This window comes from Rutidosis leptorrhynchoides, chromosome 6 (assembly GCF_046630445.1).
Source record: "Rutidosis leptorrhynchoides isolate AG116_Rl617_1_P2 chromosome 6, CSIRO_AGI_Rlap_v1, whole genome shotgun sequence".
Classification (NCBI taxonomy): Eukaryota; Viridiplantae; Streptophyta; class Magnoliopsida; order Asterales; family Asteraceae; genus Rutidosis; species Rutidosis leptorrhynchoides.
In genome coordinates, this window is record NC_092338.1 from 244907944 (window position 1) to 244980032 (window position 72089).

At 34.3% G+C, this 72089-nt stretch overlaps 1 protein-coding gene across 1 annotated transcript; it reads left to right on the forward strand.

Moving 5' to 3' along the window:
* Positions 1 to 29164: 29164 nt before the first annotated feature.
* LOC139854447 (uncharacterized) lies at positions 29165 to 29665 on the forward strand. The gene has a single exon (XM_071843750.1). The coding sequence runs from the start codon at positions 29165 to 29167 to the stop codon at positions 29663 to 29665; it is 501 nt and encodes a 166-aa protein (XP_071699851.1).
* Positions 29666 to 72089: the final 42424 nt, after the last annotated feature.

The following is a 72089-nucleotide window of genomic DNA, read 5'->3' on the forward strand; positions in this document are numbered from 1 at the left end:
ATATACCCATATATATGTCATCGTATAGTTTTTACAAGTTTTAACGTTCGTGAATCACCGGTCAACTTGGGTGGTCAATTGTCTATATGAAACATATTTCAATTAATCAAGTCTTAACAAGTTTGATTGCTTAACATGTTGGAAACACTTAATCATGTAAATAACAATTTCATTTAATATATATATATATATAAACATGGAAAAGTTCGGGTCACTATAGTACCTACCCGTTAAATAAATTTCGTCCTGAAATTTTAAGCAGTTGGAGGTGTTGACGTATCTTCTGGAAATAAATGCGGGTATTTCTTCTTCATCTAATCTTCTCATTCCCAGGTGAACTCGGGTCCTCTACGAGCATTCCATCGAACCTTAACAATTGGTATCTTGTTTTGCTTAAGTCTTTTAACCTCACGGTCCATTATTTCGACGGGTTCTTCGATAAATTGAAGTTTTTCGTTGATTTGGATTTCATCTAACGGAATAGTGAGATCTTCTTTAGCAAAACATTTCTTCAAATTCGAGACGTGGAAAGTGTTATGTACAGCCGCGAGTTGTTGAGGTAACTCAAGTCGGTAAGCTACTGGTCTGACACGATCAATAATCTTGAATGGTCCAATATACCTTGGATTTAATTTCCCTCGTTTACCAAATCGAACAACGCCTTTTCAAGGTGCAACTTTAAGCATGACCATCTATCCAATTTCAAATTCTATATCTTTTCTTTTAATGTCAGCGTAGCTCTTTTGTCGACTTTGGGCGGTTTTCAACTGTTGTTGAATTTGGATGATCTTCTCGATAGTTTCTTGTATTATCTCCGGATCCGTAATCTGTCTATCCCCCACTTCACTCTAACAAATTGGAGACCTGCACTTTCTACCATAAAGTGGTTCAAACGGCGCCATCTCAATGCTTGAATGGCAGCTGTTTTTGTAGGAAAATTCTGCTAACGGTAGATATCGATCCCAACTGTTTCCGAAATCAATAATACATGCTCGTAGCATTTCTTCAAGCGTTTGTATCGTCCTTTCGCTCTGCCCATCAGTTTGTGGATGATAGGCAGTACTCATGTCTAGACGAGTTCCTAATGCTTGCTGTAATGTCTTTTAGAATCTTGAAATAAATCTGCCATCCCTATCAGAGATAATAGAGATTGGTATTCCATGTCTGGAGATGACTTCCTTCAAATACAGTCGTGCTAACTTATCCATCTTGTCATCTTCTCTCATTGACAGGAAGTGTGCTGATTTGGTGAGACGATCAACTATTACCCAAATAGTATTAAAACCACTTGCAGTCCTTGGCAATTTAGTGATGAAATTCATGGTAATGTTTTCCCATTTCCATTCCGGGATTTCGGGTTGTTGAAGTAGACCTGATGGTTTCTGATGCTCAGCTTTGACCTTAGAACACGTCAAACATTCTCCTACGTATTTAGCAACATCGGCTTTCATACCCGGCCACCAAAAATGTTTCTTGAGATCCTTGTACATCTTCCCCGTTCCAGGATGTATTGAGTATCTGGTTTTATGAGCTTCTCTAAGTACTATTTCTCTCATATCTCCAAATTTTAGTACCCAAATCCTTTCAGCCCTATACCGGGTTCCGTCTTCCCGAATATTAAGATGCTTCTCCGATCCTTTGGGTATTTCATCCTTTAAATTTCCCTCTTTTAAAACTCCTTGTTGCGCCTCCTTTATTTGAGTAATAAGGTTATTGTGAATCATTATATTCATAGATTTTACTCGAATGGGTTCTCTGTCCTTCCTGCTCAAGGCGTCGGCTACCACATTTGCCTTCCCCGGGTGGTAACGAATCTCAAAGTCGTAATCATTCAACAATTCAATCCACCTACGCTGCCTCATATTCAGTTGTTTCTGATTAAATATGTGTTGAAGACTTTTGTGGTCGCTATATATAATACTTTTGACCCCATATAAGTAGTGCCTCCAAGTCTTTAATGCAAAAACAACCGCGCCTAATTCCAAATCATGCATCGTATAATTTTGCTTGTGAATCTTCAATTGTCTAGACGCATAAGCAATCACCTTCGTTCGTTGCATTAATACACAACCGAGACCTTTCTTTGATGCGTCACAATAAATCACAAAATCATCATTCCCTTCAGGCAATGACAATATAGGTGCCGTAGTTAGCTTTTTCTTCAATAACTGAAACGCTTTCTCTTGTTCATCCTTCCATTCAAATTTCTTCCCTTTATGCGTTAATGCAGTCAAGGGTTTTGCTATTCTGGAAAAGTCTTGGATGAACCTTCTGTAGTAACCAGCTAGTCCTAAAAACTGGCGTATGTGTTTCGGAGTTTTCGGGGTTTCCCACTTTTCAACAGTTTCTATCTTTGCCGGATCCACCTTAATACCTTTTTTGTTCACTATGTGACCGAGGAATTGAACTTCTTCCAACTAAAATGCACACTTTGAAAATTTAGCGTACAATTCTTCCTTCCTCAATACTTCTAACACCTTTCTCAAATGTTCACCGTGTTCTTGGTCATTCTTTGAGTAAATAAGTATGTCATCAATGAAAACAATGACAAACTTTTCAAGGTATGGTCCACACACTCGGTTCATAAGGTCCATGAACACAGCTGGTGCATTAGTTAAACCAAACGGCATGACCATAAACTCGTAATGACCGTAACGTGTTCTGAAAGCAGTCTTTAGAATATCATCTTCTTTCACCCGCATTTGATGATACCTGGAACGTAAGTCAATCTTTGAATAAACAAACGAGCCTTGTAGTTGATCAAATAAGTCGTCGATTCTCGGTAGTGGGTAGCGGTTCTTGATGGTAAGTTTGTTCAACTCTCGGTAGTTGATACACAACCTGAATGTACCATCTTTTTTCTTGACAAACAAAACAGGAGCTCCCCACGGTGATGTGCTTGGTCGAATGAAACCACGCTCTAAAAGTTCTTGTAATTGGCTTTGCAGTTCTTTCATCTCGCTGGGTACGAGTCTGTAAGGAGCACGAGCTATTGGTGCAGCTCCTGGTACAAGATCTATTTGAAATTCAACGGATCGATGTGGGGGTAATCCCGGTAATTCTTTCGGAAATACATCAGGAAATTCTTTTGCGACGAGAACATCATTGATGCTCTTTTCTTCAGTTTGTACTTTCTCGACGTGTCTTAGAACAGCATAGCAACCTTTTCTTATTAGTTTTTGTGCCTTCAAATTACTAATAAGATGTAGCTTCGTGTTGCCCTTTTCTCCGTACACCATTAAGGGTTTTCCTTTTTCTCGTATAATGCGAATTGCATTTTTGTAACAAACGATCTCTGCTTTCACTTCTATCAACCAGTCCATACCGATTATTACATCAAAACTCCCTAACTCTACTGGTATCAAGTCAATCTTAAATGTTTCGCTAACCAGTTTAATTTCTCGATTCCGACATATATTATCTGCTGAAATTAATTTACCATTTGCTAATTCGAGTAAAAATTTACTATCCAACGGCGTCAATAGACAACTTAATTTAGCACAAAAATCTCTACTCATATAGCTTCTATCCGCACCCGAATCAAATAAAACGTAAGCAGATTTATTTTCAATAAGAAACGTACCCGTAACAAGCTCTGGGTCTTCATGTGCCTCTGCCGCATTAATATTGAAAACTCTTCCACGGCCTTGTCCATTCGTGTTCTCCTGGTTCGGGCAATTTCTAATAATGTGGCCCGGTTTTCCACATTTATAACAAACTACATTGGCATAACTTGCTCCGACACTACTTGCTCCGCCATTACTCGTTCCGACACCATTTGTTCCTTTCGTTCTGTTAATCCCTGGTCTATAGACCTCACACTTCGCCGCGCTATGACCATTTCTTTTACACTTGTTGTAAAATTTGGTGCAGAACCCCGAGTGATACTTTTCACACCTTTGGCATAGCTGCTTCTGATTGTTGTTATTGTTGCGATTGTTATTGTTGTTGGGACGATTGTTGTAGTTGTTATTGTTGTTGTTGTTGTTGTTATTGTTGTTGTTGTTGTTGTTGTTGGGCCGTTTGTTGTAGTTGCGATTGATGTTGCGATTGTTGGGATAATTTTTGCGATTATTATTGTAATTGCTGTTGTTGTTGTATTGGTGATTCTTATCACCGTTTTCCTCCCACTTTCTTTTGACTTGCTTCACATTGGCCTCTTCAGCCGTCTGTTCTTTAATTCTTTCCTCAATCTGGTTCACTAGTTTGTGAGACATTCTACATGCCTGTTGTATGGAGGCGGGTCGTGTGAACTTATATCTTCTTGGATTCTTTCCGGTAATCCTTTCACAAACGCGTCGATCTTCTCTTCCTCATCTTCGAACGCTCTCGGACACAATAGGCACAATTCTGTGAATCGTCTTTCGTACGTGGTAATATCAAATCCTTGGGTTCGTAACCCTCTAAGTTCTGTCTTGAGCTTATTGACCTCGGTTCTGGGACGGTACTTCTCGTTCATCAAGTGCTTGAATGCTGACCACGGTAGTGCGTAAGCATCATCTGGTCCCACTTGCTCTAGATAGGTATTCCACCATGTTAACGCAGAACCTGTGAAGGTATGCGTAGCGTACTTCACTTTGTCCTCTTCAGTACACTTACTTATGGCAAACACCGATTCGACCTTCTCGGTTCACCGTTTCAATCCGATCGGTCCTTCGGTTCCATCAAATTCCAAAGGTTTGCAGGCAGTGAATTCTTTGTAGGTGCATCCTACACGATTTCCTGTACTGCTAGATCCAAGGTTATTGTTGGTATGTAGCGCAGCCTGTACCGCGGCTATGTTTGAAGCTAGAAAAGTACGGAATTCCTCTTCATTCATATTCACGGTGTGTCGAGTAGTCGGTGCCATTTCCTTCAAAATAGTCAAATGGAACAAGTTATTCATACAGAATATTAAGAGTAGTTAATAGTATTTCGTAGCATAATATGAACTCATTTTTAAAAGCTTTTTCTTCATATTAGCGTTTTATAAGTTTAAATTCGGGTAGTACTACCCGTTAAGTTCATACTTAGTAGCTAATATACAATTCAACTACTACAATTCTATATCAAAAACTGATTATAATAATATTTCGCGTTCAAACTTTTATACAATATTTTACAAACTTACAATACCGCTTATTTTACATAAAGTATGAAATATAGCACACAATAACTTTGATACAAGATAGTTGTGAAGATAATTCTAGCTAGTACACAAGTCGTTCAGCAAAGGCAATAAAGACACGTAATTCATACGTCCAGAAACAAGTCATGCATTCTGGTTTTACTAGGACTACTTCCCATCCTTGGTCTTGTGGAACATAACCGTTATGGCCGTTGATAAGACAGCGTGTTGTAACATCGTCAAAGGGACGAGGGTTACGTAATGACCAACAGTCTCGTAATAACTTAAAAACCTCATTTCTTACCCTAATTACCGATTCTGTCACTTGTGGGAACGTTTTGTTTAATAGCTGTAGCCCGATGTTCTTTTTCTCACTTTGGTGAGAAGCGAACATTACTAACCCGTAAGCATAGCTTGCTTCTTTATGTTACATGTTAGCCGCTTTTTCTTAATCATGAAGTCCTATATTCGGATACATTGAGTCAAAATAATTTCTTAACCCATTGCGTAAAATAGCATTTGGGTTCCCCGCAATATATGCGTCAAAGTAAACACATCGTAACTTATGGGTTTCCCAATGTGATATCCCCCATCTTTCAAATGAAAGTCTCTTATAAACCAAGACATTCTTGGAACGTTCTTCGAATGTCTTACAAACTGATCTCGCCTTAAATAGTTGTGCTGAGGAATTCTGACCGACTCTAGACAAGATTTCATCAATCATGTCTCCGGGTAGGTCTCTTAAAATATTGGGTTGTCTATCCATTTTGTGTTTTTAAACTGTAAAAAAGACAAGAGTTAGATTCATAAAAAAAATTACTTATTAATACAAGCAATTTTTACATATATCATAAAGCATAAGCACACTATATTACATATCTTACACCACACGAATACAACTTTCTCATTCCGACTCGATCGTTTCTTCTTCTTCGGTTTTGGTTCGTTTTGCCAAGTTTCTAGGGATATATGATGTTCCCCTAATACTAGCTGTCGTTTTCCACAACAGTTTATAAAAACCTGGTGGTTTAGAGGTTCCCGGGTGATTGTTACAACTTAAGGACTTCGGGGGTTGACGATACATATAAAGTTCATCGGGGTTGGAATTAGATTTCTATATTTTTATGCCCTTTCCCTTATTATTTTCTTTTGCTTTTTTAAATTCAGTTGGGGTAATTTCTATAACATCATCGGAATTCTCGTCGGAATCCGATTCATCGGAGAATTGGTAATCCTCCCAATATTTTGCTTCCTTGGCGGAAACACCATTGACCATAATTAACCTTGGTCGGTTGGTTGAGGATTTTCTTTTACTAAACTGTTTTATTATTTCCCCCACCGGTTCTATTTCCTCCTCCGGTTCCTCCTCTTACGGTTCTGATTCTTCTTCCGGTTCCGACTCTTCTTTCGGTTCCTCTTCGGGAACTTGTGAATCAGTCCACGAATCATTCCAATTTACATTTGACTCTTCATTATTATTAGGTGAGTCAATGGGACTTGTTGTAGAGGTAGACATCTATCACACAATATCAGACATGTTAAGAGATTAATATATCACATAATATATACATGTTAATAATATATAGTTTCCAACAAAAATGTTAAGCAATCATTTTTAAAGAAAACACGGTCGAAGTCCAGAATCACTAATGCATCCTAACAAACTCGATAAGACACACTAATGCAAATTTTCTGGTTCTCTAAGACCAACGCTCGGATACCAACTGAAATGTCCCGTTCTTATTGATTAAAAATGTTCCATATTAATTGATTTCGTTGCGAGGTTTTGACCTCTATATGAGACGTTTTTCAAAGACTGCATTCATTTTTAAAACAAACCATAATCTTTATTTCATAAATAAAGGTTTAAAAAGCTTTACGTAGATTATCAAATAATGATAATCTAAAATATCCTGTTTACACACGACCATTACATAATGGTTTACAATACAAATATGTTACATCAAAATCAGTTTCTTGAATGCAGTTTTTACATAATATCATACAAACATGGACTCCAAATCTTGTCCTTATTTTAGTATGCAACAGCGGAAGCTCTTAGTATTCACCTGAGAATAAACATGCTTTAAACGTCAACAAAAATGTTGGTGAGTTATAGGTTTAACCTATATATATCAAATCGTAACAATAGACCACAAGATTTCATATTTCAATACACATCCCATACATAGAGATAAAAATCATTCATATGATGAACACCTGGTAACTGACATTAACAAGATGCATATATAAGAATATCCCCATCATTCCGGGACACCCTTCGGATATGATATAAATTTCGAAGTACTAAAGCATCCGGTACTTTGGATGGGGTTTGTTAGGCCCAATAGATCTATCTTTAGGATTCGCGTCAATTAGGGTGTCTGTTCCCTAATTCTTAGATTACCAGACTTAATAAAAAGGGGCATATTCGATTTCGATAATTCAACCATAGAATGTAGTTTCACGTACTTGTGTCTATTTTGTAAATCATTTATAAAACCTGCATGTATTCTCATCCCAAAAATATTAGATTTTAAAAGTGGGACTATAACTCACTTTCACAGATTTTTACTTCGTCGGAAAGTAAGACTTGGCCACTGGTTGATTCACGAACCTATAACAATATATACATATATATATCAAAGTATGTTCAAAATATATTTACAACACTTTTAATATATTTTGATGTTTTAAGTTTATTAAGTCATCTGTCCTCGTTAGTAACCTACAACTAGTTGTCTACAGTTAGATGTACAGAAATAAATCGATAAATATTATCTTGAATCAATCCACGACCCAGTGTATACGTATCTCAGTATTGATCACAACTCAAACTATATATATTTTGGAATCAACCTCAACCCTGTATAGCTAACTCCAACATTCACATATAGAGTGTCTATGGTTGTTCTGAAATATACATAGATGTGTCGACATGATAGGTCGAAACATTGTATACGTGTCTATGGTATCTCAAGATTACATAATATACAATACAAGTTGATTAAGTTATGGTTGAAATAGATTTGTTACCAATTTTCACGTAGCTAAAATGAGAAAAATTATCCAATCTTGTTTTACCCATAACTTCTTCATTTTAAATCCGTTTTGAGTGAATCAAATTGCTATGGTTTCATATTGAACTCTATTTTATGAATCTAAATAGAAAAAGTATAGGTTTATAGTTGGAAAAATAAGTTACAAGTCATTTTTGTAAAGGTAGTCATTTCAGTCGAAAGAACGACGTCTAGATGACCATTTTAGAAAACATACTTCCACTTTGAATTTAACCATAATTTTTGGATATAGTTTCATGTTCATAATAAAAATCATTTTTCCAGAATAACAACTTTTAAATCAAAGTTTATCATAGTTTTTAATTAACTAACCCAAAACAGCCCGCAGTGTTACTACGACGGCGTAAATCCGGTTTTACGGTGTTTTTCATGTTTTCAAGTTTTAAATCATTAAGTTAGCATATCATATAGATATATAACATGTGTTTATTTGATTTTAAAAGTCAAGTTAGAAGGATTAACTTTTATTTGCGAACAAGTTTAAAATTAACTAAACTATGTTCTAGTGATTACAAGTTTAAACCTTCGAATAAGATAGCTTTATATGTATGAATCGAATGATGTTATGAATATCATTACTATCTCAAGTTCCTTGGATAAACCTACTGGAAATGAGAAAAATAGATCTAGCTTCAAAGGATCCTTGGATGGCTTGAAAGTTCTTGAAGCAGAATCATGACACGAAAACAATTTCAAGTAAGATTTCCACCCGAAATAAGATTGTTATAGTTATAGAATTGAATTAAAGTTTGAATATGATTATTACCTTGTATTAGAAAGATAACCTACTTTAAGTAACAAAGGTTTCTTGATCTTGGATGATTACTTGGAATGGATTTAGAAAACCTGGAAGTAAACTTGCAATCTTGGAAGTATTCTTGATTTTATGAAACTAGAACTTTTGGAATTTATGAAGACCACTTAGAACTTGAAGATAGAACCTGAGAGAGATCAATTAGATGAAGAAAATTGAAGAATTAAAGTGTTCGTAGGTGTTTTTGGTCGTTGGTGTATGGATTAGATATAAAGGATATGTAATTTTGTTTTCATGTAAATAAGTCATGAATGATTACTCATATTTTTTTAATTTTATGAGATATTTCATGCTAGTTGCCAAATGATGGTTCCCACATATGTTAGGTGACTCACATGGGCTGCTAAGAGCTGATCATTAGAGTGTATATACCAATAGTACATACATCTAAAAGCTGTGTATTGTACGAGTACGAATACGGGTGCATACGAGTAGAATTGTTGATGAAACTGAACGAGGATGTAATTGTAAGTATTTTTGTTAAGTAGAAGTATTTTGATAAGTGTATTGAAGTCTTTCAAAAGTGTATAAATACATATAAAAACACTACATGTATATACATTTTAACTGAGTCGTTAAGTCATCGTTAGTCGTTACATGTAAATGTTGTTTTGAAACCTTTAGGTTAACGATCTTGTTGAATGTTGTTAAACCATTATTTATTATAACAAATGAGATGTTAAATTGTTATATTATCATGCTATTATGATATATAATATATCTTAGTATGATGTATATACAGTTAAATGTCGTTACAACGATAATCGTTACATATATGTCTCGTTTCGAAATCATTAAGTTAGTAGTCTTATTTTTACATATGTATTTCATTGTTAATACACTTAATAATATATTTACTTATAATTTAACATAATTAACCAAGTGTATCAATATCTTAATATGATTCATATGTACCTAGTAAGACGTTGTTATAACGATAATCGTTATATATATCGTTTTCGAGTTTCTTAAATTAATAGTCTCATTTTTATGTATATAACTCATTGTTAAAATACCTAATGAGATACATACTTATAATAAAATCATGTTAACTATATATATAACCATATATATGTCATCGTATAGTTTTTACAAGTTTTAACGTTCGTGAATCACCGGTCAACTTGGGTGGTCAATTGTCTATATGAAACCTATTTCAATTAATCAAGTCTTAACAAGTTTGATTGCTTAACATATTGGAAACACTTAATCATGTAAATAACAATTTCATTTAATATATATATAAACATGGAAAAGTTTGGGTCACTACACTTATCACTCCGATCAATATCATGAAGAACCTTCTAGAGTTGTTCAGAGGTTACCTGCTTTGGTTTTGTTTTTATTTTAGGCCTATTTTCACCCTCAATTCTTTTCCCCTCAAATTTTCTTTTCTTTGACCCTCGCTTACTAGACCCCTCACCAGGTGTCCTATCAGCTCCTAGGGCACGATCCCCGGGTTGTAGAGGATCCATAGGAGCTCCTATCTCTCTCATATATTCAATGATTCTTAGATCGTCACGTGCTCCAAGATTGAGCATATGAGCAGGAATTAGTTCGCCTTGCACGTTCTTTGATCCGATTCGTTGTTGAATAAAGGAAATACCTTCTTGTTCTACATCGGGCTTACTCCTGTCATGTGGGAGAGGATTGGGAGATAGATGAGCGTCATGTAGGATGGATGAAAGGATAATGGCATAGAATCTTCGAAATTGGATGTAAGTTGGGAGTGGAGGGTTGGTGGTAATTTCAATCATCCGATCCCATAGAGCTTGGCCGAAATCAGCATTAGGTAGAAACACAATCCCATAAAAGATCTTTAGCAGGAATATTGTAATGTGATCGGTTCCAGTTTTCATTGGGTTGAAACATCGGTTAATAAAAGTGTATAGTACCGCCCACCGTTGTGCCATGCGTTGCTTCTTGAAAGCCCTTATGTTTCGGAGTTCACCTTCATACCCGAGCTGATGAGCAGCAGCTAACATATTATCTTCAGAAGGGAAGGAATCATATTGTTGTCTGTTGGGAATGCCTAAGTACCGTCTCATGTCTCTTAGAGTAAAGGAGGTTGAGTGATCAGGATTTTGGGCAACTAAAAAGGTGAAGTGATCGGGGTCATTCTCAGTGGCTGGGTGATAGGTCATGGTGTCCCTCATTAATTGGAGTTGTCGTTCAGAGACATTTTCTATTTCAGTGAATAGGTGGTGTAATGGGTGGTTTAATAGGATAGGAATCCAGTAATCACAGGGGGTCGGAACATCCTTAGTGAAAAAGGCGTTGTTTGACATTGCTGTGATATCATGAGCATGATTAGTTAACACACAGTTCATTTGGTGTTTTCGTGAAGATGGTGACAAAACATTTAATTGATTCAATTTAAAGATTTGTCAAAGTTCATTTGAAACAACATCAACACTTAGCAATTTTTTGGACAGAAGCGAATTTCGAGCACTTTGCAAGTTTGAACAAAGAAAGGTTTTTGAGCATGAAGGTTTTCGTGCAAGAAAATTTTTTTTTTTTTTTGAGCATTTCATACAACAAAGAATATCAGTCAACACACAACAGAATTTCAGGCAACACTTTCTGGAGCAGTCAAAGTTTTTCAGTCAGAACACATTTTCGAGCAGAGAAGAGTTTTTCAAGCAGACCTTTTTCGAGCACATAAGATTTTCAGTCAACAACTTTTTCGGGCACAACAGGATTTTTCATACAGTCATTTTTCGAGCACATAAGGTTTTCAGTCAATAACTTTTTCGGGTACAAAAGGATTTTTCATACAGTCATTTATCGAGCACATAAGGTTTTCAGTCAATAACTTTTTCGGGCACAAAAGTATTTTTCATACAGAGACTTGAAGGTTTTCAGTCAGTCACTTTTTCGAGCACTGTTTTCGAGCGATCGAAAACATGTGATTTTCGAGCACTCTGTCTGTTTGAATACATATTCATTACTTAGCAGAAAAATCAACAAATTAGGCCAAATTAAGTTTTAATGAGTGAAATCTATGATAAATCTAACTCGATCAAAAGCATGAATTAAGGCTAAACATCTGATATGCTCAAAGTTAGTCATGAACCCTAAAATTGACCCCTTTTCAAAGTTGGAATGACACAAGCATCTAACAATGGATTAGAGGAAGTAATCATGTTCAATTCATCACAGACATGAACCCTAAGACAATATATCCTAACAGATTAGTATTATAGGTGAAATTGATCAGAACAAGGTCTTAGGGTTCGAAACCCCTGTGTACACATAACAGAGATTAAGAAGGAAATCATACAAATCGTGGCATTTTTAGGTATTTAAGTGATTACAGAGACTTTAAAGCTTCTATGAAACAACAAATTTAATCACAAACACATGAAATTAGAGAAAAATACCAATTTGATTTAAGTGTGAGGAAGGTGCACAGTGATGATGACGATGGTGTTCCTAGAGAGCAAGTGGGCCTTGGATATAATTATTTTAAAGTGAGATTTGAAAGTGATGGGTTAAAAAGTGAACTTTCATCCTTATATAGACACGTGATGACTGAAAAATTCATTTTTCAGTCAGTTTTGCTCGAGAAACAATAAGTTCCGATGCATTGCACGAAAATTTACACTTTATGCATGATTGCTCGAAAACCTTCAGCATATGAATTTACTCGAAAACTTTAAGCAGATTTGGATTTTAATGGGATTTTGGTACAGCATGATAACCTTTAAGAATTTTAAGAAATTCTGTGAAATAATCAAGTTAAAGTTTAAACTTTAATTATTTTTCAAAATTTAATTTTCTCAGGTTTTAACACTTATTGAGACCAGGAACCATGAGGCAGTCATATAGACACATACTCTTAAGGCAGTCACATGGACACATCCTTCGTCATTTGTTGACTGTGATTTTGAGGCAGTCATTTAGACACATCCTCTTGAGGCAGTCACAGGGACACATCCTCCGTCATTTGCTGACTGAGATTTTGAGGCAGTCATATAGACACATCCTCCTGAGGCAGTCACCAGGACACATTCTCCGTCATTGCTGATATTTTGATGTTAACTCCCCCTGGACAGTTACCGGTTTCAGGAGAGTTAGTTTTGTAAGAGCGAGTTTTACATTGTTATTTGTGTAAAGTCAGTTTAGATTTTGAAAATCAAATTTTGATATCGGGTCTCACACTGTAATTTATATGAGAGCCATTGTTCTCATCTCCCCCTCAAAATATGATGCATCAGATTTTGAAAAATGCAATACTCCCCCTAGGCAAGTGCATCACTCCCCCTAGGCACTTGCCAGGTTCCTAAATGGAAAAGAAATCAACCATGCCAATTTTAACAACCAGATTTTTAAATGTGGGTTCATCTAGGGCCTTGGTCAGTAAGTCAGCAAGTTGACTTTTGGTGGGTACAAAATACAATTCAACATTCCCTTTTTCAACATGATCCTTAATAAAGTGATAGCGAATGTCAATGTGTTTGGTTCGAGAGTGGTGAACTGGATTGCTAGAGATAGCAATGGCACTCTAAGAGTCGTAGTAGATCGGGATTTTGTGGAATTTGAATCCATAGTCAAGTAGTTGGGACTGTATCCACAGTACTTGGGAGCAACAGTTTGCAGCTGCAATGTACTCAGACTCAGCTGTGGAAAGAGAGATGCAGTTTTGCTTGCGGGAGGACCAGCTGACTAATATGCGACTATAACACCCCAACTTTTTTGATTATTTTTTTTATACGAACGAACTTGAAACTTAGGTAGTCCAACTCAAACATGTTCGGTTAGAAAACCCAAAACTAATGAAAGTAATGTAATGGGTAATGAGGTTACCTAAACTAACGATCATGGCTCGTCATCATCAATAAAAATTTAACGAAGGACTAACGCGAATAAAATGTGCGGGGACTAAAATGCACATTAATTAATATGATAAAAATTAAATTATATATATAACAAATATATATATATAAACCGAAAATATATATATATATATATATATATATATATATATATATATATATATATATATATATATATATATATATATATACTCGGCTTAAAAAAATAATAAATAAATAAATTACATTTAAAAGATAAATATGAAAAGGAATCCTAATTTAGTTCCAACTTTAAACTACTAATCCTAATCTAAATCAAAAGAGATAAAGCCTAATCCTAAACTTAAACTAATTGTAATCTAATCCTAACACTAAATCTCTAGAATAATCTTTGAGCAATTTGAGTTTGAGCCCAACACTAAACACTTACATTATAAAAGGGACTCCTAGCTTCTCTTTTTCTCATTTACAAATCTCACAAATCACTCACCAAAACCTCCCCCTCTCCCTTGTTGAATTCGGCAATCACCACCACCCTCACATCACCACCGTCGCCCACCAAAGCACCACCACCACCGTTGCACTTGCTGCTGTCTTTTGCAGCCTTTAACCGCCACCACTACCACTCTTTTAGCTGTTGTTTTGCAGCTGGAAATCACCCCCAAAACAGCCCCCATTCAACGGCTCTGCTGCTGCTCCTGTTTCTTGTTTCAGTCGCAACCCACAACCACCACAACCGCCACTTTTTGCAGCTTTTTGCTGCTGTTACTGCTCAATTTCCAGCCCCAAAATTGAAGCATTCGACTTGCAGCTGCTGCTCCTCTTTGTTGCTGCTGTTCGGCAACAAACACACTCCAACAAGCTTCGATTTTGTTGCGTTTTGCTTCTATTTTTGCTGCTACTGTTCGGCCTCCATTCAACCATCAAAACCATCTCTTTTTCTTGTTAATTCACTCCCAAGGTACCACAGAAACTCAAGTTTTAATTATACACTTTATATATACATAATCTTTAATTTATATGCTTATAATATAATGTTTATACATGAATAAAAATTGATGAACTTGAATATGTATGAAGATAAAATTTTGAACATAGGTTGATATGGATATGAATTTAATAAAAGTTATGAACTTTAATAATACTTATATGAATATGAAGATGAATATGAATATGATTATAAATATTATAGTATGATTAGGGATATGATTATAGATAAACATGGTGAATTGATTATAATAGATTTTATACATAAACTTGAAGATTATGAATTATAATATGCTTATAGATAACATAAAAAGATTATGAACATGATGATTATAAATACATATGTATGATGATGAATCTATAATTATATGTAACACGAATATATATATATATATATATATATATATATATATATATATATATATATATATATATATATATATATACACACATACTTATAACACATACTTATAACACATAAAGATTTAAACTTCAACATAAGTATTAATAGAATTGTATCACTATGAATATTATCGTGAATAATAGGAAGAATATTTAGAAGACAATATTGAATTATTAAGTGATAATGAATCGTGATAAGAATGAGAAGTTAATAGTAATGAATATGATAATATTATGAAGTTATATTATTAAGTATAAGTTATGAATTAAACTTTAAAAATAATACTTACATTATAAAGAATATGATTGAGTATGGATATGATATTGTGTATATGTGAAACATATAGATATATATGAAAGATTATGTTCATGCGTATATGTAGATATACATGAATACATGAGTACACGCATGTATAAATGTAGATACATATATACGTACTACATAATTAGAAGTATATGTGTATGTGTGTAAATATATATATATATATGAAAAGAAATAATGCAAAGAAATTATAATGTGACTTAAATATTATTAAAGGGTAATAAAATATGTATCGAAAATGGAAATAAACAAGTGATGTATTCCTATACTCACTAGAACATACGTGGAATTAAAAATCACAAACAGATAACGTATGACTTTCAAGAGACTCGCCGCTACTCACGGTCATGGATGGTGTCTAGGTTGCCAGTTTGGGATAAGGTTGTAGATCTCGAATGTCACGACTTAAAGTTGGATCAAGAGTCCTGGCCCCCGGTTACATCTGGCTGTCCATTGACTTACTTGATAGCAACGAGGATCGTTTGAGTTATGCAACATCTAAACTATGGAATGATTTACATTGTAAACTCTAGAAAGGACACCGTTAATATATATGAACATATATATCAAACACATAACTATAATGATGATGATGATGATGACCATGATGATCCGACTAACCTAAACCTAATGATGATAGGTTGACAACTTTAGACTATCGCTACTATTTTGCTATAACTCTGTTACTGTGCTGATAAGGTGAGTCATAGCCCCAACATTTTAACTATTTTATAAACTATTTTCGGGGTGAGAATACATGTCTTTTTCTGTTTTACAAGTAGACACAATGTAGTGTCCCGTCCTAATCCATCTGGACGAATACATTACATTTGGTTACATTGCGAGGTACATGACCTCTATATGATACATTTTACAAACATTGCATTCGTTTTTAAAAGATAAACTTTCATTTCATCGAAAGTTGACGGCATGCATACCATTTCATAATATATCCAACTATAATTGACTTAATAATAATCTTGATGAACTCGATGACTCGAATGCAACGTCTTTTGAAATATGCCATGAATGACTTCAAGTAATATCTCTATAAGAGCAAATGCACAGCGGAAGATTTCTTTCATACCTGAGAATAAACATGCTTTAAAGTGTCAACCAAAAGGTTGGTGAGTTCATTAGTTTAACATAAACAATCATTTCCATTAATTTAATAGACCATAAGATTTTCATTTCATTTCTCATAAATATACGTCCCATGCATAGAGATAAAAATAATCATTCATATGGATTGAACACCTGGTAACCGACATTAACAAGATGCATATATGAATATCCCCTATCATTCCGGGACATCCATCGGACATGATATAAAAACTGGAAGTACTAAAGGATCTGATACTTTGGATATCTTTAGGATTCGCGTCAATTAGTAGATCAGTTTATTAATTCTTAGGCTACCAAGCAAAAGGGGCATATTCGGCTTCGATCATTCAACCATATAATGTAGTTTCGATTACTTTTGTCTATTTTGTAAAACATTTATAAAAATTTCGCATGTATTCTCAGCCCAAAAATATAAAGGGTAAAAAAGCAAATGAAACTCACCCTACAATATTTTGTAGTAAAAATATTCATACGACGATACTGAACAATGCAGGGTTGGCCTTGGATTCACGAACCTATATCATTTATATGTATATTAACACATATAATGGTAATCGAACAGATTTAGGTATTATTATTAATTGTTATTTTAGTAACTTGTACGTTTCATTAATAACTAAATTAACTATATTTATTTTTATATACATTAAATAGATAATTAATATTTATTACAAACATATTAATATAGTATATTTTATGTAAATAATATATTTTTATATAGAAAATCTTTATTTGTTATATTAATAATACTAATAATAATAATGATAAAAAATAATAATATTATTGTTAGAAATAATAAAAATGATAATAAAAGTAATAATGATAAAAATAATGATAATTCTAATAGTAATAATCATGATAGTTCTAATAATAAATATGATAATTTTATAAAAATTTAGTTTCAATAATAATACTACTTACCTTAAAAATGATATTAATAATAATAATAATAATAATAATAATAATAATAATAATAATAATAATAATAATAATAATAATAATAATAATAATAATAATAATAATAATAATAATAATAATAATAATAATAATAATAATAATAATAATAATGAGTAATAAGTAAACTACCTCAAAGGAGTAGTCCTAAATTTTTTTTCCCAAGTCCAGGTTCGAACCCGCGACGTCCCGCTAACCCGATAACAACCTAAACGTCTTTGGTTGATCATCATGAATCATAATCATGATTCTATGATCTCCATCATTAATCTTATATCCTAATCACCTTATTATCATCATAAATTCAAGAGATCATCCTCACCACTAACATCGTACGTATAATCATTTTTCATTTATATCAATATCACCACGATCATCATTATCTAATCTTATCGTCACTTAACTGAACCTCATCATCACTTAATCATAATCCTAGATCATAACCATATCGAACTTACTTATCTTCATCGACCACGACCATATCGTCATCATCATTTTATCATTCAACAACTTCGTCAAAATCACATTCGTGTTTATTATTTCATGTAACATCATCATTATCATGCATCATTAGGATCACAATTTCAATTTACTATCCTAAACCTTTATCATAAACAAAACAGGTCGATCAATTCTATAATCTGGCCCAACTGCCTCGGCCCAACTACTTCAGCCCAACAGCTGATGGGTAGTGCAAAGCTCAACTCAAGTATTTGTTTGTCGACAACCAATAAACAAGCTCGGCCCAAGTAATCATCTAGTGGCTGTTTGTATTCCTTTCACTCGACCGAAACAAAACATATATATATATCTAGCAACCCCTTCCTCGTGTACCATTTCAATTATATCCCCACATCATCTTTAGGTGGCCTTTTGTCTGCCATTCACTAATATAATATTAAGATGGCTAAAGTAGTAGTGGTCATACATGTTTCCCACTCATAATTACTTTATCTATTATTATAACTATCAATGATATGTCACGACTAGAAAGAAAAAAATTATAAGGAAACACAGCCATTTTTTTGTTCAAAATGAAGCAGGAACCAGGAAGTAATCGAGCAGGTTTTGCAGCTGTGATCACGATGGGTGTTAGTGGCTCTAAATGGTGACGTTCAACTGGAGTTTTTAGTGGTGTTTGTATAGATCAAAAGATAGAAGGCAGGCTACAATCGATGGTGGTTGTATGATCAACAACAAAATATAAATGGAAGCAAAAGTTGGTGATGTACATTAGCCGGTTGTGGGTCTTCTGTAATAGGAAACAAACGTTCAAGGCCATTAGCAGGTTAGATGGTTTGGTAGTTTATGATCGTGGTTTTTAAGGTGGTGTTCTGGATTTGTATAAGGAAGAAGAACAAATGGGTTGTGTTGGTTTGATTGTTGATGGATGAACACGATTTAAAGAACAAGAAGATGGTGGTTTGATCGAATATGCAGAAACAAGAAACAAGAAAATGTAAACAATGATAGTGGATGATTCATGGAGATTAAAATATAAACAGAAAACAAGCAGCTGTAGCAGTACATTAGCAGTAGCAGATGTTGATTAAATGGTGGTTTGTGAAAGTTTAAATGAGTGGAGGATGGTATTAAAGGAGTGAATGAGTTAATCCATATTATTGAGAAAATCGATTACTTTATGGCAGATTGATGGGTCGACACAAGGAATCCAGCAGAAGAACGAACAAACAAGAAAAAACAAAGAATAAAAGTCGGATTACAACTACTAACAGATTTAATGTCATTAAGGTCGTGATTTATACTATCTTGAACAGAGAAGAAATTACCTACAGTTTGATAAGGATTGAAACAGAATCCGCTGTAATATCTGTATATACTCGTATATGTATATATTTATTTGTATAAACATTTATATATAAATATATATCTGTTATTTATGTATATGTAATTATATATATATCCAATTTTTTTATCTGTATTTATGTAATCTGTATATCTGATTATCTAATTTAATCTGTCTTCTGCATATTAAAAGATCATACTATTATTAATAATACAAACTTTAATATTTAACATTCATATTAATATTAATAATAATAATGAAACTAGTATTAACAATAATTAGAAATCATATATTATATAATAACTTTTATTAAAGATTTATTATTTATACATTTTATATAATACAAAATTTATAAAAATCATACATATTTATATAATGCTTCATTTTAAATTACACTTAATTATTTTATGTCTTATTTTACATATTTAACTCAAATGTTTAAATTATAATTTATAATTTCAAACTAATATATACACTTGCATTTATATATATACATATATATTTACAAACAATTGTTCGTGAATCCTCGGGAACAGTCGAAGGTTAAATGCTTTCCATGTAAACTGTTTAAGAATTTTGAGACTCGGTTTAATAGACTTTTCTTATCGTGTCGAAATCATATAGGAATTTAAGTTTAAATTTGGTCGAAAATTTCTGGGTCGTCACCATACCTACCCGTTAAAGAAATTTCGTCCCGAAATTTGAGTAAGGTCGTCATGGTTAACCATAAGAATATTTTCATGAAGAATAAGAGTTGATAAATAGAGTTTTATCATTATTGAATAATGTGGATAAAACAATTCGATAATGTGAAGAGTACGAGTGAAGCTATCACAAAAGATAGAGATTTAACTTTTGACGTAGTCACGGTGGATTTTTCAGAATTTGCGAGATTTAAAGAAAATCTTCGAAATCTAAAAGATTTGATTCTTCGGCGAATAAGGAAATTAAGATCTCCATAATTAAATACGATGATCTACCTTGATTATTCTATCTGATATCTCCATTATAAATTAAACTCTTCTGTTCCATTATTCTCACCATTCCTATACTTTCTTTCTTAGTTCATACATCCAAAAGATTGTGAAAATGCTTAATCCAGTTCTAATCCTTGATATTTTTCTAATTATCATTTCTGTCATCCTTCTATTCAATCTTCCACCAGAAAAATCTGTTTACTTCTACTATTATCTTGGGTGACACTATTCTTAATTATACAGTGTCTTTATATTGCTATTCGTATTAATTTCCACGGTTTGTAATTTATGTGTTATTATCAGGCTTTATTTTCTCCTTTATATTTCGGAGTTCCATACTTTTATTTTCTCTTCCCGACTTCAAGTCAAGCTAATAATGAACCAGAATTTGTAGATATGAATTTCGAAATGAACAGAGTTAATTTTCTAAGAAAGGAATGGTAATAGCACAATCTGACTAGTCAAATTACCAGAATTTAAGAGAAAAGATGGAACTATCAAGAAAATATGTTCTTGATATGTTTATAGATTAGATAAAATGTAAGAGTCGAGTAACATGGCACATGATGACGTTATAATCTGTGAATCATCACGTTCCATTAGAAACTCAGCATGACTTACTGTAATATAATCACGTTGATCAAGTGTCATTATATTATACTAACTCATTCTTCAGTCCTAAACACTACTTCAAAAACATTCATATTTAAAGCTCGAATTTTTTAGAATTTAGAAACTAAAACAGTTTCCCTTCTGATGTAATACAGATAATGCGGAGAGATAATTAATATCGGACGAGAATATTTATGAAGATATCTTCAGAAATATTGAGGATATTTACAATGAAAGATACGATAATATCTTAGAATTTTAGAATTAAAGTGTGACGAAGAAATTCATTCACAATGAGTTAGAATGCTTAAGGAGCAAGGTAATCACCAAAGATTTCATCAGAAACATAATCATCAAGATTCTTTATGTACAAGTTTAGTCCTTATGATTTATTCAGAGTCTCCTTCATGGTTTGCTCAATTCTTTATTATCAAACTTTTGACTGTTTAGGCAGTCTCCAGTTTTAACTGCTTCATCACCTTTTTCAAAACTTAGAAAACTGATTCATAGGCTAAAGCGCTTTTTGAAAATTTAGAATTGAAGTTTGTAAATCTAGGAGAAGAAGTTATATATATATATATATATATATATATATATATATATATATATATATATATATATATATATATATATATATATATATATATATATAAAATTGTTGTCGTAGAATCGCTGAGAAATTTGAGATTATCGATTGATGCCTCCCGGTATTTGGTATGGTAATTATCGTTACAAAATGCCAATGAGTTCATGATAAGACTTCAATTGATAAATATAGTGATTTATCGAAGAGATTTAAGCCAAGAAGCAACGTGGTTGTTGGTACGTCTACTGGTAATATGATGGAATATAAAAGGTTCTCCGGTAATGATGATGAAGGGGTAATCTTTATAATAAGGTTTATTCGAAAGAAACATTGACGTTGATTTGCTGGAGCTGTGACAAAATTGGCTAATTTGAAAAAGAATTTCAATGTTATTTTCTGTAATAGCAATGCCAAAGGAGCTAGCACAGATATGTGTTAAACGTTTACTCAGGTTCCGAGTGTTTTCAGGTTCATAACTATATGCATCAATCTTTTCTTCCATAGATGAAGTGCGGTTGGTTCATCCTCTCATTTGAGGTGTTTTCAAGAATTATGAAAGGTTTGAATCGCAGATTGTAATCGTCAAGATACAAATGAGGTTTAAGATGAAATCAAGTGGCAAACTTGAAGAAATGTTTAGTTTCATATGTTATAATCAATATTTTATTTTATTTTAATTGTCCAATGTTGGCAATCCACAGTTAGCAGTCCACAATTAGGAATTTAATAATTCATATATAGTTTAATATATAATATTCGAATTAATTAATACGTTTCGTGACCCATTGTATACATGTCTCAGACTCGATCACAACTCAAAGTATATATATTATTATAAAATCAACCTCAACTCTGTATAGCTAACTCGATCATTACTACATATAGAGTGTCTATGGTTATTCCAAATAATATATATAGATGCGTCGATATGATATGTCAAAATATTGTATACGTGTCCCGATATTTAAAATGCATAAATAACAGTATTTAATTAACGATAAATATAGTGCGTAAAATAAATAACAGAAATTAAATGACGATAAATAAAATTGCAAGAATATAAATTGCGACTAATAAACTGCGATAAATAAATTGCGATAATTAAATTGCGATAATTAAATTTCGATAAAATAAAATGTAGTACGGAATTAACAGTTAGCTAGGAACAGTTAGCTAAGATCTTGTTAGCGTGGTTTCTTAACAAAATTTCATATTGTTAATTAGTCTGTTTCTAAACAATTTTTATTGTGTCCATTATTTCTTCATTATGCCACTTGTTGGATTCTGATAGGTCAAAATCCAAATATGAAATTGAATTTAAATGAAAATAGTTATTCTATGGTGAACGGATACTTATATCGGTGGATGTACGTAGTATAGTTAATGATGGTTGAATCTGAATTGAAGAATGTACAGTATAACATATTAATGTGAAATCTAAATATTCCTCGGGTATTACCTACCCGTTAAAATATTTTCACCATTAACAGTTTGTACGAAAGAATTTTTATTTACAATCTTTATGAAAATATATATACATATATATTTTCTTCAGATGTAATCATGGATTTAATGAGTCAATATGATATTAAACTCATTTGATTCATCGTTAGAACAAGAATATATAATCTCTAAAACATTAGAGATTACATAATCGCCATGTCGAATGAAGATAAATGATGTAGAACGATACGCAGATTGATGATTACGCTCGAGGTACATAATGAGATGTTGAGGTGTGTGATGTTGAACTTGGGTTGTTGGTGGTACTGGTATTGATGTTGGTGCTGGTGATGTTGCTGAAACTAGTAAATTTTGCATCATATTCTCCAAAGTCACTACCCGAGCGCGAAATTCGTTGACTTCTTCTATTATTCCAGGATGATTGTCGGTTGGAACGAGTGGATGAATAAGGTTTAGAATTTTAGATAGAATATGATCGTGGCGAGATATTCGGAAAATGAGAGTGAAAATGGTGTTTCGGATTGGTTCATCGGTGAATGCTTCAGGTTCTTCGCCCAGAGGACAATATGGTGGATGAAAGGGATCGCTTCTTCTTATCTCCAATGATTAAGTAGACTACGAACCCATCAGATGATTTGGGGATGGCTGATTGGTTAATTCATTCTGGTGACGCTGCTTCCGGAGCTTAGGTGAACATCCTTGTCGGAATAGCTGTAGGGTTCTAAAGAACTTGAACTAGTGACGAGTTTCATTTCGTACGATTAGATGAAGGATTTTCGATAAGAAATAAATTATAGGATGTAGATTAGTACCCTGCAATACATAATTTACATATGCATATATAATACTAAAATCCCAAAAGTTACGGAGGAATCTACGGAAGCTGTCAGGCAAAGGTAACAGTAACAGATACGCTAAGATATGAATTAGCAGATATGCCAAGATATGAGTTTTGTCTATACACTATCTAGGTAATAGAGGCAGTAAGATGTGTTTAGATTTAAGGATGATAAGCAAATAATTTTCGACACTAAATGATAAGCAAAACTTTTGACATGCAGACACGGTCGAAGTCCAGACCCACTAATGCATCTAAACAACTATCAGTTAGATACACTAATGCAAGATCTGGTTCACTAAGACCACCGCTCTGATACCACCTGTAGTGTCCCGTCCTAATCCATCTGGACGAATACATTACATTTGGTTACATCGCGAGGTACATGACCTCTATATGATACATTTCACAAACATTGCATACGTTTTTAAAAGATAAATTTTAATTTCATCGAAGGTTGACGGCATTCATATCATTTCATAATATATCCGACTATAATTGACTTAATAATAATCTTGATGAACTCGACGACTCGAATGCAACGTCTTTTGAAATATGTCATGAATGACTCCAAGTAAAATCTCTAAAATGAGCAAATGCACAGCGGAAGATTTCTTTCATACCTGAGAATAAACATGCTTTAAAGTGTCAACCAAAAGGTTGGTGAGTTCATTAGTTTAACATAAACAATCTTTTTCATTAATTTAATAGACCACAAGATTTTCATTTCATTTCTCATAAATATACGTCTCATGCATACAGACAAAAATAATCATTCATATGAATTGAACACCTGGTAACCGACATTAACAAGATGCATATACAAATATACCCTATCATTCCAGGACATCCATCGGACATGATATAAAAACTCAAAGTACTAAAGCATCCGGTACTTCGGATGTGGTTTGTTAGGCCCAATAGATCTATCTTTAGGATTCGCGTCAATTAGTATATCGGTTTACTAATTCTTAGGCTACCAAGCAAAAGGGGCATATTCGGCTTCGATCATTCAACCATATAATGTAGTTTTGATAACTTGTGTCTATTTCGTAAAACATGTATAAAAATTTCGCATGTATTCTCAGCCCAAAAATATAAAGGGTAAAAAGGCAAATGAAACTCACCCTACAATATTTTGTAGTAAAAATATTCATACGACGATACTGAACAATGCAGGGTTGGCCTTGGATTCACGAACCTACATCATTTATATGTATATTAACACATATAATGGTAATCGAACAGATTTAGGTATTATTATTAATTTTTATTTTAGTAACTTGTACGTTTCATTAATAACTAAATTAACTATATTTATTTTTATATACATTAAATAGATAATTAATATTTATAACAAACATATTAATATAGTATGTTTTATGTAAATAATATATTTTTATATAGAAAATCTTTATTTGATATATTAATAATACTAATAATAATAATGATAAAAAATAATAATATTAGTGTTAGAAATAATAAAAATGATAACAAAAGTAATAATGATAAAAATAATGATAATTCTAATAGTAATAATCATGATAGTTCTAATAATAAATATGATAATTTTATAAAAATTTAGTTTCAATAATAATACTACTTACCTTAAACATGATAATAATAATAATAATAATAATAATAATAATAATAATAATAATAATAATAATAATAATAATAATAATAATAATAATAATAATAATAATAATAATAATAATAATAATAATAAAAATAATAATAATAATAATAATGAGTAATAAGTAAACTACCTCAAGGGAGTAGTCCTAAAATTTTTTTCCCAAGTCCGGGTTTGAACCAACGACGTCCTGCTAACCCGATAACAACCTAAACGTCTTTGGTTGATCATCATGAATCATAATCATGATTCTATGATCTCCATCATTAATCTTATATCCTAATCACCTTATTATCATCATAAACTCAAGAGATCATCCTCACCACTAACATTGTATGTATAATCGTTTTTCATTTATATCAATATCACCACGATCATCATTATCTAATCTTATCGTCACTTAACCGAACCTCATCATCACTTAATCATAATCCTAGATCATAACCATATCGAACTTACTCATCTTCATCGACCACCACCATATCGTCATCATCATTTTATCATTCAACAACTTCGTCAAAATCACATTCGTATTTATTATTTCATGTAACATCATCATTATCATGCATCATTAGGATCACAATTTCAATTTACTATCCTAAACCTTTATCATAAACAAAACAGCTCGATCAATTCTATAATCTGGCCCAACTGCCTCGGCCCAACTGCTTCAGCCCAACAGCTGATGAGTAGTGCAAAGCCTAACTCAAGTATTTGTTTGTCTACAACCAATAAACAAGCTCGACCCAAGTAATCATCTAGTGGCTGTTTGTATTCCTTTCACTTGACCGAAATAAAACATATATATATATATATATATACATATATATATATATATACATATATATACATATATATATATATACATATATATATATATACATATATATATATATATATATACATATATATATATAGCAACCCCTTCCTCGTGTACCATTTCAATTATATCCCCACATCATCTTTAGGTGGCCTTTTGTCTGCCATTCACTAATATAATATTAAGATGGCTAAAGTAGTAGTGGTCATACATGTTTCCCACTCATAATTACTTTATCTATTATTATAACTATCAATGATATGTCACGACTAGAATGAAAAAAAATATAAGGAAACACAGCCATTTTGTTGTTCGAAATGAAGTAGGAACCAGGAAGTAATCGAGCAGGTTTTGCAGCTGTGATCACGATGGGTGTTAGTGGCTCTAAATGATGACATTCAAGTGGAGTTTGTAGTGGTGTTTGTATAGATCAAAAGATAGAAGGCAGGTTGCAGTCGATGGTGGTTGTATGATCAACAACAAAATATAAATGGAAGCAAAAGTTGATGATGTACAGCAGCCAGTTGTGGGTCTTCTGTAATAGGAAACAAACGTTCAAGGCCATTTACAGGTTAGATGGTTTGGTAGTTTATGATCGTGGTTTTTAATGTGGTGTTCTCGGTTTGTATAAGGAAGAAGAACAAATGGGTTGTGTTGGTTTGATTGTTAATGGATGAACACGATTTAAAGAACAAGAAGATGGTGGTTTGATCGAATATGCAGAAACAAGAAACAAGAAAATGTAAACAATGATAGTGGATGATTCATGGAGATAAAAATATAAACAGAAAACAAGCAGCTGTAGCAGTACATTAGCAGTAGCAGATGTTGATTAAATGGTGGTTTGTGAAAGTTTAAATGGGTGGAGGATGGTATTGAAGGAATGAATGAGTTAATCCATATTATTGAGCATATCGATTACTTTATGGCAGATTGATGGGTCGACACAAGGAATCCAGCAGAAGAATGAACAAACAAGAAAAAACAAAGAATAAAAGTCTGATTGCAACTACTAACAGATTTAATGTCATTAAGGTCGTGATTTGTACTATCTTGAACAGAGAAGAAATTACGTACAGTTTGATAAGGATTGAAATAGAATCAGCTGTAATATCTGTATATACTCGTATATGTATATATTTATTTGTATAAACATTTATATATAAATATATATCTGTTATTTATGTATATGTAATTATATATATATCCAATTTTTTTTATCTGTATTTATGTAATCTGTATATCTGATTATCTAATTTAATTTGTATTCTGCATATTAAAAGATCATACTATTATTAATAATACAAACTTTAATATTTAACATTCATATTAATATTAATAATAATAATGAAACTAGTATTAACAATAATTAGAAATCATATATTATATAATAACTTTTATTAAAGATTTATTATTTATACATTTTATATAATATAAAATTTATAATAATCATACATATTTATATAAAGCTTCATTTTAAATTATACTTAATTATTTTATGTCTTATTTTACATATTTAACTCAAATGTTTAAATTATAATTTATAATTTCAAACTAATATATACACTTGCATTTATATATATACATATATATTTACAAACACTTGTTCGTGAATCCTCGGGAACAGTCGAAGGTTAAATGTTTTCCATGTAAACAATTTAAGAATTTTGAGACTCGGTTTAATAGACTTTGCTTATCGTGTCGAAATCATATAGGAATTTAAGTTTAAATTTGGTCGGAAATTTTCTGGTCGTCATACACAAGTACAAAACTTACATTCTATGCTGAGTTATAACCGAAAATCCCTTAGCTTTGGTAACTAGTAACTACCAGTTTAGGAATTGGTGGGCGCGAATAGTTGTATATGGATCCATAGGGCTTGACATCCCCGTCCGGGCTAGTCGCGCTAGCATAAGTCGGGCGTATACTATTTGAGGTAGTACACAATGGTTAAGTGTGCTTAGAAATAAGGTAGTAAACGAACGTTAAGGCTTAGTTACCGGGTGCTCAAACTTATAGAATATCTTTTTATATTTTTAAAGATGCCGGCAAAGCATGCAAATAAACAAATCTTGTGGTCTATACTCTATACTTTATACTACTTAAACCTATGATTCACTCAACCTTTGTGTTGACATTTTACATGTTTATTCTCAGGTAATTAGGGAATGCTTCCGCTCTAGCTAGTAAGGCAGTAGAGGTCATGCATTTGGAAATGAAGATTTGTTTAAACTTTGATAGTGGCATTATGTCTTTACATTTTAAATACATTTGGTTTTGATCAGTACTTTGTTGGTTTTCTTTAAATATTGTAAAACGTTTGGTTTTTGAATAAAATGCCACTATTGTTTTTAAAACATTGCATATAGCTTGCATCAATCAGACTTTGACCTCTAGTAATACAGCACGTCAATGCCACATTTTGACGGGGTATTACAGTTGGTATCAGAGCTCTGGTTTTAGAGAATTAGGATGCATTAGTGTGTCTGCCTATAGGATACGTTAATAAGCCTAATCTATAACTAGATGATTATAAGTTGCCTTACTTACTTGTTACTCTAGATTTACTTGTTTTCTTTTAGATAATATGTCGAAAGCTAACCCCATCATTCTCGTCGACTCCGAGGATGAAAGTCCTAGCCATTCACCAAGCTACCACCCTACGACCTCATCCGAATGGAGAATTCACCTCGATTATTTGAAAATATGCTAACTCTGTATTTATTATTTGAGGAACAATGTCTGGAAGACGAACTTACAGTCCTGAAGAACTCTGAGCCCTTATCAATGAAGGTATCTCTGCTGCATTGGCTAATATGCCTGGAGGCTCGAATACGAGACAAAACTGCACTTACAAGGAGTTTATGGCTTGTAAGCCACTACCATTCAAAGGCACTGAAGGACCAATGGGTCTAACCCATTGGATTAAGAAGATGGAGTCAGTGTTTAGTATTAGTAACTGTGCTCAAGCTAATTGGGTAAAGTTTGCTACTTCCACACTGGAAGGTAAGGCCTTGACCTGGTGGAATTCTATTACTCGACCTATAGGTCTCGAGGCTGCTCATGCCATCCCTTGGGAAGACATCAAAACCCGTATGACTGCTAAGTATTGTCCCGATAATGAAGTTAAGAAGATGGAGGCTGAGTTATGGGATCTAAAGGTTATTGGGACTGATCTTGCTACTTACACCAACCGCTATTTGGAATTGATTCTGCTTTGTTCGGGAATGGTCCCAACTGAAAGGAAGAAAATCGTCCGTTATGTTAAGGGTCTCTTTGAAAACATTCAAGCTAGTGTTCATGCTTCTAAACCCTAAACTTTGCAAGAGACCATTAATATGGAAAATGATCTCATGGATCAAATTACTCAACGGACTGCTACTGAGGTGAAGTCTGGGGATAATAAGAGGAAGTGGACTGGAAATTCCAACTCCCAGTCATCCAAAAAGCAGGAAGTTTCTGGAAAAGGGTATCAAGGAAAGCCTCCTTACTTTTCAAGGTGTGAGAGACACCATGAGGGAAGATGCACTGTGAGTTGTGGGAAGTCTAAGAAAATAGGGCACCTGACCAAGAACTACTGGTCAAAGACTACTGGTACTGGAAATCCTACTGCTGCTAATACTGGTACGGTGAAGACGTGTTATGAGTGCGGTCAGAAGGGGCACTTTAGAAATGAATGTCCAAACAAGAAAGGACCAGAGAAAGGAAGAGGAGGAGCATTTAATATCAATGCTCACGAGTCTCGTGAGGACTCGACTTGGTTACTGGTACGTTTCTTCCAAACAATCACATTGTTTCAGTATTATTTGATTGTGGTGCAAATAGAAGTTTCATATCCATAGAATCTAGTTGCATGCTCGACAAAACCTATGTACCCATAGACACTAAGTACTGTATTGAACTGGTGAATGGTAAACTTATGAAGGCTAATAAAATCTACAAAGACTGTACCTTATTTTTAGAAGGAAAACCATTTTTGGTGGACCTGATGCCTATTGAAATAGGAAGCTTTGACGTAGTAATAGGAATGGACTGGTTGTCTAAGAATAGACCGAAGTCGTGTGTTTCGAGAAGGCGATTCGTATACCCCTTGATAATGGGGAGAATTGGATGGTTTATGGGGATAAAACCGGCATAAAACTTAACCTGATTTCTTGCATGAAGGCACAAAAGTATCTGAGGAAAGGTTATCAAGCTATCCTTGCACATGTGAAGGAGATCGAAACTGAAGAAAAGCAAATTGAAGATGTACCAATTGTTAGAGAATTTCTAAACGTCTTTCCCGAAGAACTACCTGGTCTTCCACCTCGTAGATCGGTAGAATTCTAAATTGATCTCGTACCCGGAGCTGCACCAGTTGTACGATCACCATATAGATTGGCACCATCGGAACTAAAAGAGTTGTCTAACCAATTGAAAGAATTGTTGGATAGAGGTTTCATTCGACCAAGCTCAAATTCGTGGGGAGCCCCCATTCTATTTATAAAAAAGAAGGATGGATCCCTGCGAATGTGTATCGACTATCGCGATCTGAATAAGTTAACTATCAAGAACATGTATCCACTACCGAGAATCGATGATCTATTCGACCAACTACAAGGCTCATCCATATACTCTAAGATTGATTTGAGATCTGGTTATCACCAATTGAGGGTGAAGAATGAATATAACTCCAAGACAGCGTTTAGAACTCGCTATGGCCATTACGAATTCCTAGTGATGCCATTCAGGTTAACAAATGCTCCTGCAGTGTTCATGGACCTTATGAATCGTGTATGCAAGCCCTATCTGGACAAGTTTGTAAACGTGTTCATCGATGACATCTTGGTATACTCGAAGAGTAAAGCGGAACATGAGCAACATCTGAGATTATTATTGGAACTACTAGAAGGAACAATTGTACGCAAAGTTTTCAAAGTGCGAGTTTTGGCTATCGAAGGTACAATTCCTTGGTCACGTGGTTAGTAGCCAAGGGATACAAGTGGATCCAACGAAGATTGAATCTATTAGAAAATGGGAAGCACCTAAGATGCCAACCCAAGTGCAATAATTCTTAGGTCTTGCTGGCTATTACAGGAGATTCATTGAAGGGTTCTCAAAGATTGCACGACAATTGACCGCCTTAACACACAAAGGCAAGAAATATGAGTGGTCCGATGTACATGAAGCTGCTTTTCAATTTCTGAAACAGAAGTTAACATCTACTCCTATCTTGTCCCTGCCCGAAGGAAATGATGACTTTGTTGTATACTGTGACGCATCTCGCCAAGGTTTTGGATGTGTCTTGATGCAACGGCAAAAGGTCATTGCTTACGCCTCCCGTCAACTAAAGATCCACGAACAAAACTACACCACACATGATTTAGAACTTGGTGTTGTGGTCTTCGTACTCAAAATGTGGAGACACTATCTTTATGGAACCAAGTGTACCATCTTTACTGATCATAAGAGTTTGCAGCATATTCTGAACCAAAAACAACTCAACATGAGGCAACGATGATGGGTTGAGTTATTAAATGATTACGATTGCGACATCCGATATCACCCTGGTAAAGCAAATGTAGTGGCTGACGCCCTAAGCCAAAAAGAAAGGGTTAAACCTTTACGAGTTAGAGCCTTAAATCTGATTGTCCATACCAATTTGACTACACAAATTCGAGATGCCCAACATGAAGCGCTTAAAGAAGAAAATAAGAAGGAAGAATCTCTTAGAAGTTTAGACAAGCAGTTCCAAATTAAAAGAGATGGAACTCATTATTTTGCCGGAAGAATTTGGGTTCCAAGAATTGGCGAAGTAAGAAAGAAAGTGTTTGATGAGGCACATAAGACAAGGTATTCGATTCACCCAGGCACCGACAAGATGTACCACGATCTAAAAATGTTATATTGGTGGCCTGGAATGAAAGCGGATATTGCTACCTATGTGGGCATGTGATTGACTTGACTTGCTCTAAAGTTAAAGCTGAACATCAGAAACCTTCTGGGCTATTGCAACAGCCTGAGATTCCCGAGTGGAAGTGGGAATGGATTACCATGGATTTCATTACGTAGTTGCCAAAAACTGCGAATGGCTATGATACGATTTGGGTGATTGTTGACCGTCTCACCAAATCAGCTCACTTTTACTGATGACAGAAACTGACAAGATGGAAAAGCTTGCTCAGTTGTATTTGAAGGATGTTGTTTCAAGGCATGGTGTGCCTGTTTCTATTATTTCGGATCGAGATAGCCATTTTACTTCTAGATTCTGGAAGTCGTTACAAGAAGCTTTGGGAACACAGTTAGACATGAGTACTGCATACCATCCTCAAACAGATGGCCAAAGCGAGAGAACGATTCAAACGCTCGAAGATATGTTCCGAGCCTATGTTATTGATTTCAGAAAAGGATGGGACCGATTCCTGCCATTAGCTGAGTTTTCTTATAATAACAGCTACCATTCAAGTATCCAAACCGCACTGTTTGAGGCACTCTATGGGTGAAAGTGTAGATCGCCAATCTGTTGGAACGAACTAGGTGACCGACAATTGACTGATCCCGAGATCATCCATGAGACGACCGAACACATCGTAAAGATTAAGCAAAGGCTAGAGACAGCCCGAAGTCGTCAAAAGAGTTATGCTGACATCAGAAGAAAACCGTTAGAATTCCAAGAAAATGACATGGTCCTGCTAAAGGTGTCACCGTAGAAAGTTGTGATACGCTTTGGCAAACGAGGAAAGCTGAGCCCAAGATATGTGGGGCCTTTCAAGATCATCGAACGTATTGGGCCAGTGGCCTATCGACTAGAATTACAGGAAAAACTCACTGGAATACATGATACATTTCATGTGTCGAATTTGAAAAAGTGCTTAGCGAAGGAGGACCTTATCATCCCACTTGATGAAATCCAAGTTGACGACAAACTAAACTTTATTGAAAAACCCGCGGAAATCGTTGACCGAAACGTCAAAGGACTTCGTCAAAATAGAATACCAATCGTCAAAGTTCGATGGAACGCTCTTCGAGGACCCGAGACCACGTGGGAATGTGAAGATCACATGAGAGAAAAATTTCCTCACTTATTTGCAAACGAAACGCCAGCTGACGACAACGACCAAATTTCGGGACGAAATTTCTAATAACGGGTAGGTACTATAACACCCCAACTTTTTCGATTATTTTTTTTATACGAACGAACTTGAAACTTAGGTAGTCCAACTCAAACATGTTCGGTTAGAAAACCCAAAACTAACGAAAGTAATGAAATGGGTAACGAGGTTACCTAAACTAACGATCATGGCTAGTCATCATCAATAAAAATTTAACGAAGGACTAACGCTAATAAAATCTGCGGGGACTAAAATGCACACTAATTAAAATGATAAAAATTAAATTATATATATAATAAATATATATATAAAAACCGAAAAAAATATATATATAATATATATACTCGGCTAAAAAAATAATAAATTACATTTAAAAGATAAATATAAAAAGGAATCCTAATTTAGTTCCAACTTTAAACTACTAATCCTAATCTAAATCAAAAGAGATAAAGCCTAATCCTAAACTTAAACTAATTGTAATCTAATCCTAACACTAAATCTCTAGAATAATCTTTGAGCAATTTGAGTTTGAGCCCAACACTAAACACTTCCATTATAAAAGGGACTCCTAGTTTCTCTTTTTCTCATTCACAAATCTCACAAATCACTCACCAAAACCTCCCCCTCTCCCTTGTTTAATTCTTCAATCACCACCACCCTCACATCACCACCATAGCCTACCAAAGCACCACCACCACCGTCGCACTTGCTGCTGTCTTTTGCAGCCTTTAACCGCCACCACTACCACTCTTTTAGCTGTTGTTTCACAGCTAGAAATCACCCCCAAAATAGCCCCCATTCAACGGATCTGCTGCTGCTCATGTTTCTTGTTTCAGTCGCAACCCACAACCACCACAACCGCCACTTTCTGCAGCTTTTTGCTGCTGTTACTGCTCGATTTCCAGCCCCAAAACCGAAGCATTTGACTTGCAGCTGCTGCTCCTCTTTGTTGCTGCTGTTCGGCAACAAACACACTCTAACAAGCTTCGATTTTGTTGCGTTTTGCTTCTATTTTTGCTGCTGCTGTTCGTACCCTCCATTCAACCATCAAAACCATCTTTTTTTTCTTGTTAATTCACTTCAAGGTACCACATAAACTCAAGTTTTAATTATACACTTTATATATACATAATCTTTAATTTATATGCTTATAATATAATGTTTATACATGAATAAAAATTGATGAACTTGAATATGTATGAAGATAAAATTTTGAACAAAGGTTGATATGGATATGAATTTAATAAAAGTTATGAACTTTAATAATACTTATATGAATATGAAGATGAATATGAAGATGAATATGAATATGATTATAAATATTATAGTATGATTAGGGATATGATTATAGATAAACATGGTGAATTGATTATAATAGATTTTATAGATAAACTTGAAGATTATGAATTATAATATGCTTATAGATAACATAAAAAGATTATGAACATGATGATTATAAATACATATGTATGAAGATGAATCTATAATTATATGTAACACGAATATATATATATATATATATATATATATATATATATATATATATATATATATATATATATATATATATATATATATATATATATATCTCTACTTATAACACATAAAGATTTAAACTTCAACATAAGTGTTAATAGAATTGTATCACTATGAATATTATCATGAATAATAGGAAGATTATTTAGAAGACAATATTGAATTATTAAGTGATAATGAATCATGATAAGAATGAGAAGTTAATAGTAATGAATATGATAATATTATGAAGTTAATATTATTAAGTATAAGTTATGATTTAAACTTTAAAAATAATACTTACATTATAATGAATATGATTGAGTATGGATATGATATTGTGTATATGTGAAACATATGGATATATATGAACGATTATGTTCATGCGTATATGTAGATATACATGAATACATGAGTGCACACATGTATAAATGTAGATACATATATACGTACTACATAATTAGAAGTATTATGTGTATGTGTGTAAATATATATATGAAAAGAAATAATGTAAAGAATTTATAATGTGACTTAAATATTATTAAAGGGTAATAGAATATGAATCGAAAATGGAAATAAACAAGTGATGTATTCCTATACTCACTAGAACATACGTGGAATTAAAAATCACAAACAGATAACGTATGACTTTCACGAGACTCACCGCTACTCACGGTCATGGATGGTGTCTAGGTTGCTAGTTTGGGATAAGGTTGTAGATCTCGAATGTCACGACTTAAAGTCGGATCAAGAGTCATGGCCCCCGGTTACATCTGGCTGTCCATTGACTTACTTGATAGCAACGAGGATCGTTTGAGTTATGCAACATCTAAACTATGGAATGATTTACATTGTAAACTCTAGAAAGGACACCGGTAATATATATGAACATATATATCAAACACATAACTATAATGATGATGATGATGACCATGATGATCCGACTAACCTAAACCTAATGATGATAGGTTAACAACTTTGGACTACCGCTACTATTTTGCTATCACTCTGTTACTGTGCTCATAATGTGAGTCATAGCCCCAACTTTTTAACTATTTTATAAACTGCTTTCGGGGTGAGAATACATGTCTTTTTCTGTTTTACAAGTAGACACAAGTACTAAACTTACATTCTATGCTGAGTTATAACCGAAAATCCCTTAGCTTTGGTAACTAGTAACAACCAGTTTAGGAACTGGTGGGCGAAAATAGGTGTATATGGATCCATAGGGCTGGACATCCCCGTCTGGGCTAGTCGCGCTAGCATAAGTCGGGAGTATACTATTTGAGGTTGTACACAGTGGTTAAGTGTGCTTAGAAACAGGGGTACTAAACGAATGTTAAGGCATAGTTACCGGGTGCTCAAACTTATAGAATATCTTTTTATATTTTTAAAGATGCCGGCAATGCATGCAAACAAATAAATCTCGTGGTCTATACTCTATACTTTATACTACTTAAACCTATGATTCACTCAACCTTTGTGTTGACGTTTTTACATGTTTATTCTCAGGTAATTAGGGAATGCTTCCGCTCTAGCTAGTAAGGCAGTAGAGGTCATGCATTTGGAAATGAAGATTTGTTTAAACTTTGATAGTGGCATTATGTCTTTACATTTTAAATACATTTGGTTTTGATTAGTACTTTGTTGGTTTTCTTTAAGTATTGTAAAACCTTTGGTTTTTGAATAAAATGCCACTATTGTTTTTAAAACGTTGCATATAGCTTGCATCAATCAGACTTTGACCTCTGGTAATACAGCACGTCAATACCACATTTTGACGGGGTATTACAGTGACCTAGGAATTGGAGACCACCAGAGGTGCTTTTCTAGTTTACTTGGTCACCACCATGATCAGCATCCGTGAATGCCGTAAGGTTGAATCCAATCCCGAAAGGATACCAGATTCTGAGATTGGGCGTGCCTTTGAGATAGCTAAATATTCTCATTATGGCCTTGTAGTGAGAGTACCTAGGGTTGGCTTGAAATCAGGCACAAAGACATACAGCAAACATGATGTCGGGTTTACTAGCAGTGAGATACATCAATGAGCCAATTAGGCTCCTATAGAGTGTTTGATCGAAAGGTTGACCATCCAGATCAGCATGTAACGAAATGTTGATTGACATTGGAGTGGGGCTGATTTTCATCTCAGGAAATTTAAACTTTTTGAACATATCAGAAATTTATTTTGATTGACCGATGAAAATCCCCTTCGGAAGTTGTTTAACTTCTAATCCTAGAAAGAAATGGAGTTCTTCTAGCATTCTCATTTCGAACTTGTTTTTCATGAGTTCAGAAAACTCATAGCAGAGAGCGGGGGAAGTGGAGCAGAAGATGATGTCATCAACATAGACTTGAATTAACAAGATGTGTTCTTTCTGTTTTTTGATGAATAGAGTCGTGTCTATGGTTCCACGTGAGAAACCGTTCTTGAGAAGAAATGTGGTCAGGGTTTCATACCATGCCCTGGACGCCTGTTTTAGACCATAAAGAGCCTTGGAAAGGAGATACATGTGGTTGGGGCATTTGGAGTCTACAAAACCTTCAGGTTGACTGACATACACCTCTTCTTGAAGAATGCCGTTCAGAAAAGCGTTTTTTACGTCCATTTGATAAACGGTGAATCGCTTGTGAGCAGCATATGATAGAAATAAATGGATGGCTTCTAATCGAGCTACAGGAGCAAATGTTTCATCGTAGTCAATTCCTTCTTGTTGTCTGTATCCTTTTGCTACAAGACGTGCTTTGGTACGAATGATGATGCCGTGAGGATCCTTCTTATTTTTGAAGATCCACTAGGTATCAATAATGGTTTTTCCAGATGGACGAGGAACAAGTTCCCATACTTCAAGCCGATCAAATTGATGAATTTCTTCTTGCATGGCAATAGACCAGTCAGGATCTTGGAGGGCCTCAAAAGCAGTTTTAGGTTCGATCGTGCTCAGAAAGGCAGCGAAGAGACATTCATTATTGGAAGCCATGCGAGTGCGGACAGGAGCGTCTGGATCACCAATGATTTGATGAATTGGATGATCCGCAGTCCATTTCATGGAATGTGGAAGAGGTGAAGTAGATCCATCATTAATAGAGGTGCCGAGATGCGAAGAGGATGATGATCCAGTAAGTTCAGTGATGTCAGTAGGGTATGTGGCATTTTCTTCCCACAGAGGAACAAGAGTATCTGCATTATGTTCAGTGGAAAGTATGGGGGGAGTTGCAGCGTCTAAGGACCTAGTATCTGTTTTATTTGAAGGAGAATCTTCACTAGATTCGAGAGGAGGCGATTCAATAGCTGGAGGATGAGAGTTGGTAATGGGAGAGTTGTTTGAGTGTCAAGGTCATCTAGAAGAATAAATTCGGATGAATTACTTTCATCGAATGGTGATTGGCCATGATTGCTGGAGTAGAGGAATCGACTGTGATTGATTCGGGGGGAGCAGGTTCAGAGGGTACCGTGGGGTTTGACGTCATTGGAGGGATGATGGGTTTAAACAACACATCCAGATCATCAGAGGTGGCCAGTGGAACATGTCAGAAGTGATGATCAGAATTGAGACCAGGGTGAGAGCCGTTATGTCCAAGTACCATTTCGGACATCTCGTCAAACTTGACATTGGTGCTTTCTTTAATGATTCAAGTTCGACGATTGTAAACACGATAAGCCACAGGATCTTGAGAGTAGCCAATAAATATTGCTTCATCACCGCGAACATTAAACTTTCCAAGGCTGTCCTCGTCGTTTAGAACATATCACATACATCCAAATATGCGAAAGTACTTCACATTGGGTCGACGATTGAAAAGAAGTTCATATGGAGTTTTGTTGAACCGACGGTTAATGATGGATCGATTTTGAGTGAAGCACGCAGTGTTAACAGCTTCAGCCCAGAGGGACGGGGGTAATTTGGAATAGACAAGCATTATTCTTGCGGCTTCAACAAGAGTACGATTTCGTCTTTCAACAACGCCATTTTGTTATGGAGTGCGAGTGGCAGAGGTTTGATGGGTGATGCCGGCCTGATCAAGAAAAGAATTAAGAACTGAGTTTTGAAATTCCGTGCCGTTATCATTTCTAAGGATTCGAACCAGTTTATTGATGGAGAGTTGGATTCTTTTTAGGAATTCAATGATGATTTTGGGAGCTTCAGACTTGCTTTTCAGAAATCTGACCCAGGTGTACCGAGAATAGTCATTAACTATCACCAGAATGAATTTTTGACCGCCTAGACTGGAAACACGCATTGGTCCATAAAGATCCATATGTAGCATATGTAATGGACTGGTGGTGTTGAATTCGGTTTTGGATTTGTGGGAGGATTTATGAATCTTTCCCATAGCACAGGAAGGGCAAACGTGTGTGGAATCAAACGAGATGAGTGGAATACTATCAACGAGATTATTGGAGACTAGTTTGTTGAGGTTCTGAAGGTGAAGGTGTGACTTCCGGTGATGCCACATCCATAAGGTTTCAGAGGAAGCTTTGGAAACCAGGCAAAGTGGTTGTAGATCTGAAGACACATTTTTCATGGCAAGAGAATAAAGAGTGGATTCACGTTTTCCTTTGAGTAAGTTGTCTCCCTCCATGGTTTGAACACAGCATATGGACCTTTCGAAAATCACGCGGAGATCACTGTCACAGAATTAACTAACACTAAAGAGACATCATCCAAGGCCTCGAACATAGGACACGCACTTGATGGTTATACCGTTGAACACATAGTCTCCATACCCTTCGATGGTAGCAATTTCATCGTTGCCAAAGCAAACTGTACCTAGGAACTTGTTGACATAGTTTGTCAACATGGATTTATCACAAGTCATGTGTCTGGAACAACCAGAATCCAGATACCAAACACATGCTGAGATAACCTGCAAAACAGAGTTAAGCACAAGTTTTAGGGACCCCAGTTATCTCGGGTTCCTTATAAGCAGACACATTCAGAGAATTTAGAGCATTAGGTTCATCAGATGAAACATTCAACAAGGTCTGAACATTCATTACAACACACGAATCATGGTTTTGGTGAACAAAATACAGACGTCTTTTACATCTATTACAATTTAATGACCCGGACTGAGAAGCAAGACTTGAGGATGCTTGGACTGTTTCAGTCTTGGGTTTCCATGCTTTCAAAATGCTTTGTTTTGGTTTAGGTCCTGTGAAATTTAAAACACCAACTTTAGACTCAGTTTGAAAATGATTCATGTTTTTAAGTAATGACTGTCTAGCCCTTTGTGCACTTTTGTAACGGTTTTGCTTTTGAGTCTTAGTTAATCCATCAGATACTCGCTTTGCAACATAGTTGAGATTTGATAGTTGCGGATGTATGATGGATTCGGGGTCATGTTTCAATGGTCTACCACTGTTGCTCTTGATGGAGTTAGAGTGGTGGATATTTCGGTAGACGAGAGGGCTTCTTGAACCACCCCTCCTGTCTAGAATAGGCGGTGCAGGGTGGTTATGGGATTTTCTTACTGAGTAGTCATACACAACATGTTCTTAGATTATTCTTCGAACAGGATTGTTTGGCTTTCTCATCAAGGATGCGGAATGTGGTGGTTTGGGATCAACACCCCTTTTAGTGACAATCATCTCTAAACGAGAGCCATGATTAGGGTTTTTTAGGATGGTGACAGCTGGAATGACAGGTTTTCTTAAGTTCACTACAGTAGTGTAAGGAAAACCTTGGTGATGTGGGGGAAGAACTCGTTGAGAATAAGTGGGTACCCACGGTACAAATTTCTCTTGCGTTGATTTTGATTCCTTTTGTTATGAATAGTTTTGTGTTAATGTTGGACCAAAATTCTTTTCGGCTTTTTCAAAATCACGATTCATTAAAACTTTTACTTGCAAATCGATGTTGTCCTTTTCAATAAGAGCAACATGTTTCTTATATCCTTTTAGTTTAAGTTTTAAGTCAACGATTTCTTTCCCGAGAGAATCAGTAAGGGCATTTGAGGGTTCTATAAGGTGGCAGGGTGGCGGTTCGTGAGGGGCTTTGGACTTTGAAATCATTTCACAGAAAGTAGTCGCTTGACTAGCAATCTGTTTTTGAAGTTCATGCACATCATGAGCAAGTTGATCATTTGTCGACACATGGAGTGAGATTTGGTGTTGCATGGCATTTATGATCATCAGAAATTTTCGTTCATTGTCAAAATATTTCATTTTATTTTCGAAAAGTTCCTTTTCTAAACGGATGATGTATTTTTCTAATACCAGGGTTGGTAAGTAGACAACATGTTTTTGACCTTCTGAACATTCACTCTCATTAAACAAATCAGGTAAGCTTTCATATGAAAATGAGTTTTTCCTTTTCAAATAAAGAGCGTTGATTTTATCATAGATTAAAGCAATTTCTCATTTCATTTTAGTTGATCTTTTAGGCAATGCTTCCTCAACCTCACTCTAGGATGCAAATGTGAGTCGTGCAGGTAGGCCAATCATCAAGTATCTACTATCATACAGACAGGGCTCAGCTTTGGCCATATTGGACAAGGTGAGAGGATTTTCAAAGCCTAGTCCTTTGTTCTCACGGAAGGATTCCTTTGGTCGATTCATGAACAGAGTTTGATTCGAGATATGTCCTGCTAAAATAACCTCAGACTGTTTGGTCCTGTAAAGCTTTTCTTCAAATTGACCTAGACGAGTTTGAAGCTAAGATTATGTGAAGTAAGTTTAGAACATTTAGAGGTTTTCTTAGCAAGATCGAAAAGGGGTTCTCTTATCTTTTCTTCTAAGGTATCTAGAAGAGTTTTCTTAGAAGCAGTGAGTTTCTTAATTTCTTTCTCAGCATTATCTACTTTCTCACTAAGAACTTCATTTTTTAACCTAAAGTCTGCCCTTTCTATTCGTAATGGTCTCACACTAGATTCTAGCTCCTTCAATTGTGTTACTTTTTTAGTTAGATCCTTCTGAAGTGTTAGGTATGCATTGTTTGACACTTTGATTTTTAATTCAGCTTTTAACCTATGGTTCTCATTTTGTAGTCCACTAACCTGACTAGCAAGTGATCTAAGGTCCTTACTCATTTTAGCAAAGTTATCAACATACATATCAGGCAATTCAGGGAGCATTTTATCATGATTATTAGAAGCAGGTTCATCTCTAATGGACACATTAATTTGGACAGGTGGGTCATTAGGTCTCTTAGAGGGTGCATGCAATACATCAGAAACACATTCAGAGCTATTATTTACAGAGTTATAATATTCATGAATTATGTCGGTGTAAAGTTGTACCTCTTCCTCATCATCGGAAGAGACATTGTCAGGAGCACGGTTCATGTTGGTGAGTTTCACTACATTAGCTCATTCAGGCTACTGTTCACTGTCTGACCAGTTCAGCCAAACATCATCTGAGGCTTTGAGGACCTTCCCCTTTTCGGCATCTTGGGCGACCAACATCTTTTTCTTGTAGTACTCAGCATCCTTTCATTTGGGTAGTCTGCATTCTTGTGTAAAGTGACCTGTTTTACCACAGTTGAAACAAACATTATCGGGGTCCTTGTTGTCAGGAGCCCGGTATTGAGTGGCTGAGGTTTCGGGTTTTTTGTAGTATGAAGAGCTGGATGAGGTTCAATTGTTGTTGTTCTTGCTAAAACCTCCAGATGATCTCCTGAGATTCAGTTGCTTGTTGAACATTGTGGCAGCCTTGACGAGATCTCGATGCTCTTCATCAACATCAGAGTATGTGTCCTCATTAGAGGAAATGGTTTGTTTTGCTTTGAGTGAGTTGGAGCGGTTGGAAGGGGTTTTAGTGGAGCTTTTGTTAACAAACAGAGCCATTGGATCACTGGTTTCAGCGAGGTTGGATTTAGGGTTTTGGGCGGCTAGAACATCAGGTTGATGATTCATTAGTTTCCCTACAACTTCATGGATGTTGTACTTCTTGGTATTTTTAGAGGCACGGAAGTTGTTTCCGTACGGTGTCCATGTGGCATTCAGTTTCTTCAGGAATTTCATGTTCAGCTATTGATTTTCCTTTTTCACTCCCACCCTTTTTAGCTCATTGATGACCTCACAGAAACGTCTGTAGCAGTCCTTTAGAGGTTCATCAGGTTTCTGAAAGTAGTCCTCATACATTGTGAGAGCTATGTCAAGTTTTGTCTGGTCGGATTGGCTATATCCTTCCTATTGATGAGTGATTTCATCTAGAAGTTCTTTTCCGGATTTCAGAGAGCTGGGGAATTTGTACATGTCATGAGGAAGAGCTTGCATGATAATGGACTTGTAATCAATGTCGGCTTGAGCTCACTTGAATTCTTCACCCTGGAGTTCATAAGGTTTTAGAACCGCACCGGTGTCAGGATGAAGTGAGATCTTAGGTCAATTGAGAAATGACTCCTAGAGGTATTTGGTTTGTTCTCCCTTTCCATCGATGAAGTTGTCAAACCTTCATTTCCATTCATCAAATAGTCCCTCGAACAGCATGGGAGGATGGGTATCCGAGCCCACGACCAAAGCATCACGGTTTGCAGTAGCCATCTTAACTAGTAGTGTAAACTGATTGGTGCAAAAGAGAGGAGTTTTAACAAGAGATTGTTAAGTGGAGAGTTTGAGTGTAGAGAATCACTTGTGTAAACAGAGTGAAATTAGGGTTTTGGTGTAAAACCACTTGTATAAACTGAGTGGTTTTTGAGCAAAGCCAAATTTCAAATCAGACTATGTTTTCGAGCAGCAACACGGTAGTTAAGAAAGGGAGGTTTTCGAGCAGGACAGTTATGGGAGCAGAATCCTAGGTTTTCGAGCACACAAGGTATTCAAGCACAAATCTAGTTCTAGAGCTCCTACATTTTCGAGCAGATAACTAGGGTTTCAAACAAAACCAAGCCTTTAAAACAGGGTGGTTTTCGAGCAAAACCAGGTTTTCTGGAAACTGAGTTTTCGAGCACAATGAGACAAAAAACTAAGATTTTTGAGCAGAAAGAGATTTTCGTGCAAGGTTTTCGGGCAATAAAAGTCACTGTTTTCAGTCAATCCTTTAATTTTTTTAGCACAATTTTTGAGCAAATACTCAAATTACACACTGTTCTGGAGCAAAAATCACACTTTTCACAATTTTTCGAGCAAATTTGACTGAAAACACTTAATTCAATTTGTTTAAGTTCAAGTTGTTTAACTTAAGAGAGAGAATACCTATGCACGTGTAAAATTACACAGAAGTACAAGCTTATGCACAAAAGGACAAGTCCTTTGTCCGCTGTGACACAAATCAAGGGATTATGTCAAGGACATGTCCTTTTCATACTTAAAACTATCGGGTAATACCAATTTCGGTGGGTATTAACTAAGGGTCTAAAGTTTGGAGCCAAAACAGACTTAACACGTGGGTGAATGAATAGGTTTTTCGAGCAAGAACCTTACGGTTTCACTGTAGTGATGCAACCGTGAGAGGTTTTCGAGCAGAATCAAACCCAGAAGGGGTTTTCGAGCGTCTGTTTTGGGTAAAATCTTAAGTAAATTAAATGGATTTTAAAGCAGATTTGAGTGCAAAACAGCAATGAATCAAGTAAGTTTAGGACCTTTAATTAACCTTAACACAAAAGAGTGATTATTACCACGCAAATTTCGATTAAATCATGAAATAAAGTGACAAAAACATAGTAACTCAGTCATGGCAGCAGAAACATGAATATTCAAGCATGAAGTATATACAAAGTACATGCGCTAAGCACTTAATTGCCAGAAAACTTCATAAGTTTCATACAATTTTGATATAAATAACGTTTTCATGAGATAAAGCTTTTTAAACATTACGGAAAACATGACAGATTATGGTCTGATATACATTTTCGTGCATAGATCTTTAATAAGCAAGCCAATTTGAGTTAGAGCATGAAGAATTCAGTACATGATAATACGTTTTAGACAGATTTCAAGCAGATAACATACATATACTTAACAAATTACAAGCAAATTCATGACCAAATAAAGATTAATCGTGATACCTCAACCGAAGAACACCAAGCACTTCAAAACATAAATCTAGAGGCTTCAATCCTTGGATCTACAAGCAAGATAGCATGTCCCGCTCTGATACCAATTGTTAGTCCCTAAAGAAGCCTAGATCGACCGGTTTGTGAGTTGATTAGTGGGTTAGAAGTATTAGCTATTCAAGAACACTAGAGAGAAAAGGATAAGATGAGTAAGTGCCAAATGGATAACTAGTTGAATTAGAAGAGGGGAGGTTGTTTATATATGACAACCTCCCAAGATACAAAAGATACATTGTTACCATGGTAAAATGGTAAATAAATTACATATAAAAGATAAAACCGTGCATCACTAATCTATTACATAAACACATGTCAACAATACATATAACATTTATCTCTTAGAATTATGATCTTCCATTCTGAAATTCTGAAAAGCACCCAAATTATGAATCAATACTCCAAATTTTTTAAAAAGCTGAATGAAGCAGCAGAAACTATAGACAACTGTAAACGAACTTAACCGTCGGAAGTTTGAAGATAAAGAATACTATGTTGGAGAAGCTCAGAAAAGTTGGAACTGAAAAACGGATTGAGCAAACCATGAAGGAGGCTATGGACAAATCACAAAGACTAAACATGCCTTCAAAGAATCCAATTGATTTAGTATCTGCTGAAGTCATTAACGAATACCTTGCTCCTGACTCTACACTTTTACGAACAAATCTTCTTCATCATCCATCGATATTAGAAATTCTAAGATATCATCGTATCTTTCATTATAAATATCCTCGATATTTCTGAAGATATTTTCATGACTATCCTTATCTGAAATCATCTATCTTTTCGCGATATCAGTGTTACATCAGAAAGGAAACTATTTTAGTTTCTAAACTCTGAAAATTCGAATTTAAAATATGAAAGTTATTGAAGTAGTGTTGAGAACTGGAGCATGAGTTAGTATAATATAATGACACTTGATCAACGTGGTTATATTACAGTAAGTCATGCTGAGTTTCTAATGGAACGTGATGATTCACAGATCATAACGTCATCATGTGCCATGTTACACGACTCTTACATTCTATCTAAATATATAAACATATCAAGAACATAATTTCTTGATAAATTCTATCTTTTCTCTTAAATTCTGGTAATCTAACCAATCAAAATCGTGCTATTATGTTCTTTCTTATTTAGAACAATAAGTTCATTCGAAACTCCATACTTACGAATTCTGGACCGTTACTCACCTTACTAGAGGTCGAGAAGAGAATAAAAAGGCAAAGAGCTCCAAAATATAAGAGAAAATACAAAGCCCAATAAAAACACAGAGGTTACAAACCATGGATATTAATACAAATAACAATATAAAGACACGGTAGAATTAAGAATAGTATTACCCCAAGGTAATAGTAGAAGTAAACAGATTTTTCTGGTGAAATATTGAAAGGAATGATGCCAGAAATAATAATTAGGAAAATATCAAGGATCAGAACTAGATTAAGCATTTTCACAATCTTTTAGATGTATGAACTAAGAAAGAAAGTATAGGTATGGTGAAAATAGTGAAACGGAAAAATTTTAATTTATAATGGAAATATCAGACAGAGTAATCGAGGTAGATCACCGTAGTTAATTATAGAGATCTTAATTTTCTTACTCGTCGATTACTCAAATCTTTTAGATTTCGAAGATTTTCTCTAAATCTCTTAAATTCCGAAACTCAACCATAATTACGTCAAAAGATATGACGAAACTTTACTTGTCTCATTTCACTCTTTTGTGATGGCTTCACTCGTACTATTCACAAAATCAAGTTGTTTTAGCTATATTACCCAATAATGATAAAACTCTAATTTCTAGCTCGTACACGTCATGAAAACATACGTATTGTCAACCATAACGATTCCAATCAAATTTCAGGACGAAATTTCTTTAACGGGTAGGTACTGTGACGACCCGAAAATTTTCGACCAAATTTAAACTTTATTCTTATATGGTTTCGACACGATAAGCAAAGTCTTATAAATTGAATCTCAAAAACTTTTAAACTTTGTTCATGTACTTTCGACTATTCCCGACGATTCATGAACAACATTGTATAAATAAAAATACACTTTCACTAATTAGAATTAAAAATGTAAAATAATAAACAGAAAAAATAAGTATAATTAAAATGAATAAATATATATATTATTCTTATTAATAATTGTGATTATATAGTAAAATATATATATATATATATATATATATATATATATATATATATATATATATATATATATATATATATATATATATATATAAATATTCAACATCATGTTATCGTATAATATGTAATATTAAAAATTAAATGTAATTACAAGCTAAAAATATATTTGTTATAATATTATTATTATTCTTTTTATTAGTACAAATATCAATATCTGTATCATTAATATTATTATGAAAACATGTAACTATTATATCTTCATTATTATTAGACATTATTATTATTAAAATATATAAAGATTTAATACTTATTATTATATAATATATATATTATATAGTTATATTACATAATCTATAATATGTTATACTAATATATTAAATATAGTAGTTACAATAATATGTTTATTTCCTTTAATATATCAATACTAGTGTTATTAATATTATTATTGTAGAAATATAAATATGAAATTTGATATATATATATATATATATATATATATATATATATATATATATATATATATATATATATATATATATATATATATATATTACTACTATATTAATATGATTAGTATTATTATCATTAATAATATCATTATTATCAATTTCACAAAAATTAGTATTATTGTGACTTATTATCATTATTACTCTTATTATTATTAAGAATTATCATTATATTAATATCAATATTTTTACTTTTATCTCTATTATTATTATGAGTATTATGTGATGTTATTAATTATTTTTATCATTAAGATTAGTATTATTTCTATTATTATTATTATTATTATTATTATTATTATTATTATTATTATTATTATTATTATTATTATTATTATTATTATTATTATTATTATTAATATTAATATTATTATTATTATTAATATACTAAATATTAATTAACTATTAATAATAAACATTATATATAAAATTAGATATATACGCGTTATTTAATCACTATCTGCATTATATTTTTTTTCCTGACTTCTATTTGTCTGTGACTCTTTGTCGAACCAGCTGTTCTCCAAAAACCAATCATGTAGTGATAAAATTCGTTTAACTCTTTCATCTCCATTATCAGATATCAATTATCAATTACTGATAATTGAAGTTTAAAAAAAAAACATTTCAACTTCTTCCGTTTTCTCTGTTCTTGATATTTTTTTACCAAAATGCAATTTCAAACTAGTTGTAAAAATCTAAAATTGCAGGGTCGTTAGGAATAATCTAACCAAACTATCTGCAAATTTGCAAGTCTCAATTCGCGAAATTAAATTCAAATTTTGAGGTCAAAGATTTTGAATAAAAAGTCAACCGAGTTTTCAAATATCAAATTGATGTTTCAAAAGTTGTTTCTATTAAAATCGGTGTCTGAGAAAATTTCTAAACGTGATTTGAAACACAATTCGTGATAAACTTGGTCTAAAACTATCACGAATTTGAAATCAAAAATTTTGTTTAAAAACAAAAAACAAAACAGCGACGGCTGCTGTATGTTTTTTCTGTCTTTTATTTTTTTGTGTTTTTTTTTGTTTTGTAATCTAATTAATAATAATTATTAGTTGTTTCAAACATAATCTCATGATCCAAACCGATTAATTGCTATTATGTATATCAAAAGAGCTTTGTGGATTTGATTAATTGAAGAAGATGAAGAGGGAAATAGGAACGAAGTAATAATTAGGTTATATATATTTTGAAGGTGTTTAAATTAGAAAAACAATAATGGATCAATGGTTAGGGGTGTTGATGAGTGAACGGGAGGCCGCGGGTTCGAGCCCGGTTTGAGGCATATTTTTATGGAAAAGCTTTTGAGTTAGTGTTTAATTTTAAAAATCTTTATTATTATTATTGTTATTATTATTATTGTTATAATTATTATCAATCGTGTTATCATTAATTTAATTATTATCATTACTAGTAGTACTATAATTATTAGTATTATTAATTAACCCTTATTATTAATATTATGATTATTATTACTAATTATTATTATTATTATTATTATTATTATTATTATTATTATTATTATTATTATTATTATTATTATTATTATTATTATTATTATTATTATTAGTATTGTTACTATTAGTTATTATTATTATTACAAGTAATATAATTATCATTATTACTAATGCTAAAATAAGTATTGAGTATCATTCATTATTATTATTATGATTATAAGTAAAATTATAATTAATATATATACTATTAACATCACTAAAAAATGTTATTTTTACCATTTTATTAGAATAAGTATCAATATCATGATTATGATTATTATTATGAAAATAATAAAATTTATTATTATTGTTAGTAACATATGTATTATTACAAATATTAACATGATTATTATTATTAATATAGTTATGAATATTATCATTATAATTTTTTATTTATTAAAATTACTATTTTGTTTTCACTAAAACTATCATTATTATTATTATCAGTATTGCCTATATCATTAATATTAAAAATAATTATGTATATGAAAATAAAAGTTTTAAGGATATTGTTAAGGTCATAAGTATATAAATAAAGATTATATATACAAAAATATATTTAAATTACATAACTTAACTATATTAATAATATTATGTACAAAATGAAAATATATAAATAGATAATGAAACTTATAAGTTAATAAATAAAACAAATACATCACTAATAATAATATATATATTTATTTGAGTACAAGAATATGTTTTAATACATATATGAATGATATAGGTTCGTGAATTCAAGGCCAACCCTGCATTGTTCAATGTCATCATATGTATTTTTACTACAAAATACAGTATTGTGAGTTTCATTTGCTCCCTTTTTAAATGCTTTTGCAATATATATTTTTGGGACTGAGAATACATGCGCTGCTTTTATAAATGCTTTACGAAATAGACACAAGTAATCGAAACTACATTTTATGGTTGGATTATCGAACTGAATATGCCCTTTTTTAGTTTGGTAGCCTAAGAATTATTGTTTATGATAATTGTCACCAATTTACGTGAATCCTAAAGATAGATCTATGGGCACTAACAAGCCCCAGTCTGAGAATTTGAACTACTTTAGTACTTCGATTTATCATGTCTTATGTGAGTCCCGGAATGATGGGGATATTTTATATGCATCCTGTTAAGGTCGTTACCAGGTGTTCAATCCATATGAATGATTTTTATGCATGATGTTTATGAGAAAGGGAAATATGAAATCTTGTGGTCTATTAAAATTATGGAAATGATTGATTACGATAAACTAATGAACTCACCAACCTTTTGGTTGACACTTTAAAGCATGTTTATTCTCAGGTATTAAAGAAATATTCCGCTGTGCACTTGCTCATTTTAGAGATATTACTTGGAGTCATTCATGACATATTTCAAAAGACATTGCATTCGAGTCGTTGAGTTCATCAAGATTATTATTAAGTCAATTATAGTTGGATATATTATGAAATGGTATGCATGCCGTCAACTTTCGATGTAATGAAAGTTTGTCTTTTAAAAACGAATGCAATGTTTGTAAAATGTATCATATAGAGGTCAAGTACCTCGCGATGTAACCAAATGTAATGTATTCGTCCAGATGTATTAGGATGGGTCATTAAATTTTCCGTCCAGGATTTTTCGTCTAGGATAGGCCGACTACAATCAGGCCGTCTAGAATTAACTGTCTAGGATTGGCCCACTACAATGAAGACGTCTATGATTGAAGAAGAATGAAGGCTGCTTTGTACGTAAGATCTTTACCATGTGCGCTTGCCATGTCAGCTACTTGTACTACACTTGTAGTACACTTTGTACTACCACATTTGCCTATAAATAAGGCATTCTATTACTCAAAGAAGGATCCCCCAATCCTTTTACTCACACTCACTACATGAAGCATGGAGAGAATCTTTTTCTCTCTTCATCATCTTTCTCATGGAGAGATTTACTTTCTCTTTCTTGATCACCTACACGGAAAAAAGATGCACTCTCTCTTTCTTCATCATTCAAATGAAGCTTGAAGAGATCTACCTTCTCTCTCTTCATCATTCTCACCAATGAAGAGATCTAATACCTTTCACTACATTCTTAGATACTAATTACTCAATCAAATTGAGTAGATTAGTCCACCCATTGTTTAACGCCCTCAGAATCCAAACTTCGAACCGGGTTTGCACAATTATTGGAGATTAAACAATGGATCGATCATATTTTCCCCAAATTAGCACTCAAACTAAGACTCGAACGTTTTATATTTGATCATGCGGCACACCTACCTGATTTATAGTCAGATTATTACACTTTCTTGACTCATCTTTAAATACCCACTTCAATTATTCTCTTTCAAACTGGCCAAAACTCACACACTTCTAACCCTAGTATTATTTTATCATCTTTTATGAAGATTTCTTGCATCTTTAATATCAACTAACATGGGAAAGGTTATATTCATGCTACATTACTCCGTATTCTCAAAGTTTTACATGATTTCTACCATGTTCATGTTTATACTTGTTTTTGAAATTATCCACAAATTGATAATGTTTATGCTAAATTGGTGAAGGATTCTTGTTATTAACATGCTTTCTAACATGATTTGCTTGATTGATTTGAAAAATGTGCAACTTGAATTTGTAGGGTTCATCCCAAATTTGGGGGTTTTCGAATGTGAGCCTTAATTGAGAATATATTGATGCAATTGGTTATTATATGCTTGTATAACATGTCTAGATCAAAAAGAATCTAACTTTCATGCTTGCATGCAGTTAATTTGAAATTAGGGTTCTTGATTCTTTGACTTTGACTAAGTTTGACCAATTGGGGAAACTTTGTGATAAAAGTTTGTTTATTTGAAACAAAAATTGTTATAGAATGACTAATTGTTACACTTGAATGCATATTCCAAGTCTTGTGCTCGCTTTGACTTTTAAACTTTGACTAGAGTTTGACTTGTGCAATTGAGTCATGTTTTCTATACTTTCATGTGATGTACCAAGTCGATGAATGTTAATGCATGCTTGCCTAAATGATGTAGCTTTTGAGTTATATTAGTCAAGTGTGAAACATTGAGGAGAATTGGATAAATTGGTTAAATGTGATACTAGGCTTTTATGATAATGAAATTGTTTTGTGTTGTTCCTTATTATGTTTTTGCAGACTAAAGAAGCAACCTATTCACATGGCAAAGGAAAGCAATCGGAAAAAGGGGAAGGTTTGATGTTTTTCGTGGTAGGGGTAGGGTTAAGGCTCCGGCTACAAACGATACTGATGATGAACCCATGCAATAAGAGCGACAACCTCAAGTCCCCAACAATATCCGCATGATAACAAACCAACCTTACTTACAAAAGGTTTTGATGAACCCGAAATTTAGGAAAAACATGGAGCGTCAAATTAACAATGATGTTCATGTAGCAAAGTAGGTCGATTAGGAACCTCTTCGCCAAGCGGGCATATATGAGGAAATGGAAAGAGCCTTCCACGTCAAACATCGTGGTGAAATCCTTGCCCCTTGGGAACCATTATTCACACTCAATGAGCTTGTTTACCCGACCCTAACTCATAAGTTTCTATCGACTCTCATGTTCAACCTAAAGGAAACCGATGTTCAAAGCGTTGAATATCTTTGGTTTCATCTAGGAGGAGACACTCACCATATGAGTCTTTGGGACTTTTGTAAGGCTTTAGAAATTTATGGAGAGTTGGATGACCCCGAGGACCTTGAGAATTATTTGCTAGGATGTGACAATTACATTCACAATGAGGTTGAAATCCGTGCCACGTGGCACCGTAATTAGCAATGCAGATTATAGGCCGGGTAAGGAAATCGCAACAACCCTTAAGACCCACAAACTCCGGGTCATTGACCGCTTCATTGCAAACACGGTCAACTACTGGAGGCATAGTAATGAGAAAATGACCACCTTTGACATTTGGATTGTTGACAACATTCACCTACACAAGCATGTTCACGTGTCCAATATGGTTGTGAGTTATCTTTATGATGGGGATGGTAAAAAGTCAGCTAAGCCGAGTGTGGGTGGGGGTTATGTGACTAAAATTTCAAAGTATTTGAACATCGATTTTGCCGGTCTCGAGAAGCTACCAATGACACCACTTTCCACCCTTGATTGGAAGGGTGGACATATTTTGTTGAAAGAAAAAGATGTTTATGTTAAGTGGTATGAGCAACGACAACAACGTCATGAGGTTAATGATGAATAGGAGATTGAGCGTCTTTAGGGGGATAATGTTAATGTTGGATATGGCCAATACGTACACAGTGCGGGTTCTAGTGGGGCGGGAAGCTCGGGAACTGGGGGTTGTCTTAGTCATGGTTTTTAGATTAATTTGATAACTTGAGCCTACAAATCCGAATCCAACATGACGAGACTCAATACCGAATCGCGGGGCTTGAGTTGCACCAAGGGTGGCAATCTCATGTTCTACAATTATCTCATGATGAACCTGATGCATCTTGGCCACCCGAGCCCTACGTCCATCCATACATGTAACACCCTGTTTCAGTTTTAGTTGATTGGGAGGCCTTCCATATTTCGGGACGCCGTCCAGATAAGAAGAGTGGGACAACGTCCAATATTTGGGATGCCGTCCAGTTGGTCTGACGGGCCAGCTGTTTTACTTAAAGATATTTAGAGGGGAAAATTGGTATTTTCACATGTGGAACGAGTTAAGGCCAGAAGATCAGTTCTAGGAGCATCATTTGCTCCACTATCACCCACACAAACCCTCTCATCTTGATCTAGTGAGAGAGTAAGAGTTTAGAGAGAGAGAGCTTGATTTGGAGAAGAAGGAGTCGGATTCTCACCAAAGCTCGGGTTTTAAAGTTGTTCATCTCGCTCTTAGCTACGTTATGGTAGTATTGGTAAGTTCAAAATCCGAATTTCATTTGTTAGATTTGATATTCAAGATAGGGTTTGAGCTTGATTAGTTGTGAAACCCTCTTAGATGATGAAATGGGTTTATGGTGACTAGTTATTCTTGTCACTTGGCGAGTTTTCGGTTGGTTGACATTTTGGCCTTGATTAGACTTTGATCTTGAGTTTAATCACTAGGTTTAGTGATTATGGAAGTGTTGGAACACTTTTGGGTGTGTTTGGTTAACTAATTTTGAATTGGGTCAAAATTAGGGTTTTGGTGTCAATTTAGGAAAAATTGGTGTTTAACACCTATGCTTGGGTTTAATTGGCGTATTAGGACCATTTGCACTTGTGTTAGTGATTATTGGTTAGTTTGGGCGCGGTTTGGTGCTTGGAAGTGCATAGGGTCGAAATTGCACCAAGTGTCGATTTGAGTTGGTTTGTAAAATCCACTCTAATTGTGTTGTTTGTATTGTGATAATGGAATAGGTACTTTCCATTGGCGTGATGCGGATTTCGATTGCATTCATCAAAGACGAAAAAGTGAGTGCTAATATCCTATGTGCATATGTATGAGTAGGATGGGTGCGGGTCGGGTGAAGTGGTTCTCGGTTATAGAGCTCACTTCACATATAGGTAGTTTTGATGGACTTGTGTAATAGGTCCAATTGGCACGGTTGTGCATTTTGGTTTACCACCTTTGGCGAGGTGCACACTTTGTGTGTACGATATCACATATGCTTGTGATGTAGATTATACAACCCCAATGGCGAAGGGTTGGTATTGAGTTGTGATTGGAGAAGTGGATCACGTGTGGATGCAGATTCACGATGACGCGTGTACTTTCGGTCATCTTATTGAGAAAGTGAGTCTCGTGTAGTTCGGATTCACGATGACTCATGTAGTTCGGTCATCTTATTGAGGTAGTGATCTCGTGTGGTTGCAGAATCACTAAGGCTCGTGTAGTTCTGCCAACCACGATGTTGTTGTGGTATCGAAGATAGTAATCTCGTGTGGATGCGGATTTACTAAGACTCGTGTAGTTCGGCTAATCTTCATGTTGGTAATTAGTAGTCGGTTCCGATATTGGGTTAACGGGTTAACCTTGGACGTTTATATTATTGTTATATATATATATATATATATATATATATATATATATATATATATATATATATATATATATATATATATATATATATTAATGTAATTGTTGTGATGTAGCTAACTCTCTGGGTGTAGCTTATTGGCGTTGTTCACATCGCCATTGGTGAACTTACTTTATTGTTATTAGCTTGTTGCTTAGTGATCGTACAGTATGCTTAGATTAGCTTGCCTTATACTTGGATGCTCCGGTATGCCTTATTTGATTATTTGTGTGGCGTGTCCATTTTATACATATATATGTATGTAGTATATTCTCACTCACTAAGCGTTAGCTTACCCTCTCGTTGTTTACAATTTTATATTTTGCATGGATGCGGTGGCTCGGGTAAGCGTGGGAACTAGTGAACTTGCGTAGTTTTCTTTAGATGACTTGCTTTTGGATTTGAATAGGATTGGGTAGCGTATCCCCAATCCCATGCTCGGTCTATGTTTTGTATAAACTAAATTGGGTCGAAATGGTCACTTTGCGGTAATTTGGGTCGATGTGGGCTCGGTGTTATAAAACTCGGTTTTATTGTGGAAAACTCTTAGTCTGAATTATTATAACATGTTGTGAAAGTGTTTTGGTTTAAAAGTGTCGGGAAGCGGGTTTTCCGCTCGCATGTGTTTGAAAAACTGATCAGAATATTTTAGTACATTTGGACGCTGTCCAGATGAACTGTCCCAGAAAAAAAAAATTATGGCACGTTTTTGGAAGGATAACGGGTTGGGTCGTTACAAGTGGTATCAGAGCATGGTCTAAGGGATTTAGGTGACTTGAGATAGGTGACTAGACTTAGACCTTTATGTGTGCTTATTTGTTGCGGGACTTGTAGGTGAACGGGTCAGAACGGGTTATAGTTAGTGCCTTGTTTGTAGGTGGACTAACTAGGATTTTTGGCTCGTGTTGTGATGCTATTCCCTTACGTGTGTTTATATAGCGTAGAATTGTCGTTGTGTTAGTTATATCATCGAGCGAGGTGGTCGTTGTACTAACGAGTTGAGACGACGTGTATGCGTAATAAGGACTTGCAAACCTTATTACGGGTGCAAATCGTGTCTAACAAGTGGTGTACGACGAGTGTTTAGCAAGATGGGGCGGTGTTGTGTGTGTGGTTTATACGTTCGTGATCTAATCGCTTTGCATTCCTTAGAATGGCGATGGGAAACGGGATCGAGACGAACGACTTGGAGTTTAACGCTAGAGTTGCGGCCGCCATTGCGGAGCAAATGGGTGCGTTTCGGGAAGAAATGGATAGGAAATATTCCGAATCTCGGAGTAGTGGTGAAATGGAGCGTTGTCTTAAGAGCTTCATGAGGACTAAACCCCCGATGTACGACGGAAAACCGGATCCTTTGGTAAGCACAACTTGGATCTCGGATGTCGAAGGGTGTTTTTGTACTATTGAATGCCCTCCCGAGAAGAGGACAAGACTCGCTACTAGTTTGTTGCGAGGTAGGGGGAAGGATTGGTTGGATGGTAAGATTAATCTTGTCGGTGGTGAACCGTTTATGGCGTTATCATGGGACGAGTTTAAGAAGGAATTCTTCGAGGAGTTCCGAACTTCAGCCGATTTATCGGAAATGCGTAATGAGTTGCGAAATTTGCAACAGGGTTCTATGGATTTGAATACTCTCAAGACGACCTTTATGGCGAAGGCTCGTTTTTACCTGGAGTATTTGGGGAATGATCGGTTATTGATGGAGGATTTCTATCGAACTTTGAATGATGACTTGAAGAACAAAATTAACCGAGGTTACGCGAAGTCGTTTGCGGAGTTATTCGCGGTGGCTAGAGGTTTCGAGTCATATTCGCGATCGGAGGTGGGTGAACCTTCAAGTGAGAGAAGGGTTGTTTCTTATGGTGCTCCAAGTAAGAGGACTAAGGGTCCGAGTGTGAGCACGGGTGGTACACGGACGGGCATATCGGACTCTAGTGCGTCTAGGTGTTACAATTGTGGCTTGAGGGGTCACAAGTCTTGGGAATGTTCGGTGCCAAAGAGGGATGGCACGGTGTGCTTCAATTACCGAGAAGAAGAACATCGTAAGCTGGAATGTCCCGAGTTAGCGGGGACGGGTGCGGCAAGGAGACGTTAAGGTACGTTTCATTTTAATAAATATGTCCTTTGATTATTTATTATGTGCCATTTGAGTTTGAGTTTGTTAAATGCATTGTGTTGTGCATGTTATTGTTATGGGTGACGTTCCTAGTGGAAGTACCCTATGGTAATGTTTTGAGCGATGGGTGAAGGGGGTAAGACTTGGTGTAACCAAGCATTCCTTAGTGTTGAGAAATGTTTCTACCAAGCCTTGGGAATGGGCTTTGGTGTTCGGTTGTTAAGCGCGTGTTCGCTTTCGTGTTGAAGTTGATAAACCATGAGGTTCGTCGGGTGGATTGGAACCCTTTAGATCGAGTGTTTGATCTTGGTGTATGATGGTAATGGAGTCTACATGACGCGACATTAGGTGCCTCTTTCATACCTACTAGCATAGTGTTCGACTCCGATGGTGTTGCGGTTACATTATACTTAGAGTACCGGAGAGAAACCCTTAGGTACATGAGTGACCAGGTGGAAGTTGACAAACTATAGCAATTGGATGATTGCAAGTTTAAAGTTTGTGCAAATAGTGGTGAACTCTTCGTTCGAAGTGTTTAAGGATTGGTTAAAATCCTCCGTGTGCTCAAGATTGGAGCAAGATGTAGTGATGGGTCGTGTGAACCCAATTGTTGGTAAAGTCTACCTTTGGTAGCATTGTACGGTTGTACAAGATGCGGTTATGGAACGTAGTTCCAAGTGGGGGAGTTACACTCCCGCACGAGGAAGTTTTAGTGTGAGATTTCGGAGGATGCTCAGAGTAGATCTGTGATGTTAAAGCTAAGGGGTATAAAATACTATTAAATTTTAACAGAAAATACTATTAAATACGATACAATTTTACACAAGATATTTATTTATTTATAGAATGGATATACTTAAACCTTGCTACAACACTTATAGGCAGTGTACCTAATCGTACAGTAGTGTAGTTTTTAGTAAGTCCGGTTCGTTCCACAGGGAAATCTTTAAACAAAGCTCAACGCTATATTAGTTTACTTTTATAAAAATACAAACATATATATAAGTAATATTATTATTATAAAGGGGGGTTTTTTTTACCGTTTAATGACCGGTTTGTCGATTTTAAGACTTTAGTCGCAGTTAAAACCTAATGTAAAATATAAAATAAATACAAGACTTAAATTAAAGCGTAAAGTAAATAACGATAATGAAATTGCGAATAATAAAAATGCGATGAAATAAAATTGCGATAATTAAAAAGTACGATAATTAAAAGTGCGATTAAATAACAATAAATAAAAGTGCGATAATTAGAAGTGCAATTAAATATAAAATAAAGGAAATTAAATATGAAATAAAAGAATTATGCTTATTTAAACTTCCGTAATCATGATGTTTGACGTGTTGATTTTAGTTTTATGCCCATGGGTTAATTGTCCTTTGTCCTGGATTATTCAATATGTCCGTCTGGTTTTTGTCCATAACAGTCCATCAGTCATAAATATAAAGTGCGAGTGTCCTCGTCAAATTATTATCATACCCGAAGTTAAATATTCCAACTAATTGGGGATTCGAATTGTAACAAGGTTTTAATACTTTGTTTAATGAATACACCAGGTTATCGACTGCGTGTAAACCAAGGTTTTACTACTTTGTTAACAATTACACCAATTACCCTTGAATGTAATTTCACCCCTGTTTTAATTATTCTAGTGGCTATTAATCCATTCCCGTGTCCGGTTAAATGAACGATTATTCGTACATATAAATACCCCGCCCATCGTGTCCGATCGAGTGTATATGGTAATTTATAGGGACGCCCAATTGTAAATCTTTATATTAACATTAACAAACTTTCATTTAGTTAAACAAATATAAAGCCCATTAATAGCCCATAGTCTAATTTCCACAAGTGTCGTTCTTTTGTCCAAACCCCAATTATGGTACAAAGCCCAATTACCCAATTTTAGTAATTAGCCCAACATCATGATTACTTCGTTTTAAATAAGCATAATAATAACTTAGCTACGAGACATTAATATAAAAAGGTTGAACATAACTTACAATGATTAAAAATAGCGTAGCGTTACACGGACAGAATTTCGACTTACACCCTTACAACATTCGCTAACATACCTTTATTATTAGAATTATAATTAAAATTAAAATATAAATTATATATATATATATAAGTTTTACGTTGAGAGAGAGATGAAAAAAGATATGAAATTTGATCAGAATTCGGTTTGCTTGATAGCCAGAGTTGAAAATTGGGGCTCCGCGACTCGCGGCAAAAACCCCTTCAAACTCCGCGAGTCGCGGAGGATGTATTTACAGCTCAGTCCTTGGAGTTTTCTCTGCCGACGGTTTTTATTATATATATATAATATATATATAATTAATATAATTAATTATATATTATATTATATTTATATGCATAGTTAACTTGTAATTTTTAGTCCGTTGCGTCGAGCGTTAAGAGTTGACTCTGGTCCCGGTTCCGGATTTTCGAACGTCCTTGCGTACAATTTTATATTTTGTACTTTGCGTTTTGAATCTTGTACTCTTGTGATTTTGAGACGTTTCTTATCAATAATTGGAACCTCTTTGATTGTCTTTTGTACTTTTGAGCTTTTTGGTCGTTTGCGTCTTCAATTCGTCGAATCTGTCTTTTGTCTTCACCTTTTATTATTTAAATGAATATCTCTTGTAAATAGAACAATTGTAACTAAAAGCTTGTCTTTCTTGAGGAATAATGCTATGAAATATATGTTCGTTTTTAGCATTATCAAATATTCCCACACTTGAGCGTTGCTTGTCCTCAAGCAATATCGTCTTGAAATACTAGAATCACTTCTTTATTCTTCACACTTTGTACATCAGTGATTTCTATACGGCGGTATAAACAATGGTAGTAACGATATGGTTTACAGTCCCACATGACTATAAAAATTTAGATCCATTAAGGAAATTGGATCTTTATGAAAACATTTGATCTTTTGAAATCTAGTTTTTACCCTAGATAAGTTTTCCGGAATATCCCTTTACCGGTGTTTGCAAAATATTTTTGTGGGTTTGGTGGGTTTTAGATTTGAAAATTTTAGCTCAAAACTTGCTGTTTTGTGTCACCCACTTGCTAACCTTGTATTTGGAAAGCAACACGTCCAGTTTACTTGTTCCGTATATTACCTTTCGGCAAACTACCGTCCGGTTGTAAAGGAAAGCGTTGAACAAGCAACTGTTAAGGCAATGTCCCGTGACATGCTTTTGATTATGGTCTATAACGTGTCGGACGCAATTACTATCCTTGGTAGGAGCAATAGTAAAGCTCACCCTTATAATTTTTCGGTCTGGCACAAGGTCCTGTCTTTGACCATGCTATGCAACCACCGTTCTTACGGTTGACACCCGATTTAGTTCAGGTGACCTAATGAATTCCAGGTGAATTCCTAGGATTTTAAGTTCAATGGTAATGAACGCATTGAAAATAGGGTTTTCAGAAAACAAATCGGTTTGTAATTTTCATCAAAATATTTTCTCGTTCAAGCTCGAGTTTAGATATCATCGAATTCCATGAGTTTGTAATTCTCAATCTTTAAGGTCAATCTCTAGGATTGAGTAATATCAGTCTTAAAAGCTGATTTTTAATCTTTAAGGAGATTATCCTTTCTGGGGATCTGATTCATTAGTCTTATCCAGCTAATTTGCATGGTGCCCCCCATTGTACGAGATAAATCCTTCTCATGGTTAGGATAAATCTGACCACTTGGCGACCCTGTTTAATGCTGAGGTCCGTGGATTTCCTGCTGATTTTAGTGATGACTTTTCTAGATTTTTCGTCAACCTACAGCTGGTCTGGACGACAACTTCATGACCTAAATCAAGAAGCGCGTGTCTTTTTCGGAAGACTTTACTTCCTTTTAATGATGGAATTGATTCATCATGTAGATCCATCTCTTCTTTTCTTTCATCGGGTAAAACAGTTTAGTTTAGTCTAAAGCAAAAGTATTTTCAGTTATTTGTTACAGATATATGTGAATATGTTTAAAATAACTTGGTAAATTTTCCCACACTTGGCTTTTATTTTCCTTTTTATCGTCCTCTATTCCATTTTAAATGAATTTTAACATTTTAGTTTGTTTCTCAATTTATGTCCTTTCCGAGGTAACAATAATTTCGGTGTTAAAACCTAGTTTTATCGTTCATAAATATGTATAAACATGATTTTGAATTCATTTAATTGAAAATTTTGAAAAATTTTACTAGAATTGGGTAGTCAGTATATAAGACTAGGGCTGTTCTTTTTTATCAGAGAGCACTAGATTCTAATACAACTACTGCTTTACTAGTATTTTTAATGGTACCCAAGTGTTTAATATAAAAATTTTAAAATCCGAAAGAATTTAATCCTTTCCCACACTTAAGATCTTGCAATGCCCTCATTTGCAAGAAATCAGTAACAATTTAAATTATTGAGGGTGATTTGTGTGAAAATGATTAAATTTTTACCAAAGTTTCCAAATATATTGGCGTTTGTTTGCTGAATGATAAATGGTGCACATCATTTGTTCATTCCGTCTTGTTGTTATTTCACATATATTTTGCATCTTGTCGTCAAAATTAGTTGCTTTTGCTGAACTTAATGCCAGTCTTTGAAAATGCGTTGTTTTATCCTGTTGTGTACATAAGATAAACTGCAAACATATATACATATTTTTGAAGTTTGGTTTATTACCCCACATTCAAAAATTATTAAAGTCTAAGAATAAAAGTTAGATAATTATAAAAATGATTACAATATTAACAAAAATATTAAATGTATTAATAATTACAAATTACAAAATAATAAAAAATAATAAGTAAACTAAGGATGATATTGGTACCAATAGGGGTTCCAGGCATAACCATAAGTGCTATAGAATGCTTCGGCAGGGTCATACGTAGGATATGGTGGCTGCATCTCTATCGACCAAGGAGGGAAGACGGGTTTCGGTGTAGGAATATAGTTTCTACCTATATGTTGGCAATGCGCTATGATCTGGTTCTGATGAACTTGCCAATCTTCAAATGCTCTCTGTCTAGCATTTTCGTATTCCTGAGAAGCTATAAACCTATGCATTTCTTGCATCTCATTCCCCCCTCCTACATTACCTTGTTGCTGGTTTCTCTCCACCTGTGGATGTCTACCATGGTATCGTACTGCGGCGTTATTTCGCCTCTTCAAAACTTTCGCACCATGGTATACATTTAAACCTATAGTGTCGCGGGGTTCCGGCTCTTCTAGTAATAATCCCCCCCCGACTTATATCCACACCGAGATATTCACCAATCAAAGTAATAAAAATACCACCTCCTATTATGCTATGTGGACGCATCCCCCGAACCATAGCTGATAAATAATAACCCACACAATATGGTATACTTACAGCGCTTTGTGGGTCTCGAATACACATATGGTAAAACAAATCTTGTTCATTTACTTTTTCTTTGTTCTTACCCCTTTGTGTAATCGAATTAGCTAAAAACCTATGTATCACTCTTAATTCGGCTCTATCTATATCCAAATAAGAGTAGTTTCCCCCTTTGAAACGGTGATGGCTTGTCATTTGACTCCACACACCGTGTGTATCAAAATTCTCATCTATCTTTCTACCGTTTAGTATCAATCCTCTACAATCGGCAGACGCTAACTCCTCAGGCGTATATATACGTAAAGCCTGAGCCATGTCCAGTAAAGACATGTGGCGCATCGAACCGCCTAACAAAAATCTAATAAAAGAACGATCGGTTAAACTAGCTACCCGATCATTCAACTCTATACTACATAACAACTCTTCACACCATACTTTATATACAGGTCTGCGTATGGTGAATAAACATATCCAGTCATTAAAAGAAGAATTACCATACCTCTATACAAGTAATTCCCTAATTGGCCCGGCCAATTCTACAGCTTCTAAGGGTCCCCATTCTATGACCCTCGGTACCTCAACAACCTTGGAATGAAGAGTATGCAAACCACGTTGATATTTTGGATAATCTATCCAAAGTCTGTCAAATCTCAGGTTCGGGTGCAACTCTTCCAAATGCATATCGGAAAAGGTCATGACTGGATGAGGTACATCCTGCTTGTAGTAGTTATCTACCTCCTGTTGTTCCAAATTCTCAGCAGGAGCATTGCGGGCTTGGGATGAAGATTCACCCCTTTCATTCTGCAAAACACATCAAACACAAATTTTGTGCATCCAAATATGCATTAGTGTCAGCAAAATCATCAATCAAAATAATTACAATGACATTATCAATTTATATCAAACTTAAGCTCATTTTCATATTTTTATCAAATCTACACTTTTTCAAATAAGCATATACGAAAATTTTCGCCAAGTTCATAAGCATTCAACTCAAATAACATGTCAAAATAATCATTACTAGCAATTAAACAAGTCTCAAATGGCATTATCTTTCAAAAATCAAGTTCATGAATTTTAGACTTGAAAAAGTCCACTTTAATTCTCAAAATCATGTTTAGGCTCAAAGTTTGGATCATTTAACTATCTAGACATGTTACACTACTCAATTTAGCAACAATTCATGACAAAAATCGGCCATAACCTGTTTATATCAAAAAGCCCCAAATTGCTCAAGAACACAAACCCTAGATTATTCAAAATTTGAAGTTTAAGGCTTCTAATCATGTTAAACAGCATCAATCTAGGTTATACAAGCATAATACATAAACAATTTAAGTCTAATTACACTAAAAAGCATCAAAATCAAATTGGGGAAAAAATAGCTCAAGAACACCTAATTTCGAATTAATGGTGTTTAGGTGTAGAAATTTACCGTTTTTCTTGAGTAATTCTTAGATAGCATCCTTCTCAACATGATTTTAGCAAAAAATTTGGTGATTAACGGTTAAAAATTGAGATTTTTGGGGTGTTTTTGGGTGTATTTTCGGGTGCAGTTTCGCAGTATTTTTCTGTGTTTTTGTTTGTGGTAGTGAACTGATCGTGCAGTTCTTTATATTTTTTTCTGATTTTCGGTCCCTCCGCGAGTCGCGGAGGTTTTTCACTTCAAACTCCGCGAGTCGCGGAGTTTGCTTTTTTTTTTTTTTTTTTTTTTAATCATTAACTTATTAAAACAATTAAGTAATTAATTTTAAAATTTTGTTTCCCTTGTTATTTAGGACGAGGTCGTTTCGGATAGATGTCCTAGTCCGTCTCTCGACAAAATTTTAAAATTTGTCTTTTTGTAGCGATTGTTTTAAAAGCTAAGATTTTTGGGTTTTTTAATGTTTTTGGCATACTTTTAATTTAATAAGATTAAAAATAATGATAATAAAAGTTCTCGTCCCTCCCTTGGGTAAAGCAATTTCGGTTCAAAGACCTAGTCTTCAACTTACGACGAATTTTAAAAATCATATTCTTAACTTAATGAGATAAAGTAAATTTTTGTTTTTAAATTCACACAACTTAAATATAAAATTCAAAATTAAAAATTAATAATTAAAAATTCACACCAAACTTAAAATTTGAAATGCATAAAATTAAAATTTCATATTTTTTAAAAATTAAAAATTCACACCAAACTTAAAATTTGAAATGCATAAAATTAAAATTTCATATTTTTTAAAAATTAAAAATTCACACCAAACTTAATTTAAAAATTTATAAATTCATACCAAAGTTATATTAATTTTTCAAATATTTACAATTTTAAAAATATTGTTTTTACAAAGTTTACAATATTAATTTAAGATTTAAATATTAAGATTAAAAACATGGTAAAAATAAAATTAAAAATCTTTTTGTCTTTTTATCCCACTTTAATCAATCAAATATTATCAAAAATATGCGCCCCTCTTTTCGGTAAAGTAATTTCGGTTCCAAGACCTAATTTAACTCATGACGAATTTTTGAAATATTTTGGGTTGATTGATTAAAGATATTTATACCTTAAGAATAAACGTTAAATTTCGCAGTGATGTAATAAATTTTTGAATGATATCAATAATTTCGGTCGCCAAACCTAATTTTATTTAATACCAATTTAATACTTTTTAGCGAACAAATTAGCGTTTATTATCAAAAGGTTAAAAATAAAAATAAAAATAAAAATAAAAACTGTACAGACATACCTGTGAAATAGATTTCTTAGTTATATGATCTATTCCATTCATAAGATAGTCGGTTTAATTGGTTTTCCATTGCTACATAGGCGTAACCTCGAGCATTCAGTATCTTTTCTTCTAAACATATGAATGGTCCGTCTCTGCATAAAGTAACAAATTCGGTATTTGAATAGGTTTGATTATTTGAACATTTATCTCCATGTGACCATTTTCCGCATTTGTGACATCGTTCTAGGTGTCGTGCTCTTCTTTTCGCTGCGGATTTTGATTTTCCTTTACCAAATTGTAACTTATTATCTTCGCATCTGGATCCTTTTCTAACTCCGTCCATTCTTTCTCTGATTACTGATACTAATTCACTCGGTAGTATGTCATTATTTCTTTTAGTGATCAAAGCGTGTAGCATTAGACCATGATTTAGTTCACAGGCAGTCTTCATTTCGTAAAAACCTAAAAAAAAATAAAAATTCAGAATGGGGGGAGAAGACTAGTTCTTTAGGGTCTGCTAGGGAAAGACCATACGTGTTCCATTTTCGAGAACTACACGAAAACATACAATCTAACTCTAACAGAAATACATATTATCCTTTAAAGACTTGATTCTCCCCACACTTAGTTAGCTGTGGTATCGAAATTGTGATTAACTTCGTTGTCGACTTCCATCGGACCATGTATGTAATGTTTAACTCTGTGACCATTAACTTTAAATTCAATCCCATTTGAATTTATCAATTCTATCGTTCCGTATGGGAAAACTCTTTTGACTATGAATGGTCCAGACCATCTTGATTTCAATTTTCCAGGAAATAGCTTGAATCGTGAATTGAAAAGAAGAACTCTGTCTCCTTCTTTAAATTCTTTTGAACTTCTGATTCTTTTATCATGCCATTTCTTCGTTCTTTCTTTATAGATTAACGAATTTTCGTATGCTTCATGTCTTAATTCTTCTAATTCGTTTAGTTGACTTAATCGTAGACGTCCGGCTTCATGTAAATCAAGATTACATGTCTTCAAAGCCCAAAATGCTTTGTGTTCAATTTCTACTGGAAGATGACATGCTTTTCCATAAACAAGTCTAAAAGGTGTGGTTCCAATTGGAGTTTTGTAGGCTGTTCTAAAAGCCCAGAGTGCATCCTCCAATTTAATGGACCATTCCTTTGAATTTGATCCTACGGTTTTCTCTAGAATGCGTTTTAAAGCTCGGTTGGTATTTTCAACTTGTCCACTTGTTTGTGGATGATATGCGGTGGAGATTTTATGAGTTACCCCATATCTTTTAAGAACTTTCTCAAGTTGATTATTACAGAAATGAGTACCCCGATCACTTATTAAAGCTTTCGGTGTTCCAAACCTTGCAAAAAGATGTTTTAAAAAGTTGACTACAACTCGTGCATCGTTAGTTGGGAGAGATTGTGCTTCCGCCCATTTAGATACATAATCAATGGCTACGAGTATATATAAATTATTATGAGATTTTGGAAATGGACCCATAAAGTCAATACCCCAAATGTCAAATACTTCACATACTTGGATGACATTTTGTGGCATTTCATCACGTTGACTTATTTTTCCGGCCCTTTGACATGCATCACAGGATTTGCAAAGAAGGTGTGTGTCTTTGTAAATTGTAGGCCAATAGAATCCAGCTTCATAAACTTTTCTTGCTGTTAGTTGAGGCCCATAATGCCCTCCTGTTGGTCCTGTGTGACAATGGTTTAAAATTTTACTAGCTTCATCTCCAAATACACATCGGCGTATTATTCCATCGGGACAACTTTTAAACAGATGTGGATCTTCCCAGAAATAGTGTTTTATATCACTGAAGAATTTCTTTCGTCTTTGGTACGATAATCCTTTTTCAAGGAATCCACAAACTAAGTAGTTTGCATAGTCTGCAAACCATGGGATTTCTTTATAATCTATCTTCAATAGATATTCATCAGGAAAGTTGTCTTGTATGGCTGATTCATTCAGAACTTCTAACTCGGGATTTTCAAGACGAGAAAGATGATCAGCGGCGAGATTTTCTGCTCCTCTTTTATCTCGGATTTCAATATCAAACTCTTGTAAGAGTAAGATCCAACGAATTAATCTTGGTTTAGCATCTTGTTTTGAAAATAGGTATCTAAGAGCAGAATGGTCGGTATAGACCACCGTTTTTGCTAGAACGAGATATGATCGAAATTTGTCAAAAGCAAAGACAATAGCAAGGAGTTCTTTTTCAGTAGTTGTATAGTTTGTTTGTGCTCCTTGTAATGTCTTACTAGCATAATATATAGGTTGAAATCGTTTTTCAATCCTTTGTCCTAAAACGGCTCCCATTGCAAAATCACTTGCATCGCACATTAGTTCAAATGGTAGATTCCACTTTGGTGTTATCATGATCGGCGCATTAGTGAGTTTTTCTTTAAGAATATTAAAAGATTTGATACATTCATCTGAAAAGATGAATGGCGCATCCTTTTCTAGGAGTTTATTCATAGGAGTGGCAATTTTAGAAAAATCTTTTATGAAACGTCGGTAAAAACCGGCATGCCCTAGAAAACTCCTAACTCCTCTAACATTGGTGGGATGTGGAAGTTTAGCAATTACATCTACTTTAGCTCTATCCACTTCAATTCCTTCTTTTGAAATTTTATGTCCAAGAACGATGCCTTCTTTAACCATGAAATGGCATTTCTCCCAATTAAGTACTAGATTTGATTTTTCGCATCTAATTAGCATTCGTTCCAGATTAACTAGACATGATTTAAATGTATCACCGAAGACTGAAAAGTCATCCATGAATACTTCCATGCATTCTTCTATCATGTCGTGAAAAATCGCCATCATACACCTTTGAAAGGTTGCAGGGGCGTTACAAAGTCCAAATGGCATGCGTTTGTAAGCAAAAGTACCATAAGGGCACGTGAATGTGGTTTTCTCTTGATCTTCGGGTGCTATTGGAATTTGAAAATATCCGGAAAATCCATCTAGAAAACAATAGTAACTATTTCCGGCTAATCTTTCCAACATTTGATCTATGAAAGGTAAGGGAAAGTGATCTTTTCTGGTGGCGTCATTTAATTTTCTATAATCAATACATACACGCCATCCTGTTACAGTCCTAGTAGGAATAAGCTCATTTTTCTCATTTGTAATGACAGTCATGCCACCCTTCTTAGGCACGCATTGAACTGGGCTTACCCATGGACTATCAGAAATTGGATATATCAAACCTGCATCTAGCAGTTTAATAATCTCTTTCTTAACTACATCTTGCATATTAGGATTTAGTCTTCGTTGACGTTGCACATACGTTTTATGACCTTCTTCCATAAGGATTTTATGTGTGCAATACGAAGGACTTATTCCTTTAATATCATGAATTTTCCATGCAATGGCTGGTTTATGAGCTTTCAACACAGAAATGAGTTGTGATTTCTCATTTTCAGTAAGAGAAGACGATATTATTACAGGTAATTCAGATTCACCATGTAAATAAGCGTATTCCAAATGGTTTGGAAGTGGCTTTAACTCTAATTTCGGAGGTTCTTCTATCGATGATTTATATCGATATCTGTCTTCTTCTTTTAGCATTTGAATTTCTTCTGTTGTTGGTTCATATCCATTAGCTATAAGTGTAGCTAACATTTCAGCTTCATCAATTGGTTCATTACCTTCTCCTAAAGAACATTCTCCTGTTCCTTGTAATTCTGGAAATTCTTCTAATAATTCTGCATGTGCATCTATAGTTTGAATATAATAACATGTATCATCTGCAGATTGTGGTTGTTGCATTGCTCTATCAACTGAAAAGGTAACACTCTCATCCTCTATACTTAGGGTCAGTTTCTTACCGAACACGTCTATCATTGCTTTAGCCGTGTTTAAGAATGGTCTTCCTAATATGAGAGGAACTTGAGAATCTTCTTCCATGTCCAAAACAACAAAATCTACTGGAAATACTAAAGTACCAACTTTAACTAGCATGTTCTCCATTATCCCTCTAGGATATTTTATTGATCTATCGGCTAGTTGTATACTTATTCTGGTTGGTTTCAATTCTCCAAGGTCTAGTTTAGCGTATAGTGAATACGGCATTAGATTTATACTAGCACCTAAGTCTGCCAATGCTTCTATTGAACTAAGACTACCCAGAAAACATGGAATTGTGAAACTTCCTGGATCAGATAGTTTTTCTGGTATCTTATTCAACAGCACTGCTGAACAATTAGCATTCATAGTAACAGCCGAGAGTTCTTCCATTTTCTTTCTATTTGAGATTAGATCTTTCAAGAATTTAGCATATCTTGGCATTCCTGAAATCACATCAATGAAAGGAAGATTTACATTTATCTGTTTAAACATATCCAAGAATTTGGATTGCTCGGCTTCAAGTTTTTCTTTCTTCATTTTACTCGGATAAGGAAGTGGTGGTTGGTATGGTTTAACATAAGGTTTATCCTTAACTGTGTTATCTTCATTAACCTTTTCAACTACCGGTTCTTTTTCCTTATCTTGATCAGGTTGTGGTTCTTGTGGAGTAGGAATAGTTTCATCAGAAGTTACAGGTATTTCAGGTGGTTTAAGTGTTGTACCACTTCTTGTGGTAATAGATTTAGCTGTTTCATTCCGGGGGTTAGCATTTGTATCACTAGGTAGACTTCCCGGTTTTCTTTCACCTATTAACCTTGCTAGGTTACTTACTTCTTGTTCCAGATTTTGAATAGAAGCTTGTTGATTTCTAAATGCTTGAGCATTTTGTTCATTGGTTTGTTTTTGAGATGTGAAAAACTGCGTTTGGGTTTCAACTAGCTTCGTCATCATATCTTCTAAATTCGGCTTTTTATCATCGGTTTGTTGTGGTGGTTTGTTTTAAAAATTAGGTCTTTGCTGATTGTAAGTATTATTGGATACTTGTTGATTGCTAGGACCTTGTTGGTTGTTGTATGGAATATTTCGGTTATAATTCTGGTTTTGATTGTAAATTGGTCTTGGCGGTTGATAATTATTCTGATAATTATTTCCAGGCCTTTGGTTTATGTATGAAATATTCTCTCTTTGTTCCATTGTTAATTCAATACTGAGACAATCTTTTGTCAAATGTGGTCCTCCACACTGCTCACAACTAATTCATATAGCATGAATATCTTTAGTCATCTTTTCCATTCGTCTCTCGAAAGCATCTATCTTTGCGGAAATGGAATCTAAGTCATGGCTAGAATCGGCTCTAGCTGCTTTAGATGATCTAATGATATCTTTTTCTTGGTGCCACTCATGCGAGTGGGAAGCAGTGTTATCAATCATTTTGTAAGCATCAGTTTCGGTTTTCTTCATAATAGAACCACCGGCTGCTATATCTATGTCTTTTCTTGTAGTGATGCGCATCCTCGGTAGAATATTTGTACTATTTGACAGGTGTCTAAACCATGTTGCGGACATCCTCTTAATAACTTTCCATATCTTGTCCACGCCTCATATAGAGTTTCATTTGGTTTCTGTGTGAACGTAACAATTTCTGCTTGAAGTCTTACGGCTTTAGATGCAGGAAAGAATTGTTTAAGAAATTTGTCAATTAAAACATCCCATGTATCAATCGCCCCTTCAGGTAACGATTCCAACCAATCTTTGGCTTCTCCCTTTAAAGTCCAGGGAAATAACATGAGATATATCTGTTCATCCTCCACTTCTCGTATTTTAAATAGTGTGCAGATCCTATTAAAGGTACGTAGATGTTCATTTGGATCTTCCTTCGGCGCACCACTAAATTGGCATTGATTAGTCACCATGTGTAGAATTTGTCCTTTGATTTCATAATCTGGCGCATTAATGTCTGGATGAGTAATTGCGTGACCTTGGCCAGTGAGTTTAGCTCTCATTCGGTCTTCCATACTTAAAGGTTCCAGATTCTCCATAATTGAATTTGTTGAATCGGTATCACTAGATGATTCTGATTTAATGGTTCGTTCCTCAACAATCTCTATTTGAATGATTGGTGGTTCCGGAGGAAAGTTTAATGGTTCAGGATCTACGAACCGTTCCTGAATATTCTCTGGATTCTCAATTGTGAGGTTGGGTTCAAAAAATGGATTATCGGAAATTTGAACTGAAGTACTTGGTCGACTGGATGACGATTCTAAAGAAAAATCAACGGCGGTTATATTTGTTAAACGATGTCTTGATCGAGTTACAGGTGGTGAACGTACAAAAGGTGATGAACGCCTTGCTCGGTGCATTCACTGAATATCCTATTAGTTTTAAAAAGGAAAGAAAAATTATAATAAGTTATCCAATTAATAGACTTTTCTGATTTTGCCCACGTTTCGAATAGCCAAAAGATGCAGCAGAGGGGCATGATTCGTTTGGTCTCAATATAATTGAGGACTGTTTGGCTCCAATAACCCGGTCCACGTACAAATCCAACTATTACTACGAACCAGAAAATTTTGATGTCTATCAATTTAACCACTTAAAATAAATTTTCGTAATTTTAAGAAATTTAGATAAGAAGTAGAAAAAAAATTCTAAGTCCTAAAAACTAGAATGGCGAGAAATAAGAGAGAAAAAGAGTTCGTCGAAAAAGGTTGAAAAAGAAAAAATGGTTGAAAAATAAAAGGTGACGGAAAAATAAAAGAAACTTATAAAAACTTAAAAATACTTGACTAACCTAACCTTATTACTACAACTAACTTAAAATTATAATCGCAAATTGAAATTACTAATTGGAATGATAATTGATACATAGTAAAAGGTCTAAAAATATTAAAGCTTACAGGAAAAACTAAATCCC

Bases quoted from the DNA above. Each gene is read 5' to 3' on its own strand.
- LOC139854447 (XM_071843750.1), top strand. From the start codon at position 29,165: ATGCCTGGAGGCTCGAATACGAGACAAAACTGCACTTACAAGGAGTTT.